Raw genomic sequence first — 72,089 nt, 5'->3', positions numbered from 1 at the left:
ACATTAAATATTCCTTCTCTCTCAGAGCTCCTCAGTTTTGAAATAGCAGCTAAGTAATCTAGCATCTAGCACTGGGGATGCGGTCTGATCATAAACATTCACATTTGAGCTGGGTGATTCAGTTTCTGAAAGCAGGTAAGAGTCATAGGTATCTGTCGAGATGGTTCCGTTCAACTTCTGAACTCTTCAGATAAAATGATGTGTTATTATCTTTAGTAGATATAAAGGACTTCTGTGATCTGAAGGACTGACTAAGAGCCAGGAACCTAATTTTATTTTATTTTATTTTATTTTTGGCAGTGCAATGTCTTAAATTGATGCTTAAAATAAAATAATCAATATACTCTACTATAGGAATCGTAGTTTTTGGAAACTATGCTGTAAGCATATTTTTTTTCCCCTAAGAAAGGGCCTATATGAGGAAAGTAGTCTCTGGGGTCTGTTATCTGGTGTTTTGTTAGTTTAACTTAAGCCATCAGATTGAAAAACAAAAAAGCTTTCAAAATTGTTGGCTTACTAAATACAAAGTGGACCCAAACAAGTGCAATGGGATCTGCAAACAGCAAGACAAAGAAAGAAAGAAAGCAAACAATAGTTATAAAAGGAGATGAGGAAAAGGAAACAAATCGCAGTGCACATTGCAGTATTTCTGCACTCATGCATAGAAGTTGCTGCAGGGTTGGTATGGGTATGGAAGATGAAGTGTCCTCTGAGACACTTTTATCTTTATAAATTGTCCAAGGGGAGGAAATAAATTGCATTGAGTTATATTCATGAAAGTGATAGCTTCTCCTGACACAGAAGTAATATTTTTTTGTTTTATTTGTCTGTTTATGCTTTGGAAAATCTTTACTTAATGGCAGATTATTACACTCTTGTAGCTGAGAAAATAAGCAGGAGCACGAGAGGTGAGAAAACAAAGGAGACAAGAGGCATCTCCTGATATTATTCTCTACAGAGAGTGCTGTTGCTTGCTGGATGAACACCTCAAAGCCTTTCCAAATACTTTGTCCTCTGGCTTTCAATTAATGCATCACCTCAGGGTACTGGAGAGCACATAGAATCGTAAAGTCATTACGGCTGGAAAAGACCACTAAGATTATCTAGTCCAACCATTAACCTATCTTCACCATAACCACTAACCATGTCCCTCAGTACCACATCTCCATATTTCTTAACACCTCCACTGACAGTGACTCCACCAGTGCCTGGGCAGCCTGTGTCAGTGCCTCACAACTCTTTCTGAGAAGATATTTTTCCTAATATTTTACCTGAAATGCTGTATATCCACGTGCTGTACACCTCTTAAGGCGTAAGTGGGAGACCTTTACCCAAACACACTAACTTCCTCAAAGTGACTTTGTTGCTGCATTGTCTGGCTGCTTTATATAAAATACTCAATTTTCTGTATATGTGAAATGTGCACTTCAGCCTATAAAGCAGTTTTGCACAGACAACTGAACCCAGGTGGGATGAGAAAACTAACTCCCTAGCATTTCAAAATTCATGAGAGTGTATTTTAACAAGATCTGTGTAGTGGCTGAAGAGTAGGAAGTTGCTACCATTGACACTGAACAGATGTTAAGCATTTCTGAAAATCAGAAAGTCAGTCATATTTCTTCAGAAGTATTAGAACTACTGTTGTGCTTATATGGTGAATTCTAAATAGTCAGAAAAACTGTATAGAATCTCAAGAGATGCTGAGTTTGGTAGTGAATTTAGAGAGCCAAACTGATGTGAAAATATTATCAACATGAAGATCAAACAAGGACTGAAACTAAGCTACTGCAGCTCCTGAAAAGACAGCTGAAGTGAAGCTGGCCTTGCAACTGAGCTGCACTGTGAGTAGAAGTAGGCATGATGTTTAGTTTTGTGTAGCCACTGTTACCATCTGTAATTAGTTAACAGATACATACTTCCTATGCAAGTTCAGATTGCCTCAACAAGGGTTAATCTTCCATCTGCTTATTATACACCAAAGTTTTTCTTACTGATTCTACTCACAGTATAATTTTTTACTGAGGACTTTGGTTGTCAAAGGATATCTCAAAATTGACTCTTCATCCTTAGTATGTTAAAAGGCTCCACTGAATTATCAATTTATGAAGTACAGAATTCATCAATAGCTTCATACTTAGCCATTCCACATTTAAATGGAAATAGCTAAATAACATCAAATCAAGCTTGTGAAAAATTATCCTCAGTTTCTTATCTTACTAAAAAAAATGGAAGCATTGATTATATCTCCACCTGTTTTACAACATATTTCTATAATGTGATTATGATAGCCATGCTGCTATCAAAGCAGCTAGCAGGATATGTTAAATCTTTTCGTTGATGTCACCTTGGATCCAAGCCTTCTTCTTCCAAGTTCAGAAGAGGACCATGAAGATAATTGAAGCCTGAAGCATTTCTCCTATGAAGAAAGTTTAAGATAGACTTTGTTTATTCAGTCTGGAGAAGACAAAACTTCAGGAAGACCTTATAGTGACCTTCCAGTACATAAAGAGTTCTACAGAAAAGCTTGAGAGGCTCTTTACTGGGGAGTGTAGTGATAGGAAAAGGGGAAATGGGTTTAAGCTAAAAGCAAGTAGATTTAGATTAAATATCAGGTTGCCCAGAGAAGCTCTGAGTGCCCCATCCATGTAGGTGTTCAAGGCTAGGTTGGATGGTGTTTTGTGCAGCCTGATCTAGTGAGTGATTTCTCTTCCCATGGCTGGATGATCTTTAAGGTCTCTTCCTACTCACACCATTCTGTGATTCTATAAAAACAGAATATAGAGAGTTCATATTGTGAAGCAGTTTTTTTATGCACAAATGATTTACTCACCGAAAACAAGTGTGCTGTGAGTTTCTTTTGTGTGGGTAGTAATTTTGTAGTTTCAGCCAGAGACATAACTTTATATTGATAGTGAGCTTTCATCTAAGCATCCTTTCCATCTTTTAGTGTAATCAAGAAAGAAATTACTGTAGGAAAATAGTTCTTTGATTTAATTTTTTTTTTTTCTGTGTTGAAACAACTCTGCTGTGTGTTAACATTCTTGGCCAGGCTTTGCCAATCATGTCTTGCAGTATTCTCTGTTCTTATAATTAATGCATCCACCTTTCTCATGAGATTAAATAATTTTGAGTTATAACTTTTGATTTATGCGGTGCCATTTGAGGAAAATGATTATCAAGAACAAGATTTACTTTCCCTGTTTTCTAATTTTAAGAGTCGTAGGCAAAACAGTGTGTATGTCTTTAATTATTATCTCCAGAAATTAAATTAGTTTATTGATGGCTAAACCCTCCTCTATCTTCATTGTTGGGCATATGATATAAAGAAACATTTCTGGAGAAGATGGGACTGTTTTATTGCTGCACAGCAAGGAGTGAAAGCATTCAAGAAAGTCTGAGTTACTTGATTAAATTGAAAATGAGTTATTATTTCATGATGAGGTAAGGTAATATTTTCCCATAATTACAGGGACAAGGCAGATTTTTCTAAGCACGTGTTTATCAGCAGTTTAACTGTGTGCTGAAAAATGGAGTGCACTTTGCATGGGTTAGCTGCACACATGCCTATGAGCTCAGCAGCTCTGCAGTAGAAATGCAGATATGAAGGAAAGTGCCCTGTGATGTTAAAAGTAAACAAAAAGCAAGGCAGAAATACTATACCTTGAATGATGCACATCAATCTGGATAATATGTGGCAATAACACTGACTCACTGACTCAAAGTATTGCCAGTTGCTTTTGATTTAGCCAGGCATTCGAAGACCAAAATATTAAACTCTGTATTTTGTATGAGAAATTCTAAAGTGATAAACCCACCTGGCTGCATTGAAGTCAATGAAAGTATTCAACTTAAAAGCTGTCAAGGGACCAATATTTTTTCATTTCTCCAGTTCCGTAGTTCCTTCAAATCCTGTCCTCTAAGGATAACAAATACTAAGTTAAGGAGAATCCTAAAAGAATCTTAAGTGTGAACTTTTGGGGCTGGATACTTGTCTTGCTCTCATGGTGTCAGACAAAGCTAGCGTTAAACATTTAGCTGATTGAAAAGAGTTAAGAAATTCCAAATCCTTGGAAAAGAGAGCATGACCCTGTACTGAGAGCAGCGAAAAGATGGTCAAGCAGCCCACAAGTGGAAATTTGCTGAAGGCTGTAGTAATGCTTTCTTTGCACCCTTGCAGTGCTGATATCTTTGAGAGCTATGGAACTTAAATTGGGTCAGCAGCATAATTCATGGATGTGAGGGTAACACTTGGTTGCTTGATAATGTGAACACTCAGTTTAAACTTCACCAGCTGTTCTTTATGGCTTCTTGCCCTTCTTTGGACCTGCTCCAGCACCTGTCCTGTACTGAGGTGCCCAAAACTGAACACAGGACTCGAGGTGAGGCCTCACCAATGCCGAGTACAGAAGCAGGATGACTTCCCTAGTCCTGCTCACCACACCAATGGTGTCAATTAAAAGAAGAGCCAGACATGAGCCAAAAGCCTGCTAGGCACCATCTGGGACTTGTGATGCTACATAACAGAAAGGGAGGGAAAGATACAGCCATGAGATGTGATGGCCGCTCAGTTTCTTAAGTGAATCAAAGTGCAGTAAATTTCATCATGGAAACTTAGTATCACAACATGACCTTTGTAAATGAAATCAACAGTTGAATTTGTGCAGAGTAGGAAATATGAAGGGCGATCAATTAATTTAACCCAATCTAAGGTGAACTGGAATAAATCCTAGGTTTAACACATTGAGGAAGTACTATTTACTACAAAGTAAAACCTTCAAAATGCACAAACTATTTTTATGTTCACCTAAAATGACAATTTGGGGATCAGTTTTTTACTTACTCATGGAAAGACAAAAAAGACCTGGTTGCTTGTGCTTTATATTTACTCCAAAGAAACAAACTTATTACTATTATTAAAGATCACAGACATTCTCTTCCTTAATTTTGATGAACTATGGCTATATAATCCTCTTGTAAAATGGCCTCCTTAATTCTGTTATTATTTGTTCTCGCTGGAGCTGTTTTCAGTCTCCAGTTCTGGGGTAAGCATTTGACAGAGTTAAGTGTCATCAAAACCTCTGAGAGAGAAAATGATTCAGTTGATTTTAGAATCATATAATGGTTTAGACTGGAAGGGAGATTAAAGATAATCTAATTCCAAACCCCTGACATTGACAGGGTCACTAACCATTTAACCAGGCTGTCCAGGGCCCAATCCAGCCTGGTCTTGAACACCTCCAGGAATGGGGCATCCACAGCTTCCCTGGGCAGCCTGTGCCAGTGTCTCACTGCACTCTGAGTAAAGAATTTCTTCCTGACTACTACCCTAACTTTCCCATCTTTTACTTCAAAGCCATTCCCCCTTGTCATATCACCACTAGATTATATCAAATGTTGATCTCTTTCCTTTTTACAAGCCCTCAGGTACTCGAAGGCTGCAATGATGTCTCCCTGAAACGTTTCATTCTCCAAATAACAAGCCCAACTCTCTCAACTTTTCTGCATAGGAGATGTGCTCCAAATCTCTGCTTATCTTTATGGACCTTTTCTGGACACACTCCACTAGCTCTACATCCTTCTTAGGCTGGGGCTGCAGTAGCAATGGTGTTGAGGAGACGGTTGGACTAGATGATCTTATAGGTCATTTCCAGCCTTGTGATTCTATGATTCTATGACACTCTGTGGATGTACTACTGGATGTAGTACTCCATATGGGGCCTCATGATGGCAGAACAGAGGGGGAGAACAACCTCCTTCCCCCACCTCCCACTCCTCTTTTGATGCATCCCAAGATACAGTTGGAATTCTGGACTACTACACTGCTGGCTCATGCTCAGCCATTCATCCATCAGGACCCTGAAGCCCCTCTCCACTGGGCTGCTCTCAGTGAGTTCTTCTTGCAGTCTGGAATTGCCCTGACTCAAGTTTAATACCTGGAATTTGGCCTTGTTAAACATCATTAGCTCACATGGGCACATTTTTCAAGCCTGTCCAAGTTCCTTCGGATAGCATCCCTTCCTTCTATTGTGTCAGCTGCACCATTCATCTTGGGATCATTAGCAAGTGCACCCTTGCTGAGCATGCACACAGTCCTACTGTCTGGGTTATTGATGTTGAAGATTACTGGCTCCAAGATGGACCTCTGGGGGACATCACTCATCACCGGCCTCCACTAGAGCATAGACTGACCACAACACTTTGGCTGTGATCATCACTGAATAGTCCACCCTTCAAAACCATCTGTCTCCAATTTAGAGATAAGGATGTGCTGCGGGCACAGCAAAAGCTTTGCACAAGTCCAGGTAGATGACACCTGTTGCCCTTCCTTTGTCCACCAATTCCATCACTCCATTCTAGAAGATCACCAGATTGATCAGACAAATTCTGCCTTTGGTGAAGCCATGCTGGCTTTCTTGGATCACCTCTTTAACTTGCATGTGCTTTAACGTAGCTTCTAGGAGGATCCGCTCTGTGATCTTCCCAGGCACAGCTATAAGGCTCACCAGTCTGTAGCTCCCAAGTCTTTCTTTCTCAACTTCAAAATGGTAGTGATGTTTCCCCTTTTCCAGTCACAGGGAATTTCACTTGACAGCCATAACATTTGAAATACTATGGAGAGTGTCTTGACAGCCACATGAGCCAGTTCCTTCAGGAGCCTGCAACGCATGCCATCTGGCCCCATAGATTTGTATACATTCAGCCTCATGAGGTAGTTCAGACTTGAACTGCTTCTAGTGGGAGGGATTTTTCTTCCTCAGCCCCTACCTAGAATTTTGGAAACATGAGACATGTGGGAAACCTGACTGCCAATGATGTCTGAGACAAGGAACTTGCTGAGTACCTCCACTTTCTGCATGCCTGTTGAAGCAGTCCTCCCTTCTTATTTATCAGAGGGGATATACTTTCCTTTGCCTGCCTCTTCTGACTAACATATCTAAAGAAACCCTTCTTGTTATTTTTCACATTCCTGGCAACTTTAATTCCATCTGTGCCTTGACTTCCTGATCCCATCTCTGAATATCTGAATGGAATCCCCTTATTCTTCACAGGCTACATGTCCCTGTTTGTACATGTCCTTCAGATTGACTGTTCCACCATGCTGCTTTCCTGCCTCCTCTGCTTGATTTCTTATTCTGGGTGATGGAGAGCTCTTGTGCCCTCAGAAAGGTGTCTTTAAAGAGCTGCAAGCTCTTTATGCCCAATATCCCTGAGGACAGCTTCCTAGGGGTCTCATCCAATAATTCCTAAATAATTCCTTAAACATCCTGAAGTCCACTCTCCTGAAGTTCAGAAGTTCTGACTTCACTCTTGCCAGGCCCATGTTCCTCCAGATTGTGAACTTGACCAGGTCATGTTCACTGCAGCCCAGGCTACTTCTGAACTTAACCTCTTTACAGGTCTCCTTCACACAGACAAGAGCCAAACCCAATAATGTTTCACTTGTAGTTGGGCCGTCCAATATCTGGACCAGGAAGTTATTCTCAACAGACTCTAGAAGTCTCTTGGATTGCTTGGAGCTCACCGTGTTGTTTTCCGAGCAGACATCTAGGTGGTTGAAATCTCCCATCAGAATGAGCACCTGCAAGCATGATGCCACTTGTAGCCAAAGCAAGAAGGTCTCATCAACAAGCTCCTCTTGATCATGTGGCCAGTAGTACACCCCAGACACCAGATGTCCTCTATTGGTCTGGTCCCTTATTTCAACCCACAAGCTCTCAGTCTGAACATGATTGTTTCTCTGAGGCACTCCTCAGATTCTATCCACTTTTTAACATAAAGAGCCACTTCACCTCTCCTGGCTTGTCTACCCCTTCTAAAATCTTGTGGTTCTCATGATAGTATCCCAGTTGTGCGATTTATTCCACCAAGTTTCCATGATAGCAATCAGGTCATAGTTTTCTAATTACACCATGTTTTTTGTCTCCTCCTGCTTATTTCCCCCTTTGTGTGAATTGGTGTAGAGGCACTTCAACTGAGCTATCAGCTATCTTACCTCCTTGGAGGAGCCCTCCTAAATTCCTTTGGGCCTTATCTGAAGTTGAAGGATACATGTTAATTAAGATGATGGTGTAATTGGATATAAAGACAGAAGTCTTTACATGTCAGGAAGTTCTCTTTTTTAACACAAGACCTGGAGCCTACTACAGCTATTAATCACTTTGCTTTGAAATTAATCTCTACATATGCTGGCTTTGAAAATCCAGCCATAACACATCTTTATATGAATGTTGTTGTGTTGTTTTCTCATGAGTTCTTTTACCATCCTGTTATTGCCCTAGGCCAAAGAAAAGCCACTACTGTTTCACTTTGAGGGGCCAGTGTACTCACAGAGAAACATGAAGACAAGACACTGCATAGTGAGATGCAATCTGTAGTTTTAATTTTCCCATAAAAGCAAAGAAAGATTGTAAGTGGTCATGGAAAAATCACACAATTGTTGAGTGAGAAGTTTGGCCAGCAGAGCAAGGGAAGTGATCCTTTCCCTCTACTTTGCATTGGTGAGGCCTCACCTGGAGTACTGCATACAGATGCGGAGAGACATGGACCTGGTGTAGTAAGTCCAGAGAAAGATCACAAAAATGCTTCAAGGGATGGAACAGCTACAAGGTTCTGTGGCCGCTTCTATTTAACATCTTTATTAACAATCTTGATGAGGGGATTGAGTGCACCCTCAGTAAATTTGTAGACAACACCAAGTTGGGAGGGAGTGTTGATCTGCCAGAGGGCAGAAAGGCACTACAGAAGGACCTGCATAGACTGGATTGATGGGCCAAGCTAAACTGTATGAGCTTCAATAGGGCCAAGTGTCGAGTCCTGCATTTTGGTCATAACAACCCCAGGCAACTCTATAGGCTTGGGGAGGAGTGGCTGGAAAGCTGCCTGATGAAAAGGAATCTTGGTGTACTGATGGACAGTTGGCTGAATATGAGCCAGCAGTGTGCCCAGGTGACCAAGAAGGCCAATGGCATCCTGGCTTGTATCAGGAATGGTGTGGTGAGCAGGACTCGGGAAGTCATCCTACCCCTGTACTTGGCACTGGTAAGGCCTCATTTCGAGTACTGTGTTCTGTTTTGGGCACCTCAGTACAGAAAGAACATTGAGGTGCTGGAGCAGGTCCAAAGAAGGGCAACAGCACTTGTGAAGGGCTTGGAGAATGTGCCGTATGAGGAGAGACTGAAGGAACTGGGGCTGTTTAGTCTGGGGTAAAGGAGGCTGAGGGGAGACCTTATTGCTCTCTTCCAATATCTGAAAAGTGCTTACAGCAAGAGTGAGGATGGTCTCTTCTCATTGGTGACAGGTGGCAGGATGAGGAGAAATGGCCTTACGTTGCACCAGGGTAAGTTTAGGTTGGATATCAGGAAAAATTTGTTTATAGAAAGGTGTGTTAAGCACTGGAATAGGCTCCCCAGGCAGGTGCTTGAGTCATCACATCCATGGATGTGTTTAAAAACTGTTTGGATGTGGTGCTCAGGGACATGATTTAGTGGAGGGTTGTTAGAGATGGGGTAGTATGGTTAAGTTGTGGTTGGACTTGATGATATTTGAGGTCTTTTCCAACCTGAGCAATTCTATGATTCTATGATTCTGAGGACAGGCTGAGAGAGCTGGCGCTGGTCAGCCTGGAGAAGAGAAGTGACCTGAGAGTGGCCTTTCAGTATCTAAAGGGGAGCTATAAGGAGAAAGGGGACAGGCTCTTTAGGAGAATCTGTTGAGACAGAACAAGAGGAAATAGTTTCAAACTGCAAGAGATGAGATTTAGATTGGATGTAAAGACGAAGTTTTTTACAAGGAGGATGGTGAGCCACTGGTATAGGTTGCCCAGAGATGTGGTGGGTGCCCTATCCTTGGAGACACTCAAGGTCAAGCTGGATGGGGCTTTGAGCAACCTGACCGCGCTTTAGATGCCCCTATTCTCTGCAGGGGAGTTGGACCAGATAACCTTTAAATGTCCTTTTCAACTCAAACAATTCTTTAACTAAGAATCTATGCTTTCATATGCATATCTACTATATGCTGCATATAGTAGATTCTATGATTCTGTGACCACATCCAGGCACTTTTGAAAATCTCCATAGAGGTGACCACAATCTCTCCAGGCAAATGGTACCAGTGCTCCAAACACTCTGAGTTTGCTTTCTGAGCTTACTATTCTATCTCTGGTCTTTCAAAACACAGTGTTCTGATCCGATTTTTAAGTAACTAAAAATTAGCATTTGTGTGGAGGGTTCCCTATCTCCATGGATGGAAAATAAGAAGCTGATGCTTTTGACATGACAGTTATCCAAGTCATTCATGATCTGGAAAATGAAGTGCTGTGACTTCTGGGATGTGTGATGCTGTTTAAAGAACACTGTTAGTGCACTATGTCTGACTTTTACAATATTTTTTTACAATATTTGTGCTTTTACGAGTCTGTGGGGAAAATTAACATGACCAGAAACACCGTATCTGTTCCAGAGGTAATCTGAATTGAATCTTCATGCTATGGCATCACTGTGAAAATAGAAGCAAAAACAGCACTTGAGTGGACAAATAATAGATACAAAATAAATCTTAAAATAGAAAATGGTACTGACTCAGATTTAGCTGCCTCTCAGACTGATACATTCAAATGTTCTCTGTTGCTGATGCAGGATTTCATTCATCAGAAAGAGTGTCTATCTCTGGTATAAAACTCAGTAGATGTTCCAAAGCATTAGCAGTAGTTCACAAAGGATATGAAGAATGTTCTATCTCAGCAGAACAATAAAAAAGTTTTCAAACAGTACAAAACACAATTACCCAAATAAGAACCAGGTCACAGCACAGAACTGTTGTTCTGACCCATGCAAAAACAGCATTTTTATTTACAGGATGTTTGAAGACGTGCTGCAATGACTCACTGTATGTGTACTGCGCAGGAGCTGACAGAAAAATCAAAAGTCATGTATGAGGAGAAAATTAAAAAACATAAATTAATATTGAATTGTTGTATGTGTATTTGTCACTCTTAGGCTCTGTACAATCAAGAATACAAGAATTTTGAAGACAGGAAACAAGTAATCAAGAGATAACTTATTATACTGCAATAGTAAGGAAATGTAACAAAGAGAAGTATTTATTTTTTCCCCTCAGCCTACTAGATCAGCAGAGTCCAGGGTCTGAGTTTTCAGTTTGTGAGAGTTTGTGGCACTTGTGAAGTGAAAATAGTTTTTGTTGTATTTTCTTGTGGCTGACTTTGTTTTTTCAAACAGACAAGAAATAATTCTGACTAGAACCTGCTCACATGTAGTAGTGTGTGTATACATGGGATACGTACGCAGCTCACCTGTATGAATATATTGTACACGTACTTAGCTTACATATACAGATGTACATTCTAGGATAGGTAGAACTGCAATATTTTACAAAAGCAATTTCTACAGTATTATTCTGAGGGAGAACTGTTCAGTCTTCATTGCATAAAATGAGACTAAGTCCATCAGATGCCTGTTATGTCAGCTGCAGCGCTTCAGTATTGTATCCAAGCACAGAGAGCATAACATTTAATTTACCAGATATGGATAAGACTGTGGTGAAATGTTGATCAGCTGATCAGCAAAGATACATCTAGCCCATGAGATCCAGAATAATCTTTCAGATTCTTTTGTGTGCTCTTGACACTCGCTGAGTTTGTGTCAGGAGGAGACCATGTACTCACCTTTTTTCAATTGGATGAAAACAGCAATGTGAGCAGAGAGTGAGCTGCAGTGTGATTCAAAAGGTTGGACTGTGAGGCATACCATGGCCTTGTATTTCATTACAGTGCAGGGAACATGAATACCAGCATCAGAACAGGCAAGTCCAAATCACCACTAATAGATTTATGTGACTGAAGTCATCGGGTCCCTGGTAGGCTTGGGACTAAGGGAACTTGTGAGAAGATGTAAAATAACCCCGGAAATTTTATTTCACTTCAAAGTTTTAATAGGATGCTTATGGTGGTTTAACACAAGGGCAGATTTCTAAGATAAAAATATATTTTTACTATGTTCACTTTGGCATCTGCTGCTCCAGCCTAATTTTTTTATCATTCTATGTATCGTATTCTAGACTTATACCTCCTTTATTGAATCTGTACTCAGTGATTCTGCTGCGGTGATCACTCCAAAATGTGCTATAGCATTTATGTACATTTGCAGATGCTAAATCATTTTCTTGTGTTTGAAGCTAGACATCAACTACAGGAGATTTTCAATATCCCTTTGATTCTTTTGTTGCTGAAAAAGAAAGACATATTTAGTGCTTCCTTTGATTTTAAAAAAAACATCTCCAGGTAAAGAATTAGAAATCCATTTTCAGCAGTGCACGTTACATAGAGTTTGGTAGTCAAAACAATATTCAGCTTTTCTGTCCAGGAGCCAAAAATGGGAGTTGAAGTATATCTAGCAAAGAAACACCATGGAGAGGACAAATATACCTCAAGATGTCAAAAGGAAACAAATCTATGAATGTGTAACCAGGAAGACTTTGCTCTTTCTGACTTCAGAATGAAAGATGCTCAGTTAAATTCTAGTGGTTGCTTTTGGTTATTCAGATGAAACCAAGAGGCTGAACCCCATGCTGAAGATTCTTATTTGGAGAACATTAGACCTAATGCCAAAACTAGTGGACTTAAATGATGAAGAATCACCAACATATGACATGGCATGAACTGGGAGAGAATTCACACCTCTTCCCTTTTCCAGAGTGGAAAAGTGCTGGAGAGTCAGAATATAAAATTCTATAGTTAAACTGTGGGGAACATTTGAGCCACCAAATTAATTTTGGCAGTTATAATGGGTGAACCTGGGAATTCACAAACTTATTTATGGATATTATTCATATTGTGTCATCTTCCTTACGCTGGTATTTCATTGTTGTTTAACTTTTAAAAGTTACATGGATGATTCTAAGAAAGATGCAAAAAAGGTTCTAAATATTAATGGCCAAATCATAAGTCTTTCAGAAATAGCTTTTCTGATATTTATAGCTATTCTTCCGTTTCCCACTTGATTTTTAAAGTTCCCAAAGCAAAGAAATGCTTCATATATCTTTCCCTTTCTAATGCTTATATTAAAGAGCTTATTGTGGCTAAAGAGGCAGTTTAGTCCTGCTTTTTTTTTGCCAAAGGAAATAGTTGGAATTTTTCTCTCCTTTTGCTTCTTCATACAGATGAGTTGTTTTTGCTGTTGCAAACTTCTCTAAGTCAAAATGTATGTTAGAGAACTGTGATTCTTTCTGCTTGCAAGAGGACATGACAGAAACGAAAGAATTTGCACAAAACATACCCCAAAGTAACAGGCCAAATCATACATCTGCTTTTCTTCTGGGAGCAATATTCCAGAATAAAAAATATCAGCTGGTGCAGATCATCTACCTGAATTCCTTGCTTACAAATTCATCTCCTGAGCCATATGACCTTCCAAAGCTCAGAGTTGAAATGCTTTAGCAAGTTGCCATTTGTTTCATTCTGTTAGCCACTTGAAAAATAACTTGGTTAGAACCACAGGCAGAAATAGTAAAACAAGCTAACTAAATGATGCTGCAGTAGAGGCTATGGGAATTGTTGACTAAATGTAACTTTTTTCTGTGGTCTGTCTTGGTGTGTAATTATGAGAATGCGTAGGTGTTTTGAACACAGGAGATGAAATGAGCCTGTTTGGTTTTCCTGATTCAAATCTAAGAAAAGTGGGTTGGCAGTCATTAAGTTAGCGTTTTTTTCCATATGTACATCTGATCTAAATGATGATCTACTGTTTTCAGCATCTTTCCACAAGTCTCATCTGACTCATATCCTCTTGTCTGATGAATGTGACTGTCCTGGTTAGTAGGACTCTTAGTACAGGGGCTCAAATATTTAAAAAACTGCTACATGGCAAAACAGATAATTATGTGTTCTTGCTCTTATCTCTTGTTAGTCATAAAAGTAAAATTAAAGTATATCAAAGGGTTTTTTTTATTATTATACAAATATTATGCCCCTGCCTCGTTGTTTCTTTTTATTTATATTGATTTGGCTTGTTATTTAAGGTCAGTCTTTTACTTTCTGCCATGTAAAATATATACTTTGCAGATTAAGCAGTACAGTGTGAACTTCAACTAAAATGCTATGAAGCCACCCATCAGATTTTCTGTGAACAAAACACTCAGCTAGCTTGTTATCCACGGACAACAGTAGAGGAAGAATGCAATTTGCTTCCACAGGAGTACTGCCAGGTTCATCAGAAGGAAGTCCAGTCTTATGGGCCCTCCTTTACCATCATGGTGTTAAGAATCTAGCATGCTCAGCAGATGCTTGTCCCTATCCCTGGCTTTCTTGGCAGCCTTTGCTGTCTTGTCTTCAATATTACTGGCAACAAGCTGGGTAGATTTTGCTAGTTAGAATCCACCTACATAAACTGTAATCACACAGCATAGTATGAATGCATATTCAAGAGTATGGGCAGATGCCCTCATTCATTTTTACCAATCAGAAAAGTGATATGCCTTTGCCTTAATTATACATGAGGGGAAACAAACATCTAGATATGATTCAGCTTACTGGCTGAAGAGCTCGGCATGACATATTTTCTGATTTTGGAGACTGGAATTTTTTGAGGGACCTTCAATCACTAAAACGTGTGAAGGGCAGCACAGGTTAAAAGATGCAGGATGTTTTCAGCTGTTGTGTTAAAGTGTGTTTTCATTCTTTTCTGGATGATAACATAGTCCACCAAACTCTTTGGATCTGATAACATTAACAGAGAGATTGAATAAGACAGCTAAGTGGGAAATGAAGTTATAAATATTTGCAAGGTACATATTTGTGAGTAAGAGCAATGTTAAGTGTTTTGGAAATGAGGTAGGTCATACACGTACAATGAAGTATTCTGTTTTCTTAATGGAGCATTGCACAGATAGAAATCAAATCACCTATCCCCATTTTACAATCTTTGCACCCATCGGTCCAGGTCACTTATATTTTCACTCCATTTTGTGAAACAGAGTGAAGCAAAACAATACGACTGCTGTTAACCAGGTCGTGCCTTCATCTTTGTATGCCGGAACATCAGTATCACTCTGATACTCAGCTCAAACCAATTTGAAAAAATACATATTTTGTAGCACCAGAGTATATTCCTCATTTATGTAGTAATTCTATCTGAAAGAGTCTCAAAAAGTGTATTAATAGCCCAAACACATACAAACACATTCAGCTCACCAACAGACTCCACCATCACTTACTACCATGCAACATCCTCATTTTGTGAACATTCTCATTCAAGCATCTCCATAATTCCCTCTTCATTTAATTGATTATGCCTTTTTTTTTTAGATTTGTTTATAAGTTGTGTGCCTATCTGAATTTGAGCTGTTGAGGTGTCACGTACTTGCTTTCTTTTGGAAAGTTGACCTGAGTCCTGTGTCTGATCCTGAGAAAGACCAAACTGCTTCTGCTTACACCAGACTAGACCTCATTTTAGGCATATTTGCCTTCAGATACTTTGAAATTTAGAAAGGCTTCCTCATATTACTTTCTTTCTTACATCACACAGTTCATCTGCTGAACATTTGCATGTTGTATTTAGATGATAAAGCTCTATGCCATCTCTTACAAACAAACAACTGTATTTCATTTACTCTCACTCGTGCTTTATTTTACTGTTCATCCTTCCTGTGACCTTAGAAGATTTTTCCATGCTAATTGGCTTCTCCAGCAGAATGTTGTCCTCTTAAAGACTGCTAACAATTAGCACTTTTACATAGAGGCTTCCATAATAAGATATTAGAAGTGCTTTGTAAAATGTGAAAAAGGGTCTGAATTTTTTAGGAAAAAAAAAACCAGAAACAAAAGAGATCTGCAAGTTGCTTTCTCCTCTATCATCCTCCAAAGTTGATACGGATTTTATAGGGAAGCGTATCACAAATGCCAGCACAGCTGAGAACACAAATCATGATCTGCTGCTGCTTATGGTACTATCTTTTGAAGATAGAAATCTTCTACTATAGACAAATCTGTATCTGCTGTAATTTTTGCCCCACATCTCTCCTTCTCAAGGAGGGAATGTTTTTTTAATTCCCTTTTTTCTCTTTTAGTTGATCTCCAGGCTGGTGCTTTCCCTACCTTTGCAGGCAGTAATTAGCAGCTGTTCCTAATTGTTTTTGGATTTAGTGCAATTTTGCAGATAGTAATAATTATCTGTGACAAGTATTCTGATCAGGTGGGTGTAGGTATCTGAGTAGGTGGGTGTAGGAGCAGCAGCACAGGTTGCACAGAGAGCCTGCGGAGTTTCCTCAAAGCACAGAATTGCCTGGATGCAGCCCTGGGCACCTTGCTCTGGGCATCCCTGCTGGAGTGGGGATTGGAGGTGATGGATCCAGAGATCCATTCCAACCTCATCCATTCCATGATTTTGATTCTGTGAAGAATGGCCTGGCTTGTGACACTCTCCAAGAATGGAGGCAAATTGGCACCTGTCACCATACAAGTGACCAACATGCCATACATACACACACCATACATGTACACCAACATGTAGAGAAATCAAATTGATTTTTACAAAAACACATCCTATTCGGAGTAGTTTTTCCTTCCTTTCTATATACTCCATGTTCACAGATTGGTATACCTTGGTGACACAATAAATACAAACTATTTCTTTCATCATTCAGTTTTATCCAGGTACCTTCTCACCTGCTTATGCCCTCTTTTTTTTTTTTTTTTTTTTCCCCAAAGAATGGGGAAATTCCAAAACATTATCCGGAGTAAAGATGAAATCCAAACTCTACTCTGAATCCGTCTCTCTGAACAGTAGTACTCTTATATCTCCTTAGAAGTCGGAATAAGTCATTTGGTCTCTGTCATTTAAGTCTTTTTCCACTTCGCAGGGAGTTATGTGAAGCATTGGCCAAGCTGGTTTCATTTGAGGGCTTGTTTATGCACTAACAACACTGAAAATGTCAGCATGGCTTTAAGAATAGTGTTTGCTAACTTGTTCTTGCTCTGAAACAACAGATCATAAAACACCAGCATTTCATAAACTTGTATTTCCTCATTCAACAGTAGACGGCGTGAAAATTTTAAAAACAACAGGATACTCCTCACTTGCTTAATTGTCAAAAACAGATGGGGGATCTGTTTGAATCTATACATGCATAACTAACTTATGTATTGAATATTTTTGTGAACTAGGAATAGTTACATCATTTTTGTTTGGTCTTTCCAGAATGCAAAAAATACCAACCAAAGGCAAACTGCTGTTGGGAGAAATATGTATTCATAAATTGTAAGGATTTGGGGTGAAAGGTGCTTTGAGTTGTCTGATATTATTAACACTTAATTAACGTCTATGAAAAGTGCCAAAATGTAATCTTACTCCATGACTGATTGTGTTTTGTTTACAGTTTCACTGGACAGTAACATTTATATGCCTACATTCTGACTTACTGTTTATTATCTGTAAAATAGCAGAGCAGTTGGAGTCTTCAGCCAGCAAGGTAGGGAAACTTTCTTCAGATGTAAGCAAACAGAGTGACACTGAAATCAGTGATTCTTGGTTTGGTTTTGTTTTTTTGTTTTTTTTTTTCTATCATTACACTAAAATTAGAATGTTAGAAGGAATTCAGATTACATTTTTTTCTCTATTGTTTTAAAGTTTTGAGTGTTCCACATTCATGCTGCTGTTTAATTTGTGCTGCCCTACAGTAAGTGTAATAGCAGATGACTTGCAGATGACACCATTTTGGGTGAGAGCATTGATCTGATTGAGGGTAGGAAGGCTCTGCAGAAGGACCTGGATAGACTGAATTGATGAAACGAGGCCAACTATATGGATTCAACAAGGTTAAATGCCAGGTTCTGCAGTTGGGTCACAACAACCCTGTACAACAAAGGAAGTTGCCCAGCAGAAAAAAACCTGGGAGTGTTGGTTGACAGCTGGCTGAACAGAAGCCAGCAGTGTGTCCAGAAGGATGATGGTATTCTGGATTGCATCAAAAATGGTGGTGAGGAGGACTAAGGAGGTGATCGTTCCCTTTTACGTGAGATTGATGGGACTGCAGCTTGAGTAATGAGTTCAGTTTTGTGCCCCTCACTACAAGAAAGGCATTGAGATGCTGGAGTATATCCAGAGAAGAGCAATGGTTGAAGAGCAAGTGAGGAGAGGAACAGCTGAGAGAACTGGGTCATTTAGTTTAGAGAAAAAAAAGCTCATAGACCTTATTGCTCTCTACAACTATCTGACAGGAGGTTGTAGCTAAGTGGGAGCCAGTCTATTCTCTCTATTCTCAGCAACAAATGACAGGGCAAGAGGAAATGGCCTCAAGTTGCACCAAGAGAGGTTTATGTTGGATATTAGGAAAATATTCTTTATAGAGAGTGTTATGAAGCACTGGAAAAAGCTGTGCAGGGAAGTAGTCGACTCACCAACCCTGGTACTTAAAAGATATATGCATGTGATGCATAGGGTCATGGTTTACTGGTAGACTTGTCAGTGCTAGGTTAACAGTTGGATTTAATGATATTAAAGGTCTTTTCCAACATAAATGATTCTATGATTCTATGATAAAGGAGGACAGTCCTTTATCTTTTTTTTTCTTTTTTTTTTGGGGGGGGAGGGAGGTTGGGGGGGGGGGGTGGGGATGGACATCAGCTTAATTTAGTAATATTTAGTTGTTTAATTAAGTCATACCAGCCTCTTTAAAATGGATTTTTGAGATGCGTTCACCTTAACTTAACAGCCATTGTTCTCTGTATGTAAATTTTGTCATGCTTCTGAGAAAACAAGGTGCTAGGATGTTAACTTTCTCACATTCTATACAAGTAAGTTCACACAGAATCACAGAATCACAGAATGGCCCAGGTTGGAAGGGTCATGAATCTCCAGTCCCCCCCACCACAGGCAGGGCCACCAACCTCCACATTTAATACTAGACCAGGCTGCCCAGGGCCCCATCCAATCTGGCCTTGAACACTTCCAGGGACAGGGCATCCACAACCTCTCTGAGCAGCCTGTTCCAGCACCTCACCACTCTCTCTGTAAAGAAAGCACAAAGTACTTCATTCTTGTGGTGGAATTTGCATTCAGAATTTGTTCTTTCCCACCAACATACTTTGGAACCCTCCAATATTTGGTATCCAGTCTTTGAGCACTCCTCTCAATCAGCATTTTAATAAATCAAAAATAATTGGCAGTCTGGACTTCTGTACAGAACTGGGAATGAGAAATCTAAAAAATCTTCACACAGGAGTATAAAGCAAACATTAGTCTAAGACTAATTAGTCTAAGACTAATGTTTGCTTTATACTGCTCCAGAATATTACCAAAAGCAGACAGTAAAACATGTTCAAGTGCTCAAGTAGCACAACAGATAAGTCTGTATAAAAGTAGGTTGAAAAGATAGAACGCAATTTACCTTGCTCAGATCATGGTCTGTTCTCTAACAGAAGTGCATTTGCAAGCTCAGCTCTACCTATTTTGGAAAGAATTTCTATTTTACTCTTGAACATCTGGAGATATTGCTGCACAGAGGATTCTGGACTAGATGATCAAGTCATTTGATCTGAGGCAATTACCGTGTTCCAGAGATGCTGAGTGAGGTCTCAGGGACCCGAGTGCAATATGCTTGAGTAGATATAAATTATGCTGCTAGACTGTGCCATCTTTGTATCATCTCTGCATAGTTAGATCAGTGACTACAAGTGTAGTGAATAGTAAAAAATATGCATGAACATTCATAGAATCATAGAATCACAGAATGGCCTGGGCTGAAAAGGACCACAGTGATCATCGAGTTTCAACCCCCTGCTATGTGCAGGGTCACCAACCACCAGACCAGGCTGCCCAGAGCCACATCCAGCCTGGCCTTGAATGCCTTCAGGGATGGGGCATCCACAGCCTCCTTGGGCAACCTGTTCCAGTGTGTCACCACCCTCTGTAGAATCATAGAATCATAGAATCACCAAGGTTGGAAAAGACCTAAAAGATCACCCAGTCCAACCGTTCACCTATTCCCAATAGCTCCTAAAAAAAAAAAACACATACACCAAATGTCTGAACCTGCGGTTCCTCTCGTACTGAGCAGGATTACTAGCGCAACAACACATCATCAGTAAGGTAAAACTAACCGTGCTGTGTGAACTGTGTGAAAAACTTCCTCCTAATATCTAACCTGTCTCAGTTTAAAACCATTCCTCGTAATCACGTAAAATGCACTGGATGGGTTTGTTTTTCATGCAAACTAATGTAATCTATTCGCTTCTTGAAGTGAGGAAAGTTTGCACTTAGGATTTAGCCTTGAGTTTCTAATAGCAAGCAATGTGCATTGTCCAACCCTCTCCAAATCTGGCCACAGTTCTAACCTCTTAACATCCTCCATATGACCTCTTCCACCTGTGTACTTAATCAGGTCACTTTTTTTCCAGATCACTTCTCAAAACTCGCTTTTTCCATGATGCCTTTTTACAAACCAAGAAACCTTTATATATTTGGAAGAAACTACATGCATTGTTTGAATACTGTGCCTTTGATCTGTGGACCTTGTGCTTTAGTAGTCTTCTGGGAACTTAAACACTTTGATAGCATTTAGTACATAATTCAAGAGGAAGGCTTCCAATTAATTATTTTACTCAGTGAAATATCAGCCTTGAATTGTAATCAGCTTGATTTTGGTTAGGGGAAGACACACCATGGATAAATAATTTTCTGACATCAGATGATATTATTTTACTCCAGTCTTTGAATGTCATATTTTTGCTATGGCCTTGTGTTTATTTCAGCATATATGTGAAGGACTGTATGTCATGTGCTGATTGAATGATTAAGATGGGTACTCTTCAGTGTGCAAAAAGCACCTTTAAATTTTATATTGGATTCTGATTAGAAAATATGTTTATATTTACATTGCATGTGAAGTTACTCCAACTTACTTGTTATATAGAACTTGTTATATAGATCTTGAAAGAGTGTAAACAAGACTTAAAACACTGAACAAAGCAATTTTTGTCTGTTTTCTTGTTTATTGTATAAAGGGGACTCACGTCAAATCACTCTTAGATCTCAGGCAAACATTTAGTTTTTAACATGTTTTCTATAAGCAGAATTAACATTAGTGATCTTTTTTCTTCAGTCAAGAAAATGAGTAAATAATCCTCATCAAGTATGATTCAAATGCACATTTCCTCGTACTATGTAATCTGCTGGCATACTATCTTGTGCTAAGGAGTCCAGCTTGTCTAACCTTGATTTAACTGTGCTCTGTGCATAAGCAATGACCTCACTTGGGTCATGAATTGCTGAATCAATGGAGCAAAAAGTACCACATCTGACCTTGCCATTAATGGCAAAGCCTTAAAGACTGCTGTATTATGTTCTCTTTCGTAATATGTATATTTTTTTCTGGGATTAGTTGACAGTTTTCATCTGTAGAAAATATATATGCAAGTGGTCCTTAAGGTTTTGCTCTTTCCTTCTCTTTGAACCCAACAGGCAGTCTCTCAAGAAAATCAATTTCATGACTTAAAAGCTATGATTTATAATATATATTTTAAATTTTACAGTTTAGTTGCACAACTTAGTTTAGTATGAGTTGTATTAAAACTAGAAGATAACAGTCATATAGCATATCTAAAATTGTAGTTACAGCTTTCAGTCTGCTCACCAGTTTCACTGTAGTAGGACTATATAAACATTTAATGGGACTATACAATCCAGATAGATGACAGTGAGATGACTGGGAATACTGCTGCTGCTGTGCAGGTTTCTTAGAAATAAAACTGTATTTTAATGTATAATTTACCTTACTTAAACAATGATAGTTTCTTAATAAACATTCAGATAAAATTTCTCTTTCTTCCCTTTCATCTGTTTGTTATTGATAATGGACAGTGATTATCAGAGAATCACAGAATGGCACAGGTGGGAAGGGACCTCAAGGATCATGAATCTCCAACCCCCTGCCACAGGCAAGGCCACCAACTTCCCCATTTAATACTAGACCAGGCTGAGCAGGGCCCCATCCAATCTGGCCTTGAACACATCCAGGGATGGACGGGGCATCCACAGCCTCTCTGGGCAGCCTGTTCCAGTGCCTCACCACTCATAGTAAAGAACTTCCCCCTGACATCCAACCTAAATCTTCCCTCCCTCAACGTAAAACCATTTCCCCTTGTCCTGCAGTTATCTGCCCTTTCAAAGAGTTGATTCCCCCTCTCTGTAGGCTCCCTTTAGGTACTGAAAGGCTGTAATGAAGTCACTCCACAGCTTTCTTTTCTCCAGGCTGAACAAGCCCAGCTCCCTCAGCCTGTCTTCATAGGGGAGGTGCTGCAGCCCTTAGATGCCAAGCTCTGCAAGGCAGTGGCTCACTGAAGAGTTATGTTGTACCAGATGCAAAGTAGCTGGAACTGAACAAAAATTTGAATAAAAATACTAACTAGTATTAATACTAACTAGTTAGTCATTACTAACGAGTTTGCTAACTAGTAAAGACTGCATTTCTCCACATTAGAGTTCCAAATTATGGGAGTTTGAAATATTTATAAAGGATGCCACTGCATTTAACTGCTAATAAGGTTTTTTCTAATGGATATAAATTATTTTTGGTGAAGAACTGATGAATATTTTAATTAACTTAGTTCCCATCTGGAGCAAAAACTATCAGCTAAATAAAGTGCACGTAAGTGAAATCACAGAAATGTTGATGAAACTAGCTATTAATTTTAGCTAAATGAAAGTGGGGAAATTTGATAAATTTGAAATTGGATCATATTGCTTTGGAATTACATTACAACTGAAAACATTAAAATAGAACTTTAAGCATTTTAAAATAAATTTAAATCTGAAAAACATCCTTCTCTATCTAAAAATGTTGGTGTTGACTTCAGCCAAAATTTTTATACAAATTGCGAACTGATTAACCCAATAAAATGCAATTAAGCTTTCTAGAAAAATGCTTTTTTACTGTAGTTTCTTCCAGCAGCTTTTGTGATTTCACTTGATCTGATTCAGAGGCTTCAAATATTCCAAGGTTATATCAATAGCTAAAAAAAAAAAAAACCTAAAACAAAAAATCAGTGGTCTAATAAAAATATATTGTCTCATTCCTGAGATTCACAGAAAACCATCTGAAAGTGCACAAATAGATGCAGCGGGGTTGAGAAGTGCTGGAAAGGTACTTCTTTCATTCAGAGTGATACGAACTCTTTTGTTTGATTTTGCTGGATTTTAATCTAATTACTTATCCCAAATATAGGGGGAGTATGAATGGAATAGAGTGTGCCTACATGTTCCTTTCTCTTATAGAATTTGTCATATAATATTCTGGAGAATCAGATGTTTAACTCAGGTTCTATAGTAATATGCAGAAGCATATTATAGCATATAATCACTAGAAAATATTACCTTTCAAAATTAATACACCGAAGAGTAATGCTGAAAATTCTCAACTGAAAACAGTAGGTTCCTATACTACCTACTTCATCTCTGACTCCAGTGTAGATTGTATATTCCTCAGGTTTCTGCAATAGTCTGAAAAATGGAAGCTTTCTTGTGGAGGGGAGCATAATCACATTTGGTGAGAAAGGCAGTAGGATCACATAAATGAGCACACAGAGGTTGTATGAAGCAGCTGGAAAAGGATGGAAGACTTTGTAGGGACAAACAGTGGCAAATCTGGAGTGGTGTGGTCTATGCTGTTCACAGGGAAGAGCTGCCAAAGTGAAATGCTCCTACAGACACTTCTGGATTTTACAATATAATGAGCTTGGAGTTCACCCTAAAAAAGGTCCCACAACATGCACACTCAGGAAGACCAGCCTCAGAAATCAGCTCAGGGGTTAACTCAGAAACGCTGCACCTGGATATGACACCCACCCTGCGTTATGCAAGGTTGTGTTGTGCTTCACTTAGCAGAACAAAATCCAGGGCTAACTATAACAAAGTGGATTGTCTTCCTATTGGTTCAAATGCATCTGATTACTTCAAATTGTGTTTTTGGTTTTGAGTGATCGAGTAGTATGTCTGTGAGCTGTTAGAACATTCAGGCTGACACTGCAGTGGGGGAAATATAAAGTCTTTGAGCCAGTAAGGAAGTTCAAGTAAGACTTCTCTTTCCTCTTGCAAGACTTTGATCCATTAACACAAGGTTTCCACCCAATACCCTAAATAAGCAAGTTCTCAGCCCTAAGTATCTCATGGCTTCCTTCATATTTTATCTTGAAAAATGTTCTTGCAGTGTTATTCGCCCAAGACAAGCTGTAGCAACTTCTCCTAATCTTTGCTTTCTTGTCACATGGTTGTTTTTAGTACCATTCTGCCCTGCCTGATTTTATCAGATGAAGTAGCTATGCTAAAATATTTGAACCAAAAAAGGTAATAAAATAGCTGTCTGATGATTTTTGTTTTCTTCTGGATTTTAAGTCAGAAGGAGATGTGTACTTTTTATTTTTGTACTCAGATGCACTCTGTGGTGGGCAACCCATCTGAGAGAAGGTGCTTTCTTAGAATAACATTTTTGTACCACACCAAGAGAATGCATAGTTCAGATCAAATTAAAACCCACTGAACTGAAAATGTACTGCTAAGAGGCAAGAAACAAGAAAGCTTTTCTTCTCCCTCTATTATTACAGAATATTAGCTGTTACAAAGAGTTCTTTGTAACCATAATATCCCAAGCCCCTCTCTATTCCATCTTATCACTTTAGAAGAGTGGAAATGAGGAGAATTTTTCTCCAGTAGTGGTGGAGAACTGTTCTATTTTGAGGATTTTATTGCATTGTAGAGGTCATGCTGGCATTTTTAAGAGCTACTTCAGACTTCTCCAAAAATTTTTCATTATGTTGTGTTCTGTGAGGGGCTATAATTCTTTAAGCTAAAAACAGGCTGACATTAGTGCTCAAGAAAATAACGGGCACAAAATTTGTATTCTTCTGGTAAGTCCCCAAGATATGCCATTGGAATGCTCCCTTGTTATCAACTGAAATGTCATTTATAAAGTTTGTTGTCATTCAATTCAAATTCTGTAAATGTAGCTGTCTTTACTGTAATTTTATGAAATTTCAGATTCATTGTAATCATTGCTAATTATCTGCATCACTCAAACAGAAGTGATTCTCAGTGGCATTTTACATTGATCTGCATGTAGGTGCTAGATGATTATGCCAGGCAAATGGAACATTAAACTCATGAGTAACTGATTTGGGTTTTTGGTGTGGTTTTTTTTTTTTTGAGATGAGTTCACAGATTTAACTTCAAAAATTGCTAAAAGCATTAATATAAATTTACAGGCAGTTTGGAACCCAAGAATTACATTCAATAATAGCACCAACTTCTTTTCTCTCACCCTCAGGCCCTCTTTTTACATAAGAGAATCTTCTCATTAACCTGTTCTGCCAGACAAGGAAAATGTTAAAGCTTCAGGACTGAAGAGAGTTCAGCAAGGCTGCAGGGACCACAGTTTCTAGTACGTAATTCACTAGTAGCAGAAGAGGACAGAAGACTTTCTTTAGGTCATCCAGTGATCACCAGCACTTATGATCACAACATAACATGTAATTCATTTCAGTGCTATTGATATGTATGTATAACTCTATCTTTGCATTAGCTGTTCCATCCATAGTGTTCCATCATTCCCTTTACAGGTTCTCCATATTCACCTAACGATGATAGCAAATATATATCAACACAATTTAACTTTGCTTATAAGCATGGTATATCTAAGCTATGTACAGACATATATCTATAGTGTGTATTTCTCTTTCAGAAACTTACTTAATATTCTCTTTGATCCCTTATTAATTTCAGTGAGCTGCGATCTCCTCCAACCTAAGTTCCTTAGGTCTATTATTTCATCTGTGAGGAAATTCTCATTTTGAATGGAGAGCCTGACTTATTCTTGTACTGCAAGAAAGTCCTTCTAGATTCCTCTGTCACACTCATTCTTTAATACATGTCTATTATATACCTCTCTCCCCAGGTCATACTATATCAGTAACTCTTTTGATAAAACTGTAGGAACCCTTCACAAAAATGACTGTTAGAATCTTAGAATCACCAAGGTTGGAAAAGATCTCCAGGATCATCCAGTACAACCATCTACCAACCACCAATATTTCCCCACTAAACCATGTCAGTTTTAGTACAACATCTAAACACTTCTTGAGCACCTCCAGGTGACTCAACTACCTCCCAGGGCAGCCTGTTCCAATGTCTCACCACCCTTTTGGAGAAGAAATTCTTCCTAATAACTAAGCTGAACCTCTCCCAACGCAACTTGAGGCCTTTAATTAAGATATTAAATATGCTAAAAGTTATACAGTTGCATGTCTTATATGTTCCTTTTTCTTTTCCTTGTTAACCCAACAAAAATGATTATTTAAGTTTTTTTATTTATGCATTCTGATTTATTCTGTTCATCAGTAAAGCAAGCAGGCAGTGTCATAGATGTTTTGTGGTTTTGTTGTTGCTGTTGTTTTTCTTTTTTTCTTTCCTACTGAATAAAAATGAAATAAACAAAAATCAAAATGAAATCAAACCATAACACTTAGAATCCAAGCAAACATTCTCATATGTCCACCTCTGTTCCGCAGCATAAATCACTTGTGTATATTTGTCCTACAAGCATCAGCAGATGTAGGCAACAACATCTATTAAGAAAATCAACAAATTCAGAAGTCTCCAGACTCAAAAGATAACCCCACAGCTATTGCCATGCCTTTCTCCACTTCCAAAACTGCCATTTAGCTAAACCAACAAAAGGGAGAAAGGGAAGGGTCCATTCTGAAAAATTTTCTGACTCAAACCCTTCTTTTTAATTGAAAATTGTAAATCCATTGTCATTTTAACATCACTAAGTTGTCTCTTCCCTTTGTGAAATAGAATTTGTCATTAAGAATTACAATAGAATGATTAAAACTGAGGCAAAGACCTATTTCTTATTTGCACTTTGTTTTTTTCAGAAGTGAATCTTAGATTTTGAACAAATTGCACGTTTGAACTGCAGGAGTTGGGTTGCAAGCATATGCCTTTTCTTCTGGCATATGTACTGCTGAAGGGCTGTTGCAGCACTGTGTCCCCAAAATATTCCTGAGCTGAAGCACACTAAAGAGTGCTTTCTAATCTCAGCTGATTGGTCTTTATAGACTATACCTCTGCTGCTCCCTCCTTCTCTTAGAAAGAAGAATTTACTGTGATCGTGATCATTTAGGTACTGTGCCTTTCAACTTTGTGTTACAAGAGGAAGTAGGAATTGTTGGAAGAAATGACAAGGAGTGAGAGCAGAAATGGTGTTGCAAAGAAATGCAGTAGCACAGACAATAATATGCTTTTTTTTGTGGGTTTTTGTTTGTTTGGTTGGTTTTTTTTGTGCCCTTTCCAAAGAATACAAATTGTCCTGTCTTCCATCTCTTCCTCCCACTGATTTAAGGAAACGACACATCTCTTGTTAATGAACCACCATAGATTTCAATAACAAAAATATTATGAGCAACAAAAATATAGCAACATTCTTATTGCTAATAGGTTATGATAAGTATTAATAGTAATATTGCTAGTAATTATGAACAGATTTTCCCCAGCCATGAAATAGCACAGGACCTAAAATGGGATTAATGTTATTACTAATACCTGTATCCATGGGGGGTTTCTAGTACCTGAATACCAAAGAGATTGGTAACTCTCTCTGGAGAAGAATCTCACTTGCAAGAGAAAACTAACTGTACACAGAATTAGGAGAGGAAAGAGGTGCCTCAGAAAGGAAAAAAAATCACACACTGAACTGCCCTCTGTGGTCAACTTTTCTGTGTGTAAATCTACCTGATAGAAAATACAGTAAAACAGAAGAAAAGTGTGAATGCTCTTTCATATTAGCTGAACACATACAAGCCTGTGGGGCCCAATGACACGCATCCCAGTGTCCTGAAGGAACTGCTGATGTGGTTGCCAAACCACTGGAGCAGGCTGCCCAGGGAGGTTGTGGAGTCTCCTTCTCTGGAGATGTTCAAGACCTGCCTGGATGCCTACCTGTGCGACCTGCTGTAGGGAACCTGCTTTGGCAGGGGGGTTGGACTCGATGATCTCTGGAGGTCCCTTCCAACCCCTACAATTCTGTGACTGTGATTCTGTGAAACCACTCTCCATCGTATTGAAAAAGCCATGTCTGTCAGTTGAAGTCCCTGCAGACTGAAAAAGGGAAATGTCACGCTCATTAAGAATAGTGAAAAAGTCTTGGGGAACTACAGATCAATGGGACTCACATCTGTGCCTGGGAAAATCACAGAGCAGATCCTCCTGGAAGCTATGAGAAGGCAAAAGCAAGACAAGGAGTTATTCTGAGACAGCTTTGCCAAAGGCAGATCATACCTGACCAGTTTGGTGGCCTTCTGTGATGGAGTAATGGCATTGGTGGACAAAAGAAGTACAGTTGATGTCATCTACCTTTCTTTGTTCAAAGACCTAGATATGACCCCACACAAATTCCTCACCTCTAAATTGGAGAGAGATGGTACTGAACAAAAGACTGTTCAGTGGATAAGGATGGAGGGACACTGCCAAAAGTTTGTGGTCAATAGCTCTATGTCCAAACAGAGAACAATGACGAGTGGTGTCTCCCAAGAGTCCATTATGGAACTTTATCAGTAACAAAGGCAATGGGATCGAGTGCACCTCAGCAAGTTTGCTGATGATACTGAGTGGTAAATTGTTGACACAACAGAATGAAGGGATGTCATCCAGAGAGACCTGGAAAAATCCAAAAACTAGGCTCATGTGAATGAACTGAGGTTCAACAAGCTCAGGTGAAAGGTGTACTTGGGTCAGAGCAATCCCATATAAATGTACAAACTGGAAGAAGGACTCCATGAGGGCAGTCCTGTGGAGAAGAGCTCAACACAAACCAGTAACATGCACTTGTAGCTCAGAAAGGCCAAATGCATCCTGTGATGAATCAAAAGAAGCATGACCAGTCCTCTCTGCTCTGCCCTCATGAGGTCCCACCTGGAGTACTGTGTCCTGGTCTGGGGTCTGCAGGACGAGAAACAGGCCCAGAGGAGGCCACAAGAATGATCAGAGGTCTGGAGCAACTCTGCTACAGAAAAAGTCTGAAGGATCTAAGGATGCTCAGCCTGGAGAAGACATCAGAGTGACATCATTGTGGCCTGTCACTATATAAAGGGGGCTTCTATAAAGATAGGGAGAAACTTTTCAAGTAACATAAGTAGTTACAGGACAAAGGGGAACAGTTTAAACTAAAAGAGGGGAGATCGAGATTTAAAAGAATCATAGAATGGCCTGGGTTGAAAAGGACCATAGTGATCATTTAGTTTCAACCCCCCTTCTATGCGCAGGATCACAACCAGCAAATCAGGCTGCCCAGAGCCACAAAAATGAGAAATTCTTTACTCAGAAGTGATGAGGCTCTGCAGCAGTTGTCCAGAGAAGCTGTAGATGCTCTGAGGGCATGCAAGGCAAAGTTGGATGGGGCTCTGGAAAATCTGGTCTAGTGAATGGCAACTGTGTCAATGGCAGGGGAGTGGAACTCAGTGATCTTTGAAGTCCCCTCCTACCTAAGCCATTTTATTATTCTGTGATTCAAACAAACCAACAAAGCAGGCACTTACGTGCACTTGCAATAGAATGGTACTTAGAATAGAATATACAAGATTAAACAAATAAGTATAACCATGAAAAAATAGCATGGCTTTACAATTTTCTTAGGTCTGTTTTTAATTTCATTATTTTTCCTATTAATTTTTTTTCTAAAAAATTTCTAATCTTTTCTTCTAAAAAATGTTTTTCCTAATTAAATTTTGCTCTGTTATTTTCATCCCTTGCCACGGTGGTCAAGATCCATTCTTCTTAAAAGAGCATCTACTTAAGTTACAATAATTTGTCAGAAAGAATTATTGTATGACTACCTTCCTCTAAATTAATCATCAGATGTAATTAGAGTTGATCAAATAATCAACTCCTTTTAATGATTTTGCTTTTAACATCTACCAGGATTAACACTTATTTTAGCAACTGTCAGCTTCTGTAACAATTAACTACATGCAATATATTTGGTAATTTTAATGATATCTGTACAATGGCTGGGTCTCTGGGCAAATTATGTTCAGGGTTTGGATGGTATTCAACGAGGAATGTCTCACTTTATCTGAGATGCCTAGGCCTTACTGTAACAAAAGGATAAAATGAAGCAAGGTTACATTATTTTAACACATCTGCAGTGAAAGTGGGAAAGTACAAAAGTAGCATGCACCCGTACTGTATTTATTGGAGCATTCTGCAAAATTTGAAATACATACTCAACTTTGTGGTAGTTAGAATTGATACAATGCAGTTTTTCTTTTGCTTCAATGTGAGCCTGCAGTTGTAAAGCACAGTATATTAAAAATATTATAGACAAACTTATTCTCTATGCCAACTTCTTTGTTGTACCACTCCATCATCTATTCATTGTTAAGAAAAGTGAAAATTAAAAATTCTTTCACATTTTGAGGCTGTGTACTTTCAGATACGTACTGAACATCAGCCAGTTATTCCATAGTTCAATTAGAAAATGTAGTAAATTCCAACAATACAGATGTTGCCATCTCTTTTGGCTTTCAGCTGATGCCAGCCTTGTGAGACCATTTATCTAGGCTGCAGTATGATTACAGCTTAAGACAGCAGGATGATTGTGATCCTTCAGTTGAATTCTTAACTGTGCAGGCCAGCTATATAATGTATTGATTGTTACTCATATGGCTTCCACCACTTTCTGTGTGTACTGCAGGATACTGAGTCAAAGTAAATACATTTCTGCCCAAGTGTGGTCAGAAATCTGGGTTTTTTACCATTCTGTCTATGACCAAAAAAACCCAAAAACAAACAAAATAAAACCCCTGAGAATTAGATAATATTCTGTTCTGAATCATTTAAATGAAAAAACAAAGCATAAATGACATGCTCCAGAAGTGTAAATTGGCATCACTCAGTAGTACGTCACTCACTAAAGTAAATGAGCAGCACTTAATTTTTCCTATGATTTTAACTGCAGACTATTTTTGCATAAATTTTTTCATCTGGGTGTGATTTCTTAGTGCAGATGCAAGAATAGGGATGGAGTTTTTTGATTTAGAGTTGGCAATTTCTGCCAACTCTACAGTAACGTGGAGAGATGGAGTTCAAATGTTTTACAAGAATAACAAAATGGTTAGCATTTCTTTCCTTGACTGTGTCAGTATAAAGGGACTGGGAATATCTGGTGCCTCATTATTCTCTATCAGTCTATGCAAGATAAAAGTCCGTTGTCTAATTTTTCAAAGGCAATCACTACATTGTGAATTTATATTAATTTCATTAGGTTTCATAGGTTTCATAGGTTCTAACATTACTATCCAAATTTGAGTTAGGGTTGAAAACCAAAACTAAGGTCACCCAGGGATTCTCCTTCCAATTAGTCAAGAGGGAATTGTTAATAAAAGTGATTGTGCACATTTTTAGTATGAACTACAAAAGCTGATGCAAAAATAACACCTTTTATTTTTATTCTATTGGCCCACAGTGTCAGAGGCAGACAGTGATATGACAGTAGAGGTTGAACTTTCCTGCTAATTGCTAACTTTCCTTGCTAATTGCTAAACTGGTGCAGATTTTTACTAGTGCAGTATGCAGGCTCTTGATCATCACTGGTGAAAATGAATAGCTATTGGTGGTGACTATGTTGAAAGACAGATAGTGTATTGTAGCTGTTCCATCACATGGTGCTAATGTGCTGTTCGTATCTATTGTCATTTCCATAGAACTGAATAAGAGGCATTAGTTTTGGAACAATCTACCTACATTATGAATTCCCAAATGATATTTCAACATAACTACTTGGATGATGCTGCTTAAATATATGTATGACTTACACTACCTTTCTTGAGGCATATTTTAACAGCTGCTTTAACTGAATCTCCTCACCAGTAATCTTAAATGTTCAGCTATAATACCAGACAGATCATTTTTTTGTCTGCAGCTACTGAAATAATCTAATCTGCAGAGAAAGCCATAGGCCAAAGGTAAGAGAAATGTATGTTTGCCTCTCTGTTTCCATGTAGAATTGCAGATTTTGTGGCTGATAGATCAGCCTGACAAATTCTATCCCTGACAATTTCTCAGACATTTCATTGCCCACATTATGGAATTAGATAGCAAAAAAGGTCTTCTCTTCCTTTTCCTCTTTCTCCATTATAGGCTCTCATTCATATCTGAGTATTATGAGGGTTATTTTCTTTTAACAACATTTCATCCACCAAGAGATTTAAATTATCTTCACTCCTGTTTTGTTACCTTCAGTTAATATGTGAGTGCAAAGAATTAAACATTTCAGAATTTATTTCTTTGTACTCTCACTTCTGTTGGAAGACTCACAGAATCACAGAATGGCCCAGGTTGGAAGGGACCTCAAGGATCGTGAATCTTCAACCCCCTGCCACATGCAGGGCCACCAACCTCCCCACTTAATACTAGACCAGGCTGCCCAGGGCCCCATCCAACCTGGCCTTGAACACCTGCAGGGACGGGGCATCCACAACCTCTCTGGGCAGCCTGTTCCAGCACCTCACCACTCTCTCTGTAAAGAACTCTCAGATTAATTTGCTGTGCAGTTGTCAAATGTTTTGAAATATTTATTTCAGATCAACAGTTTCTCTATTCATTAGTAGTATTTCCAAGTCCAGAAAATGTAAGATCAGGATGATTCAATAGAAATTAAAAACAGTTCTGGGAGGAAAATTCATAGAAGTCATTAGCATATTTTAAAGATTGCAAAGGCAATGCTTAAAGGCAGATATTGCCTTAAATGCCTTAGTTTATTGGCTAGAGTGAAGAATCAAGAAAATCCTGGAAACATCCTCATTTTAATTTTACACATTGACTGTCCAACTGTAATACCTTAGAAACCTGAAGTGGGGCTGGATTTACACTGCAAACCTGTTTAAAAGTGAATCACAGGCAACTTAGTCTGTGCTTCTGACACTGATCCTGCTGTGGTTAAGAAGAGTAGCAAGAGCTTTTAGGGCATGGTTCACCTCATCCTAATGCACACATGTGCAGTGAATCACCTGCTCCAGGTGCCAGTGTTTCTCTGTTGATTAAGAAGAGAGCCTTGGATAACTGCTCAGGTGTTAGCTTCTGCAATCCAGGCACTGAAGCTAAGTGATATGAATTTCAGCCCAAAATGACAGCTAGTCCTTGAAAAGAGTGGGAAGAGACACAAAGGCAAAGAGTAATGAGGTGATTTACCCAAACAAAAGTGGCATCAGGGCCAAACTCTGAGGGAGAAACAAAAATTTGCCAATCTGCTGCTTAACTCCCAAATGTCTATCAGGCACCTATCAAGCTGTACACGTATTCTTTCTTTCTTCTTTCAAAAAATGAAACATACTTCACATTTTAAGAGAGGGTTGGTGATGGGTAGTGATTAAAACCATCAAACCAGACAGTAATCAAAATTCATTCCTTATTCTGTATCTTGCAAGAGTCTTGTCAGAAAGATATGATGATATATTCCTCTAAAATGAGGAGAAATTTTGTTCTCCCCTTTGTTTCTTGAAGAGATTTTATGTGGGTCTGTACAAACTAGAAACTTGTATCATCTCAAGTGTGTTTGCTTATCATTTTCTGTACAGTTCCATTACTGCTTTTTTGTTTGTTTCTCTTTATCTACTGCCATGTTTGCCTCAGAATATGCCATTGCCTAATACATTTTCGATATTAAAAGCCTCCCATTTATGACTAGTATTGCCTACCAGTGAAGATAACATTAAGCTGTAATATTGTCTTTGAGAAGAACCTTTACATAGTTCAGATAATTTGATATTTTGAATTGTTTGCCTTTAGATATGAAATTAAGAGTGAATACTTTAAGGTTTAGCGTTTGAAATAATGATCACATGCAGCTGTAATTGTATATTTAGTTTAATGTACCTGCAGATTTTATTTTAACTGAATTATCATGTGAGCTTTGTTTCCATGAAATAGTTATAACCTTGATATTCTTCAAAAAACACATCCTAGTTTGATCTGTAGCCATCTCCTAATTCCACAGACTGCAGAAAACTAGGATATTTGTCTTTGAGTGGAATGCTGAAAATGTACAGTTGGGCAGAATAACAAGCCAAAAAAATGCGCAATATAATTTATTACTTTGCAGTTTAAATACTGGTGAGATTTGAATAAGGTCATTAATATGGTTTATGTTGAAAATTATTTTATTGCAAATTATTTTGTTTTAAATAATGTTTTATTTTGAAAAACACTCTACAGATACCTTGAATTACCTATCCTAAAAATGCAATCTTGGTTTGCTTATAAAATACCCAATGAAAGTCTTAATGCAACTGCAGGCTATGTTTTCGATCTTCAGCCTTACCAAGGGATTGTAAAAAATTCTAAGTTCTGCTTTTTTTTTTTTTTCTTTTTCATTGGTTTTGTCACTGTCCAAAATAGGCAACTTACTGCTTTGAACCTTACAATCACACTCATTTCTTTGGGAGAGGAAGAATACATGGCACAGTTGGGTGGAAGAGTGTGAATTAAAGGGAAGAAAGGCAGGAGAGGGGTCCTTTCATTAATCTTCAACACTATAAAGTATGGGTAGAGATGCATACATGTCTTCGGCTGGGACAGACAGATTGCTCATTGCAGACAGAAACAGAAAGATGTCTTTTTCTGCTCTTCTTTCTGTGTTTGCCCCAGCTGAAGTAAAACTGAAAACACTCACTACACGTTTGCTCATTGGGGGGTCAAGGGTGAATTTGTGGAGCAAAACCTTTTCCCCTCCTGTTTCTATGGGTAGGGGCTCACCGCATAGAGAGATGGGTTTTGTCCTGGCATCCTCAGGGCAGCAACTGCAGGGGCTGTGCTTTGCCTGTTAGAGGTGAAGAAGAAAAGAGAAATGTCCTGGGTGTGAGGCTCTGGCACTCTACTACTGCCACAGGTGTAACCTATCAAGTGCCACGGAGGTTTGGAGGAAACTTAACAATGCCATTGAGCTTTCACAGAGGGAAAAACAGATTGAAGTGCCCTGTTCTGCTGCCCTCCAGCTGCCTGCTTTTATGGGCAGCTGCTTACATTACAAGCACTGCAAGCTGTAATTACATGCAAATATTTGCTCATTTCCCACCTACATGCACCATTTTCTGAAGGCTATTAATACAACACATTGCATTCGTGTATATATCAATAAATACAAATAGGAAAGTCCAATATCAGAATGGCAGTGGGACCTGTCACACAGCCCATTTTTGGAAGGTTGTTGCATGTCGAGGGGTGATGTCACACTGCCTTTGGCTTCAGGGCTCATGCACCTGCCAGAGGTGTGTTGCAGTTATGCACAAAAGCTGCTTTTGGAGTTTCTCTTCAGCTCCTGACCCTTCTGCTAAGGGGCACTGTCAGGGCAGCTGTGGCTCAGCCTCCTGAGGGGCCTGGGCTGAGCCTCTGGGGGCCGTGGCCTTGCCAAGACCTGCAAGCAGCACCCAGCTTCCTTTTGTGTCCCAGCTGCCTGGCAACGTCCGCACTGACCTCCCCAGGTTGCCATGGTGACACCTCCAGTGCAAGTGTCACCAGGAAGGAGATCGGAAAAGATTTTCTCTTCAGAAATGAAGTTCTGGTGATGCTGACCTAAAGGAGCAGGTGATTATGTTGCTGTCACCAACGAATTGTACCTTTTAGAGATGAGGCAGCTGACTGAAATTGTCAGCAGCCAGCTGACAGTTTTAAAATACATCTGTATGCAGGATGACACTCCCTCAAGGGTTTCCTAGCTCCTTTGGGACTGGAGCATCCTCAGCACTGCGTTTCCAGCCCTTCATGGATGCCCATTTATTCCTTTTGTTTCTGCAGTGTTCAGGCCTGGCTGAAGCAGCATCTGCCTGGCACAAAGTGGATTGTGTTTTCCCAATTCGCATCAAAACCGTTGTTGTTGGCTGGATTAACTTTTGCCCCTTTGTGCACTATAAGCACAAGGTTTTGTCAACCTCCTCACACCAAGCCTATCTTCACACCTTTGCCTTGAACCTTGTCTGAGCCTTTCCAAACTTCACCTCCATAATCTCCTTCAACAAGCTTTCAGGTGAGATTTCTTCTTGCAGCCCAACACTTGGTCATCCCCTTTGCAGACCAACTCCAACTGGAGTTCTAGTCTTTTTCCTAACTCAAATCCAACTCCAACCGTAATGCAGATAAACAGATGCACCCCAAGAAAAGTATGAGCTGCAAGAAGGATTTTTTCTTGAGAACTTGCTTACAAGGCCTGTGGCTGAAAGATACGTGCGAAAGCTCAGCTGCTGTCAAGAATGTTGTCTATGTGTGAGTTTACTGTGACAAGCAGAAGTTGCAAAAGGGCTGAAAAAGTATGACAGAGCTAGGTTTTGGGATAAATGTCCTCTTCTACCAACAGGGATGTAGCTAAGGCTCAGCCATGGTCAAGATGTAGGGCTCCATTTGGATGTCAGTACAGAGGGGAAACTGAAGAAAGGGATAGGCTGCACAAACTTCAACAGAACCTGTACAACAGGATAATGGCTCATGGTGTTGGAGTAGGGTTTCAGGACAGGACAAGAGCTACAGCTAGGATAACAGATAGAGTTAGGAGAGAAACAGAACCTAGGGCTACACATGGAGTGGGATTGCAAAGGGAAGGTGGGATGTAGGAGAAATCTACACTGATAACTTCTTCAAGAGGAGCATAACTGGGGACTTTGGAATAGGTCTTATGCAAGGCCAAAGCCTTATTTTAGAGTTAGACTAGGTTTAGAGTTAGTACTAGGAGAGAAACAGTGCCTCTGGCTTCAATTGGTGTTGTTTCAAAGGAACTGCTGAAAAAAGTAGATCTCATAGTTAAATCATTTGTGGGAAATTCTTCAATAGTGCCACAGGTGGCAGTATTGAGAATAGGTTCTGCAGAGGCCCAAACCTCGCTTTACCTCATCACCTTGGGTAAGTCCTATCAAAAGATGCCTGGCCATAGCCCTGTTTAACAAAATTTCAGAGGACTGTTGTAACATTATGCAGTAATTATTTTTCTGAATACTGTATTCAGAGTATCTGTGGTATTTCTAATGGTATCTATTTTGCCGCGCTTTTTTATTTTGATGAACATGAATGATGAGCTATCCGTAAATGCCTGTGACCTCTGTATTCTAGTGGTGTTAGGATGCAACTTTTGTGGAATTTTTGCCTAGTGCAATAATAATAAAATATAGAGTATTTCCGTAGCACTTCTCAGCTTCACAGTGCTTCATGAAGATAAATCAAGTCCTTCATACTAATTTTCTTATAATGAAATGTTTTAAAATTATTCTGACCAACAGTTATGTAACTTGTATGCTCACTGTGAACACAGTGATTGCAGCCAAGCCTCCAACTAAAGCAGAATGTGTGAATAACTCGGTCACCACCTTGGTAGAAGCTCTTGTATGCCAATAGGTCTCTTCAAGTTATTGCTGCTGTTCTAATGTTCACTATACAAAGGAGTCATAGGTCTGTGGTGGCAGATCAAGAAAACAGTGATTGCAGTAGCTGGACAAAATCTGTGAAGATAGGAAGCAACTGAAAAGGAAGGGAGAAGAATTCCTGGATAAAAGGAGCTTGAGATTTTGCGGGGGAGAAAAAGGATCTGTGTGTCATGGACTCTAAACTATCTCACTGAGGCTCCTGGCAATTACATTATCCTCTCATTTCCTTTTACAGGAAAGTACTGAGTCCAAATATAGTTGTTTCTCATCTAAATTAGGTATTTGTCTTCTCTCGATTAAGAGATAAAATTTTTGAATCTTTCAGTTACATTGTTGGTGGGGTATTTTTGTTTGTTTGCTTGCTTTGTGATTGCTAGGTTGTATAATAAAACATTTCTGCATGTCTGCATGGTTCAATTGTTTGCTTTGCCCTGAAAGCAGGTGATCTGTTAGTGAAGCAGTGTGTTTATAATTACAATCCAGGGGAAAAGCCTTGTTTCCACCATATATTTTAGCAGAAGTCACAACAAAATATCTTGAAGAAGCACAGCCAGTGGGTAAGTAAGTACTGAGTTTAAAAAAAAAAAATAAAAGATTTACAGTCTGGGAGGAAGATTATAGAAACACTAGTGAAAAGGAAATGCAAAGATGGCAAATGAACTAAAACAGAGTGGTTCATTCTCTGGGGAAAAAAGAAAAAGGAAGAGAGAGAGCAAATGAACAGCAGAAAAGAACAGTAAGAAAATACAGAGAACTGGAATAAAATGGACAGTGACCAGGCAGCAATAGGCAGTGAAGGAAGTAGACAGTTGAGATGACAATCCAACTACCAAGTCAAGACTAGCAAGTATGAAGAGAGATAGCCATAAGAATGGTGAAGACACTACCAGGAGAAAAGTGTTTAAGTGAGAAAATGAAGCAACCAACAGAAGGTAAGTTGGTAATTTTACTATCAAATACAAGTTTTTCTTAATCTGGACATCAGCATCACCAACTTTGATGTATTTGCTGAAGAACTGGCCTTAGTTTTTCTTTTACGCACCTCAAAAATACAGTTCTTTCGTAGAAGTTCCTATAGTAGACTTGTTAATTTTGAAGTAGTTTATAAGGAATATCCTGCCTTGCAGATCTTAAAAACTGTTCAGAACAAACTACTGTTTGTACTTGCTATAAGAGCTTTTGATGCTTCGCACCATGAAAGCTATGCTTGAAGGAAGTATATTCCCCTCAGTCATTAATTTATTCTGCAACTAAAATCAGAAATCACAGAATGGCTGATGTTGGAAGGGACCTCTGGAGGCCACCTGGTCCTAACCTTGCTCAAGTGTTGACAATCAGAGCAGGTTTTCCAGGACAATGTCCAAATGCTTTTTTGAAAATCTCTTAGCAGAAGACTGTACAACAAATCTGGGCAGCCTGTACCATTGTTCCATCACCCCTACAGCACAGAAATGCTTCCTGATAGTCAGATGGAACCTGCTCCAGAAAAGTGCCAGTTTTTTGCCCATTACCTCTTGTCCTGACACTGAAAGAGCCTGGCTAAATGATAGGTAGAACAAAAAACTTCCTGCCTTGAAGGCCATTTGTGAGACATCACAGTGTAGTTCCAGTAAAGCTGAAGTCTGTCAAAGGCTGTCACTGTAAAATGCCTGCATCAAAATCTTACAAATTTTAGTCATTAAAAACTGAAAGACGATAATTCCAACAATCTCATAATTTCTACACAACAGTAATTTCTATACGACAGGATTACTGCATAGCAAAATAGTCAACTCACTCAATATATATACTGCGTTTTATGAACTGGCACACGTTACTAGATAATGTGCCAGAAACCAAACTAGTTTAAAACTCATCTGATGAATACCTTCTTTTATAGAATTAGTATTTGTTTGTACCTAAATTTTTATGATTAAAATATTTAGTCATTTAACAATCTGTGTCATTCTTACCACTTTCTATCAATCCAAACTAATTAAAGGAAGTAGTTAAGTACTTTATATTGTTTGATAAAGGCTATTCTGGCAGGTTTTTCACTGAAAACTAGAAAGATAAATCAAAATGCGCATAGCTCAGTGCTGCCATAGCAAGAATATTCACAATACAGAGTTTGTTTGAAGCTGCCTCACACATCTCTACTCTACCTGTGGTCTGCAGCATTAACACACTTGTAAGTTCACATTGTTGAAAAAAAAGGACAGGAAAGAGGGAATATGTGTGATTTCGTGGGAATGTTTAACTGTGAGCAGTGAAAGCCTGGGAACAGTCATATGTAGCAGAAGAAGTTAGAACTAATCTCCTCTGCTGTATGTTTTATTAACAACTATCAATAAAAGTTAAAATACAAATGTCAGGAGTGAATGAGTTGGATTTCAACTTAGCGTGTGGTCTGTGCTTGTAGGCTGGGAGAAGAATTTGTATTATTGCTTCTGGACTTTGCCAAATTCAACTTTTAAGACGTGAGGCTGAAGAGAACTTGACACTGGTGATAGAAGAACAACAGCAAGTTTATTGAAAGTTATAAGGCAGCTGCAAAGCTTGGCTTCAGTCCTGTAGAAACAGCAGACACTGTTCCAGCAACAGATGGTCTCGGGGCTTTCATTTATTCAGGGACTGTTAGTGTGTACCTGCCCATTTCTGTCTGTAGTGGAAGGATGTCACAAGGACACAGGAACAATTGTACTGGGTCAAAGACACATCCAGCCTTGTATCCTGTCTGATAGTGGCCACTGCTCTCAGAAGAAAAACAGCAACACCAGTTCCAAGAGAAGATCCTTTTCTTGGTATTTGTCTGTGCCTGGCTTGAATATTTCCTGTCAGTTCGCTCCATCACCTACGTTAACTGAGTTCTTAAAGTAGGGTTGGTTTTTTGTTTCTTTTTTGTTGTTGGTGGTGGTTTTTGTTTCTTTGATTGATTTTTTTTTTTTTGGGGGGGGGGGGGGGCGGGCCGGGGCGGGAGGGGTGATAAGATTCACTTCTTTGGTCAGTGAGATGCCTGCCTAGCGTGCAGGGCCATCATGAGGCACGTTCTGCCTCTCTGCGGCTCGCAAGCCAAATAAGTCACAATGCAGAGATGCATTGTGATACTTGTGATATCTGTGAGAATGCAGCTGTTGGGAACTACTGCAAGTGTTCTGAAAAGCTGAAGACTTACTGGCCAGCTTCTCAGGAACTGTACAAGGGATGAGCAAAAAGATGTAAATCTCACTAAGCTCAGCCATCTGTATTTCAACTGAAAACTCAACTAAGGATGAGCTATGCAATTTCAGTTGGGCTGACACTGTATTATTCTGCAAGAATGAAGATTTAGAATCAGATATGTAAGCTCCCACTCAGTCAAGCTTTTAGGTAAAAATCTAAATCCTGTTGACTTGCATGAGAAATAAGAATGTCTCTAAAAGCAATGCTAAGCAAGAGATGCTATCATGAAGATATATTTAATTTTCATTCTTTACTGGGGGAACATGCACTGAAATGAATTGAAATACTGAAGATGAGCTTATACTGAATAGTTTTGCTCACCTGTCTCAAAATTATGTAAGATAGTCTCTGCTCTTGAAATTGACTTGTATACCTCCATCATAAGTAATACTACTCTACTGCAACCTGCTTCACAATAATAGAACTGGAAGACTTTCAGAAGCTTGTGTTAATTTTTTCTTTAAAATCATAAAAATACCTTATGTTACATTATTCCATTTTAACTTGAAGGCCTTATAGCAGTTACTGGCAGTCTTACTAAACTGTAACCTAAATGGAGACTAGCACTTGAGCGACTGAAGGTCCCGAATACATAGCCTTTTGAAAGTTCAGTGACTAACCTAACTTACCAATGATGAGACATAGATGTATTACCAAGAGAATTATGAGTAAACAATAGTAACTTGTGTTCACAATAAGATGCATAAGCAGTTTCAAAATACACTGTCTTACACACTAAAATAAGGAAAAAAAGTACAGCATCTCTATAGTTTCTGAATGCGGGGAATAAATAGTTATTAATATGGCTGCATTAAAGCATACAGTTAGCTCTATCTATTCAGTTGCAGTAGCTCTGTAAAATAACCCCTTCATTTGAATGAGAAATATATGCTTGTGTGGCTGATTATAGACTGTATAAAACTATAATTATGAATCACATCATTTCTGTAAGGCAGGATATGATTGCTGCTGTCTCAATCATACTGTCCCTCATGCAGGACAAGCAGGCCGAAAAACTACCAAGAGCTGTGGCCTGGCCAGCAGCAGCATGGAAAGATTCCCTGTCCACAGAGGTATGAAACATGTTGTGGATGGGCAGCGAGGTAGCACACACAGCCCCTGCTAGTGAGGTTCACTTCTTTGACTGGTGAGATGCTTGCCTGGTGTGCAGGGCCACCATGGGCCAAGAGGCATGTTCTGCCTCTCTGCTGCTCACAAGCCAAATAAGTTGTCCAGCTGGTCTCACGTGTGAGCCATTGGTTCTATATCCTTTTATCTGATATGCCTTTAGAGCAGAGCAAATATCTCCTGATTGACTGTGTCTCAGAGGCAAAATACTTTAAATGCTAGGCTGAGTGCCACATGTTTGTAGTGAGTGCTGAACAATCATCAGGAAAACATGCCATGAATTAGCACCAACAGCTTTTCTCAGCATGGGAGCTAAATTTCAGAGGTAGAGATTGACAAATCACCGCACATCTATGTAAAACTAATGATTTATTATTCTGTATCAGAAATGAAACATAGGGTGGAACCAACGCTCAATAGATGAATTCCTCTGAATACAGAGCTACTACTAGATGGACCTGACACTGTATCTGAGAATCCAGTCTATTTCAGAAAGGGGAGATAAACTGAAGAGTTTAGTCCTTTGCTACTGAGATGATTTCTAAAGTACTTTAGTAAGGATAACCCACATGATGGTGTGATGCTCACTCAAAGTCAAGGTGATGAAAGTCATACAGAAGGAAATAAAAATTACAGACTTGTCAAAGGCAGAGGCTGTGGGAGACAAAGTGGATCATTAATTCAAAAGTACTCACACTATCTCTGTCACGGTATCAAGATAGACAGGAGGGATTTTCTTACAACCCTACTTAGAGAAGAAACTGAATATCTCACAAACTAATCAGGTACAATCAGTTCTACATACAGCCCAGGGCAAACTGCTGTTTTACATTAAAAGGTAGCTTCTCTTCCTCCTAGCGATTAGTCGTATTTCATCCAAGCCTTCTTCAGCGCCTTTCAGAAACTATAATTCCTGACTGTATCCATCTTTGGGGTCCTCAGTACATGAAAGACATGGTCCTGCTGGAGTGGGTCCAGTAAAGGGCAGTGAGTATGATTAAAGGGCTGAAGCACATCTCCTGTGAAGACTGAGAGAACTGGAATTGTTCAGCCTTTAGAAGAGAAAGCTCTTGGGAGACTTTATTGCAGCCATTCAATGTACAATGTAAACTTACAAGAAAAATGGAGAAAGATTTTTTACTAGGACCTGTAGTGACAAGACAAGAGGCAGCAGTTTTAAAAATGTAAGAAAGTAGTTATAGATTGGATAAAAGGACAAAACTTTTTTACTGTGTGGGTGGTGCAATAACTGGGAGCAGGTTTCCCAGAGAAATTGTGGACACCCCATCTCTGGAGGTATTCAAGACCAGGTTGTATGAAGCCCTGGGCAGCCTGTTTTGGTGGAACAAGTCCCTGTTCATGACAAGGGAGTTGGAACTGAATGATCTGTAAGGGTCCTTCCAACCCAAACCATTCTATGATTCCATAAAACAACTCTGATTCTGCTGTAACTGAACTGCTTGGGTTTGGTTCAGTTTATTAATAAAATATCTAGATGCTGGTAAGTGTCTACATGTAATCTAAATGCTTACATTCCCACAAGAGGTGATGAAGATCAATTGAAACAATTAGTATAACTTAAAGGAGATTCAATCCATCCTAGAAGGTTGCCCTTTAGTTGTTTCTGTAATAGGCGTTTTGTGGCTTGCCAGATGAACTGTTCTTTCAAGACAAAAGAATGAACACAGAGTTAAATCCCCTGGTCAAATGCCTTCCTCAAGTTTTACTGTGCCTAAACAGGTTAATGGTGGAGGAGAAATTTTTCCTGTTTCTTTTTCCTAGTGGGGAAGATACGTCAAACAGACCGATCCTCTGAAGACTCTCTCAGTGTCAGTAGTGGGTTCAATAACAGTACCGTACTTTGTTCATGCCAAGGTTATCCTAATTTCACTCTGATGGGGCAGTAGTGCGCAGAGCTCACAGTGCCACCCCTGCAGCCTCCAAACTCCCAAAACCTCACCACTTACACACAATAGAGCTAGCTCTCTGATCTTCAACGTTTGCTGTGTAATGTACTTCTCTAATTGCTATTCCCATCAGGAGATTCAATGTTTAGATGACTCTACAAGAAGTTTTTCTATATTGACACAAATCCATACAAATATAATGCCGTATCTGGTCATACACAAATACTTTGCTTATTTTATATGTTTTAGCCAACTTCTAACCAACAAAAGATTTAAAAATTTTCTTGGCTACTCTATTTCTAGCTCATTCTGTTCTATTATATAAAACTGGGAGAGCAGTTACTCTTGGCTAAAGATTAGACAGGCCAGCAAAGAGGTTTGAAGGATTTACAACATGTCTTAATTGGTGATGCCTAAACGTGGCTTACTGGAACCAAGGCACGATGACAAATTCGGTACTTTGAGACTAAGCAGTGCTTATTAATAAGATACAGCTACTTATTTTAAGATGGCTCTGGTGTACAAGTATTGATAGTTTCCAGAGGCTACCCATTCTTTTCCAAGGCAACACGTTCAACAAAAATAGCAATTCACAGTGCGGTCAGCACATTCTCATTTATTTTTATATTTTAACTTGATGTACATTCAGTTTAAAAACATTTGTTCTGGTTTTCATTAACTGTAAGTGTCGTGCTGCCCCTTAAAGATATTCCATAAGCCATTTCTTAATCTTTTCACTGAAACACACCTGATACTTGTTCAGTACAACACCTCATATAGAAATGTATCACTGCAGATCACTTACATCTGTGAGGGAGCACTGCATTTTCCATTCTGACCAATATCAGTATAAGTCATTAAGTTCTATACAAATATTCTTTTATACAGATTTAGAGAAAAACTGCAGCTGGTAGAATACAGAACCATGTGCTACTGGCAAGCAGTAGGATGTTGCTAATTTGGGGCACTTAAATATCTCATAAACTATGTCTTGTTCGTAACAGATGTAGAACAGAGAAACATGAAATTGCCTCAAATCTCAAATCTGAGAAAGAGATTTCCCCAGCCATTGAACATAATAGATGGTATAAACCTAATCACTAATTAAATGTTAGAAATGAGTTTAACAAGCATTTAACTCCAGGTATCTTGCACATACTCATATGAATGGACACAGAACTTCTTCCAGAAAAACCTTCGGATAGAAAAAAATTGACTTTATTTTAAAGGTTAAGTAGGAAATTCACTATCCTGTTTTTAATTCATATTTCTAGTCTGAACATCTTGCTCTTGACATTCAACAAAACTGTTTTGTTAGCTAATTTGTTAGCTGATCAATGTCGTTATTTATAAGTTTGAAAAATTACATGTGGCCACGGGTAAATACTTACAGGGTAGGACTCAAAATGTTTATCAACCACCTTTTTGACAGCCAAACAATACTACATTCCTTGATCTTGCATCAGTTCATGACATGCCTCTGAATTCTCTCAAGCAAGTGGACACTGGCTGTAAAATCTTCTTTTGTTTGAAAAGTTCTTCTAAACTCATCAGAATGGAAAATTTAAAAAAAAAAAAAACAATAGCAAATTTCAAGTCTACTTTCCTAAACCTAATTTCCTGAAAACAATCATTAATTATAGATAACATATAGAGTTCATGTGATCAGCAGCAAGACCATGGGACTACTGCTGAAGCTTCTACATGTCCTTCTTCATCTGACATTTTAAGAGACATTTTCAAACAAGCATGCTTGTGATTGATTGTGTTATTTCTCAATTGCCCTCCAAAGCATAGCAATTCTGGAAAATACATTTACAATTTTAAATTCACTTTGTTCTTTGAGTTTCTTTAGTGATAAGTTTGGTGTTCTGTTAATTGTGTTTTCCAGTATTATTGAGACTAGAACAAGGAAGTTTGTCTAATTTGTCTTGCTCGTTTAGCAAGTATAAAATCTGAAGAGTACTTAAAGAAGCTTTGTCCCTTTCCCTCTTGCAAACACCACTGAGTGAATCTGAAAATCATAACAGCAATACACTATGTACACAAAGTTATCTAATGCGTGGCAACTATCAAAAGTGTCTTTTGAGATGAGTCAGATGTTAACTTTAAGCCACACTGTGTGACCTTTCATTCTGATTGTATTCCCGTTTACTGATAGTTTCACTAACCTTTGCATGCAACCTTTTCCTAAATTCCTGCCTTCTAAATCAAGCCTTTTAAAACTTGGAGGTATAAGCAGCATACATAGTTTTCAGACATTTTGTCTGAACTCTCACAATGAAACACAATTTTTTTTTGCATGGTCACTATTTAATGGCATAGTAGTGGGCAACCTGATCTAGTGGGTGGCAACCTTGTCCACAGCAAGGCATCTGGAACTAAGTGATCATTAAGGTCCAGTCCAAGCCATTCTATGATTCTATTAACAGCGCCTTCTGCTCTGTAGTCTAGATATTTCCAGCTAACCTAACCTCTCACATGTCTGTCATGTTTTGTTGGCTGCACAGAAGATTTGGTTCAATAAGGTGATATCTTTCCCATGTGGTTTCTGTTTTCATCATTTGTGTGCATCAGTGTGTGCTGTTACTGTTTCCCAGTGTGCATGACTTACTAATTATCTTCAGTGACAATTCTTTTGTATCAACTTCATCTTTTCACATAGAGAGGACTTGTTCTTGAATTTCAAAAGCTGATCTCTCCTGAGATGTACTATAATTTCTTGATGCTTCTGAGTTCAGAAGACAGCAAGTAATGAGACACGAAGCTATGAGACAGGGCTGGTCTCTTCTCACTGGTGACAGGTGACAGGATGAGGGGAAATGGCCTTAAGTTGCACCAGGGTAAGTTTAGGTTGGATATCAGGAAAAAAGTCTTTACAGAAAGGGTTGTTAAGCACTGGAATAGGCTTCCCAGGGGGATGGTTGAATCATCATCCCTGCATATGTTTAAAAACCATTTGGATGTGGTGCTCAGGGACATGATTTAGTGGAGGGTTGTTAGGGTAGTATGGTTAAACTGTGGTTGGACTTGATGGTATTTAAGGTCTTTTCCAACCTGAGAAATTCTACGATTCTATGATTTTAAGAATCTCAGAGGAAGAGGATAGCTACAAGTCTTTAGGAAAAGGTCTGGACGCTGACAGTGAAGGATTCCAGGATAGCTGTGATATCACTCCTTTGCTTCGCTGTTCCCCCAGTCAAAGTTGACAGACCTGCATTATCTCAGTTTTCAATGGCAATATCTGAAGTCACTTCATCCGAGAAGCAACTCACAGTTTTGCTAATTTATGAGACATCAAAATGAATGCACATATCAACCAAGAAAAAAGCCATTTCAAAAATCTGTACTATGCAGAGTGAACAGAAAAACGAAGATTGTGCTTTAACTCAGTGTTGGCTGATAATTTCAAATATTATTCAAGCATCTTCAAGAGATGCTGATAAATATAGTCAAGCCAAATGAATGATCACTGTTTCCTTTTCTGGAGTTTATATTTTCTGTAATAAAATTTGAACAATAGTACTGGTCTGTTTCTCCTTCTAAATCTATAAAAAATCTAAAAAGCTTTTTAAATACTTGAAAGCTTTCAAAACAAAGCATAAAGTTCAGAGGTTCGGTAGGTTCTCCCAGAACTGAATTCTTTACTCACCCGCATTGGTAGAGACAAGTAACTGCATCTGCAGGAACATGCACTGAGCATTCATTTAGCAATCAGAAATCAGGAATCAGCTATCATTTAGCAATCAGGATCTCCTAACAGTCATTAGACTGGCAGATCTGGTTAGCTACATGGTCTATAGTGCTAAGAATAAAGTACATGTCAGCAGCCAGGAGCTGATGGGTCAAGACTGACACCAAAGTTCTACTCAAGAACAAAAACAGCAGCTGTTCATTCCATGCTCATTGTTGTATTCTGGTGCTGGTTGAGTTGGGACTTTGTAGGTGACCCTCTCAGGACTGTCTTTAGCACAGCTAAAATAAGTCACACATGGCATGTTCATCTACTTTTGAGGTTAAAATCAGATGTGCCATGAATTCTCCAGTCATACCTCGTGACAGAGATCAGGGTGCTGCATGCATCTCTGGAACCCGTGTTTTGCTGGAAGGAGAGGAAATGTGTCAGTTCTCACTTAGCAGAACTGTTCTGGACACAGCCTCTGTGATATCATCTTGAAAGCTGGTATTTCCTATTTGCCATCAGATAGTGGTATGATGCCAACTGAGTGCTGGGCTCACAGACTGATAAGTGAGGGAGAAGAGGACAGTTTGAATGATTTTACTAAAGGTCTATGTGCTAGTGCCTTGCCCTGTGTACGGAGAGAAGCAGAAATAGGAGTGCTATCAATCAGCCTACGGGTGTGAATTCACGTGCAGTAGAAGGACCTTACCCAGACATAATTCATACATAATAGCAGTATGCAAGTAATGCACATTTAAAAGGTAACAGGTCTCACATGAAATTTTTTGAAAATTATGCACTTTTTATAGTTAATGTAGTAGGAGAGGCAATGAGAAAATAGACCAGGAATGGGTCTTATTTTCCTGTGCAAACAGATGGTCTTCTGTCAAAATGCAGGCATTGCACCCTGGCTGTAATACATCAAGGTGCTTGATTCCTTGAATGTCTTGACTTTGCATTTACAACCTCTTTAATTTCATAGCATAGGTGCTTACAGGCATATAATTTAAAATAACTCATTAAAACAATGTGTTTTACTGACAGCTCAGTTTTCCCAGACCATATAAATTAATCACTTTCTTATCATTCTCTGACCTTGTAGTTGTAAGTAGGTAGGATGAATTCATTTGACATTTACTCTTTGCCAATTTCACTTTCTGAACATCCTCTACAAAGCAGCAGATTAATTCTTCAGGGTTAAAGTTTGATGTAAACAACACAGCTGAACAAGAGGCTGAGAGAATAAGAAACCTCCTTATCACTCACTCTACCAGCCACCAAAATATCAGTGGCAAGATCTAGCAAGCCCTCTTCCTGTCAGCGTGCATCAGAAGAGGAAAGAGATGACAGATGATTCCACTTCTCTCCTTGAAGTATCACAGCTTCAGCAACAAACTGCTTCTCACTTTGGGGTGAGACAAGGGGGAAAGAGGGCCGTGCCTTTGAAGGACTGCAATTATGCACAGATCATTGCTCAGAGCTTTCCCTACACTCAGAACAAACACTGTGCACATGAACACGACTTGAATACACCTTAAAATAAGAAAAACAAAAATAAGAATACAGATGAGAACTAATGGAAACCATTCTTACAGTAATAGCAGTTTGATGCAATTTTAGAACTGATGAGGCTCCAGTAATAACACTCCTCATTTTGTCTTTCTAGTTTTAACCAGGAAAGGGACAGCAATATGTAATGAACTATTAACAATACCGAGAAAAAAAACTGACACCCACTCTGTCTGATGTTTTGCCATGAAGATTGACTGGCTACCAACACAAAGCTTTTCAGGTCACTGTGTTCCATATTTTCCTCATGAAGTGCACTGTACACTTTGGTCACTTGGATAAATCTGTGTATGCAGTTTCCTGATAAATTTTTTATTTTATTGCCTAATAAAAGGGACTATAAAGATCACGTGGATCTGTAATTGAAGATCCTAGGCTTAAAGAGAGAACAATTTTATAGCAGCACAAGGGATGTGGTATTTGTTCTGAGACTAGACCTTACATCATATTTTTTTACATAGCAGATACAGAACAAAGAAACGCTGAGAATTTTTTTGCAGACAGACGCCAACCAGCCCTGGTTCAGTCTTAAGCAATAGGAATGCAACTACACTCAGGCTGCCTTTCCCAGGCTGCTCTGTATGCAAGCCCAGCTGCCCTCCCTCCAACCCTGAGCACCGGGATCTGCAGCTTGGCCTCCCACCTCCTGCAGCAGCAGCTCTGAGGGGCACGTGGCACCTGTGGGCAGCACAGCACTGACCTGACCAGGCTGGGACTTTGGTTCAGCCTTGGACTGCCTAGGGCAAGTACGTAAAAGAGGATATATTTAATCACAGTCAGGAAGTGTGTGAATTGTAATGTATCCTTTAAAAAAAATGCATCAAAGCTAGCCCTCATTACCTTAGCTTGCTAGACTTCAACTACATGTTTTAAAAGTTCTGCTGTCCAGGGTGTGTTTGATTGATGAGGAACTACTCCATATGTAATCACCTGTTATGAGATTATTTTTTTTTTTTAATTAATATGTACTACAAAGTTTTGTGACTAATGGAATGAAAAGAATTTTTTGCATCCTTTTCTATCACAAGTGTTGCATCCTTTTCTTTTCTATCACAGCATACCAGCTTGTGTTAGATACATTTACCTTAAGGAGAGCATTTATTCATACCCTAGATCACGCGTATTAAATAAGACTTGGTTACTCTGTATGTCTCCAGAATTTTTGGATCCAGTCAGTTCTGGAGAAATCTTGACTGATTCAATCTCACGAGCTAAAAGATGAAAAGCTTCAGTTTCAAAACGACTTAAATGAAATTTGTTGAAATGGGGAAATGTTAGTTAAGTTTCCACTTTGACTTTTTTATTATTCCAGTCAACAGTTGAAAGGAAATATTTGAAGGGAGAAGAATACCCTTTTAATACCCTCGGCATGAAAATGCACCATTCTGGTAACACTATCTAAAGATAAGATGATACAGTGCCACACTACAGTTTTCAATATGAAAAATCTTGATCTCGCATCAGAGACTACAACTAAAGTGGAGACTGTATGGACTGCTCATCAAACAGAAATGTAAGATTAGAGAGGATTAAAGATTAAAACACAACAACAAAAAAGAACTTCTTGAAAGATCTGTTTTAGAGTCTTTTCATAGAAATATTGAATCACCAAGGTTGGAAAAGAACTCTAAGATCATCCAGTCCTACCTTCCACTTATCATCAGTACTTCCCACTAAACCATGTGCCTCAGTACAAAATCTAAATGTTTCTTGAACCCCTCCAGGTCATCTTCACCACTTCCCTTGGCAGCCCTCTCAGTGCCTGACCACTTTCGCTGAGAAGTATTTCCTAACGCCCAACCTGAATTTCTGCTGCTGCAACTTGAGGCCATTCCCTCTCATTGTACTGCTAGTTACACGGCAGAAGAGGCCGAATCCCACCTCACCATGACCTCACTTCAAGCAGTTGTAGAGAGCGATAAAGTCACCCCTGAGCCTCTGCTTCTTCAATCTGAACAATCTCAGATTCCTCAGCTGCTTTTCTATTTTTTTAATCAAAGTTCTGGCAGATTTGTAAAGAAACAAGAGGGGAATATATGCTATATTCTCTTGAGGACAAAAAAGAAATTTACTAAAAGAAATTTAGTGGCAGAAAAAAATACAGGCATGAACGTTTCACAGAAAAATTTGCTGGAAACTGGCAGTACAATGGTTGGAGGAGGAGAGACTTCAGAATGTTATGCAGTCACTTTTTACCTAATTCATTGGTGTGTTATAATGGAGCAGAAAGAAAATACAATTTTGTAGTGTATCATACAGAATTTTCAATATCAACAGTAGTTCATGTGCAGTGTAGGAGGGACAGCTAATATCCAGGATAGTAACTGAACCTTCATGACAAGTGAAAAAGATTACAAGGCTGCTATAAAGAATGAAAATATTTGTTTCTTTATCACTGTTAAACAAAAGCTGAGGGAACACGTTAATGCTTTTACAAATATAGTTTGGGGAAAATCCATGACAAATGATAGCGTAGGCACAAGAACGTGTATCCACATGAACACAAGCTTAAATTCACTGAAAATAATTATAGTCTTCAAATTCAAAGAATATCTCTGATAATAAGACCAGTGAGGAGCTGTAATTACCTGCAATGGGGAGAAATGGAGACATAAGAATATACACAGCTGACTGCTTTCATGTTAATGTAGCATATTGTCCACTGTCCCAGTCAGTAAGTGAAATACCTTACCACCTAGAACAATATAAAGCTCAGCTTTTCCCAGACATGGAGCAAACATAATTTTTGAGCATTTTCTCTTTTGTTGCTGTCATTCTTTACTACCTTCTCCTGACAAATATTAGCATTAAGATTTCTTCTACCCCTTGCACATTTAAAAAAACAGGCTTATGTTGTATTTGCTTCTGCTAGCCCATTTTCCTATCCAACACCTTGTTCTCCTTCATAATTTCCCATTTAGAACAGCCTCAAGATATTTACTGTTTCATTATATTTTACAGTTTTGTTTTTATCTTAACTCTCGGCTTGTCTGAGAAAAAAAAGCTACAAACGTGAGTTTTGGTGATCCTGTTTACTTTCTAATAAAATCAACTGATCTATAAAAGTAGGGCAAGGTAAGTGGGCAGCAGGAGGAACAAGAAGCCAGAGACCGGAGCTGCTTCTGTTAGCATCACCATGCAGGTGTCACAAGCCATGGCTATTAGCAGGTACCAAGCATTATTACTATGAGTTCTGTGCCAAGAAGACAGACAACAAACTTTCTCATCTTTGCCTGCCAGTCATAATGCCTGTCCTGGCACTCAGAAAATTCACGATTCATCTCAAGTCAGAATAACTACGCTCTAAAATAGTTTGCAGATCATCCCCTGTGCTGCCTGCTCCATGCTGTGGCTGGGAAATGCCTTGCTGATGTCTACCAGTGCCCTGCTGAAGCTGCTTGCTATTCACAGTTGTGCCCATCTCACTCCCTTTGAATGCAAACAAAGATAGAAAGGCAGGCCCCAAATGCTTACCTCACATAGAGCAGTGGCTAAAGGACATTAATGTAGCATCCCTGGCTTTTCATCCTTTCTTCTTCATCTAGGCATTCAGATTGAGCAGCACCCCCCAGTGTGCTGGTTTGTGCCATGTGCTGAAACTGATCTTGGCAAGGTTACATTTATTTAGCTCCATGACCTGACCTTTTTCACCCTATGGCTCCCAGGAGAGCCGTTGTCACACATCAGGAGAGTCAGCAGGAAACGTTGCTGAATTGAGGCTGCTGCTACCACAAATGCCCATGGCTCACCATGGTAAATGAGGGGACCATGTCCACAGCCCCATAAGCATTACCTCATGCCAGAGCACATGGGCTGAGCTTCCACAACCTCACACTGGGCTAGTATGAAGAACAAGAAGGATTACAGTACTCCTACTTCTTCAGTGCAAGTTATCCCTAGCATTCAGTTTACTCCCCTTTCTCACTTGCCTCTGCAATGTTTGAAGCCCATAGGAATCTTGGAGACAGAAATTTTCTGGTTTTCCCCCAAAATGTACTTAAATGTTCTGCCAGCTTGTCCTGGGGGATCTCTTTAAAAATGCACAAGTTGCTCATTCCTACTTTGGAGTCATTGCTCTCCAAACCCAAAATTATTCCACAAAACCCAGCTAACTTCATACTGAACAAGAAATAGTTAAGCCCCCCAGAAGGGCTTCCTGAACAAGGAATCAGTCAGATCAAGATGCTTTGTCCACCTGCTGTAAAATGACTTGCCCTTAGAGAAACAACTATTCTGGTATTGCTTACATGACTGATTTGCCAGACAAACCACACCATTGTCTCTGCCTAGTGAGCCATGCGACATTGATGGGGCAAGTCTAATGTGAGGGACTGTGCAAGAATGTAACCCCTTTAACTGAATAAACTGTGCAGCTTTCCATTTGTTCATCTGTGTCTGTGGCACGTGCCCTTAGCTATAACTTGCAGTCAGTGATCTATTTAAAGAGTTAAGCTGTGCATCCAGGAAACTTGCCACAGGGAAGAGATCATACCACTGAGGCAGCATTCCCAGTCATCGTCTTGTGTAAAACATATTAATCAAAGCAACTCTATCAGCTCCTTGAGGACAGCAGACTATGCTTCACTGGATGTTGCTCAAACCAGCAGTGGCCATCTACATTCTCAGCTGTGTACACAAGGGCAGTTCTTCAAATTCCAGCAGCTAACGAAATGACCGACTGCACGTATAGACAAAGCCAGGGTGCTCTGACAATAAAATGTCAATGAATTTGAGTTTGTCAGAGGCATTCTCCTTTTTTTCCTCTTAGAGGAATGTTACCACTTGCTGTGAGCTATACCAATTATTTGAAGGATGAGAAAAACAGTTTAAATCATCATATTATATACATAAGAAGGAGAATGTGGAAACCAAACTAGATTTGTGCCTCATTAACTGCCACTGACCTTAAAATGCACATGTTCCTGTCGCACTGGTATTGCTAACTGTGCCTCTGTGCATCATGCTGTCAATTTGAGAATGAGCATCCTGAGGTGCCCATAGGTCACACACTTTGTTCACTTGGCAATGATTTCAGAGATTACTGCCCAGCAATGATTTTTTGTCATATGTAATAAGTCGAAGAGTAATAAGCAGCAATTGTGCAAGGCAGTTTTTCACTGCTGCTTTTTATTTCTGTGGGCTGCCGTGTATTTGGCAAACATTTAACCCATTTAACCTTAACAGTTCTTGTCTCATTCACCCACATCAGGAGAGGATAATGAGTATTATGAACTCTTAAAAATGCTGCACTGAAAGCTGTGCCTACACTCCCCTTATTTACACTCACTCTTATCCTTCTTGCAGTTATGTTTTGGAGGAAGGCATTGTTCAGTAAAATTTACCATTACGTAATTTAAAACGCTGAGATACAGGTGACATTTAGCTGTGTTCTGTTTTGCCTTCTCTTGATTGTTTTCTGCATGTAAAACATAAAACTATTTTTACCTCTTTTATCCCCTTAAATGCAATTGTTTTGCAATACTTCAGAATGCCTAAGTACTTGAAGAAATTGATGATATCTCAGGTTAAGATGTATTTCTAACTTAGGTGACTAAAAACGTGTCTCCTTGCTTTTTACTTCCTTTGTATGATTGCTGTACCTTACTCCATATGGCAAGTCTGTTGTTTGCTGTTTCTGAAAAAGAGAAAAGAGGAGAGGAAGAGAGAGGAGGGCAGGGGAGGGTAATGATCAGGATATTGGATTAGACCCATAAAAACCCTACTGCCATATTGCCCAGGCTTCTTCAATAGCCTGGAGTAAGCCAAGTGCCAGGTAGAGAAGTGGTGATCCAACTTGGAGTCTTGCTCCTACTGTAGATTTCAGACTCAAAATTTGGACATTAAAACTTCCACCACTGGCATGGAAATATGCAAACAGAAGATACGTATTCCAGAAGAGGTGTCTCCTGATCGTATCTGTCTCAGAACAACTATTCAAAGTGGGGATGATTATAGTGCCATGTCATACCTGGGCTCCAGTCATTCAGTCTGCAGAGCAGATTGCTTGTCTGTATTTCACTGAAATCTCTGCAACAGACAAGGAATAAAGCCTATACTGTACCATATTCGAAATATACTTTTACGTATTTTTTTTCAAGCTGAAAAAAAAAACTGTTACTACATAGCAAGTAATACATGGTTCATTATGCTTGCTTTCCTGCCTGTTCTGATATCAAGAATCAATCCACCCCAGTGAATCTTCGTCTTTTAGAGGAAGCTCTGTGAGGCACAGGTAATATTATGTGTATTTATCTTTATATAAATACACTTTTAGCCTCCACTTAGTTATTTGAATCCTATGTCACCATTCAAAGGAAAGGGCATGGACTCGATAGTATGACATTGAAAATAATTATATAATTTATGACCCATTCAGAAACCCACTCTTGACACTTTCTTTCATTCCAGAAAATCAGCAAAATAAACAGACAACAAAAATTAAATAGTGTTTTTCTTAGCATTATTGTTAAGCCTTTAAAATTGCTACCTGAAGCTTGCATTCATGACCATTGTGATACCTCATCATCCACTTCTGGGATTTCAAGCATTCTGCTGCTGTTTTTGTCAGTCTAACTTTTTCTAAGAGCTTCCTAAGTATCTTTTATTGTAGCTGATCTGTATATGTTTTTTCTCTGACTTCCAGAAACCATGTCAAGCTGACCTGATCAAGTATGAAACTGAATTCTTTGCAATAGCTCTCTCTGTTAAGAAAGTGTGGTAAGATTTTCAATAGATACGATTTCAACCTCTTTGCTGCCCTGAAACAAACTAAAGTGCTTTTTAACATATACGCAGTCCCCCGTGCTACTAGGGCAGATGTCTACACAATACCTGCCTGTCTGGCTGCTTTTATCTCCATTATTGGAGTAACTAAGTTCTTCACAAGCACTGAAGAATTAATTTTTCCTCAGAACACCATGTGGTTTTGAAGTACTAACTTCATTATCTCTGTGGGGAATTAACAGAAAAGAGAGATTAAGAGCTAAAGCCTAAAGGTACTCAAGGTTTGCAACACTGAGCTGAATAGTGTCTACAGGCACTGAACCCGACGTATTTTCATCTCCAGGTCAGCTAGTCCTGGAGAGAATTAGGAGCTTGTGGAACTGATCCCAAGAAACCTTTGAAGCTATCCAAGATTTAAGTACAAAAGAAGGTGGAACTTAAGTTAAATGCCTCTGCCTGTTCCTTTTATAGTCAGCATCTACAGTTGGTGGGACAAAAATAATAATAAGTGATGGGAAATGATTGGAAAGCACTTATCTCAAATAAATGAAGAAATAGACTTTAGGGAGGTGGAAACCTGGTTTTGAATATTTCCAATTAGACAGAATGGGGATCTGAACCATGTTTCCTGCCTACCTCAGGTCTGTTCTGTTGACAGGAAGATCCTTGTTCTTTCCCAGTATTTATACCTCATTGTTCTTAGGATTTTCAGGTAAGTATTTCTGAAGTTCACAGTAATTCAGGGCTGTATGATTCTAACAGTGCTTGTAGTACACTAACTTTGTACAGATAATCTGTGGAGTGTACAGATCCTTGGAGTTAGCGGACTAGCAAGTGCTTCCTCAAATTATCAGTTTCCCTTACCTGGATTGTGTTCTTTGTTGTCAGAAAAGAGATATCAGATGCACCCTTGTCTACAGGAATTGAGCTAAGACTTTGTAGGATGGCTCTGCCTTACCCTTGAACACATACAATTATCTGTGCAAGCAAAGACAGAGAAAGAGAATCCAGATTCCCTGAACTTCTGATGACCTTCCAGCCTTAATTGTTGTGAATCAATGGTGGTATGTTTACCAGTTGGGTAATTTTTCATCAAAACCTGGGTACATATCAGAGAGTAAGCTAAAACTAGAGCATCTGCAAGAGTCACCTGTTTCTAAGTGCCTCATAGGTTTCAGCCAAGAATAGCTTGTCCTAATCATGAAAGAAAATGATATTAGAGATTATATTATTGAGTAAAAATTAGCTTTAAAGAGCTTGTTTTAATTGCATAACAGAAAAAAATTCATGAAGCAGTTCATGATCTTTTTTCTACGCAGCCAAGTAGTTTTTGTTGTTGCCAAGAACATATCATGTAAACAGCCTTAAATCCAAGAGATGTAATTACACAGCATATTCAAACTTAGGCTTAGGAGAACAACTCCAGAAAAGGACATTTGATTCTGGAATAGTGTCCAAAGAATGGAGGAGAAAACCAGCAAACAGAAAATGATAAACTGGGTATATGGAAATGCCAGCTGGATGTTTACTCTTCTCTAAAATTTCACAATGCATATGCTGTTTCTGTGCCTACTGAAAGGCACATTCCCTTTGCAATGCTACAAGCTTTATAACAGCCCTTTTACTGAGATGCATTATTGATGGAACTAGCAAAATATGCATTTGGGAGGTGAGCATGGATTGAGAGCAAGTTCTTTAAAATATTTGCAAGATATAGAAAAATGTCTTCTAAAGTTCCTGTGTTTGTTTACTCTTTAATCCAGAAAAGCGCACAGATCGTATGTTCCATATATCCATTTTAAAACTTAATAATACCTGAAGTTTCTAATCAGAAAGCTATCCAAATTTGCCATTTTTAAATGCTCCACCTTGGAGTTTGATACAAATTATTTCTCTAGGAAAAATCTACTAAAAAAGAACTCACATAGCTTATTTGGGTTATCTTGGTTATGTGGCAATGACCTTTTAAGTGAATCAGAAACAGCAGCTAAAATAAACACTGTATTTTCATTCCATGCATCCTCTAAAAAGACTCTTTTGCTGTTCAGGTCTAGAAGGTACATTATATCACAAATAAACGTTTCAATAGCAATTTTGAACAACTCTCACTGCCATGGTTCTGTTCACCCATTGTAGGGCAGTGAGAAGTGATAAGATGCTGTTTCTGAATCAAAGAGTGCTACTCCCTCTTATGAGAAAGGACAGAACTCATCAGACAGAAAGGAACACACACACATCCTTCAGTCTTTTTCCCAACAATACAAGCCAGGTCTAATTTAGCTTTAGAAGTTAATTATGGTTGATCTGCACTGAAATATTCTCTGATTTGAAATATATCCTAGGATGAAAATCTTGCCTTTGGAAAGCTACTTTTGTTTCCAAAGACTACAAAGGAAGTAGTGTGACTGCCAGGAAGACACCCCAGACAAACAAGTTGGTATCTTAAAGCAGATGGATGCACCAAATACCCAACAAGAGGCGGGTAAGGCAAGGACTGTATGGGAAATTTTCCTCATCAGTCACAGGTTTGGTACAAGCTATAATGCGCTTCTATCCTCTGTAGGATCTGTTTTTCCATTAACAGTAGCATATCCAACTATATACACATTATTTCTAACCCCCCATGGGTGAAAAAGATTCCCAAGAAATGAGCGATGAGCTCTGGATGTTTTTGGGATGAACCATCACACTGTGGGGGCAAATGTGGGGAGAAAATGTTTCCTACAAGTAAATCAGCCCCTGCAAAATTGCATCTGAAAATCTTTATGTAACATTTCAAACAGGTAGTGATGCATTTATTGCTCTACATGCTTACTTTTAGTTACAGGAACAATTGCCTTAGGATATTATTTTTGGTGTGATCCTCCCCTAGTCTCTATTCTCCCCTTCCCCCCCCCCCCCCGAAAAGAAAAAAAAAAAAGAAAGAGAGAGAGAGAGAGAGAGAGACTCATAGAATCATAGAATAACCATGGTTGGAAAAGACCTCTAAGATCGTCCAGCCCAATTGTCCACCTATCACCAATATTTCCCCACTAAACCATGTCCCTTCGCATAACATCTAAACATTTCTTGAACACCTCCAGGGTTGGTGAATCCATCGCTTCCCTGGGCAGCCTGTGCCAGGGCTTTCAGAGAAGAAACTTTTCCTAAAATCCAACCTGAACCTCCTCTGGTGCAGCTTGAGGCCATTCTCTCTAGTCCTGTTGCTAGTCACATGAAAAAAGGGCTGACATCTACCTGGCCACAACCTCCTTTCAGGTAGTTGTAGAGACAGATAATGTCTCCCCTGAGCCTCCTTTTCTCCAAAAAGAGGGATGTAAGAAGAGGATGTATGAGGGTGTGTGAGAAAAACAGTTTCTTGTATCATCAGAATGATAATAAACATTTCCATCAGAAGAGCAAAGAAAATCAGTGCAGGACACCCAGAGAAAGACAAGGTGATTCTAATATAGATCACTGTCTGCTGCTAAATGAGGAATCCTCTAGGTCAGGTCATAGGTGAATGAGCACCAGATTTGCTGAAAAGACTTTTCCTTAGCAAAAATATTGTTAAGATATATTTAGCTCTCCTTGAGTGATCTAATGGCTTAAATTGCTTTTTCATTTTCTGTAACAGTACTTGCATAGTCCATTTTGCAAGTAAATGATTTGGATTTGGAAAGAGGTAAACATGCTGGAGATGTAGCAACTTAAAGGACTTCAAGACTCAGCTCATGGCGCACAGAAGGGCAACACAATAAGAAAGTATTGATGCAAGTGAGACAAGTATCTTGTGCTAGTTTCCTTCAAGTTGAATGAAGAGCACAGAGAAATACAGAACATGATGGACTAATGGCTCTCTGGATGAGCAAATTCCTCTGAGGAAGGGGGATGGAATGAGATAGTTTAACAAATGAGAAAGAATCAGTTGGTGAGTGATGATAAATTTTATGAACTTCCCACATTGTTTGTGCTTCTGGAAATGTGTACTCAAACTACGTAAAGAGCAGACTTGAAAATATTCAAAATCCATGATGAATCCCTGTAGCAATGCAATGAACAGGAGGCATTCCATGTGAAACAGAAAATAGTGACATCTATTCTAACAGAATCTGGAAAAAATGAAATCTGGTCTTCTGGTGTTTTATCTTTTTATGTTGCTATTACAAGTGATACCTAAATAATTTCCATTTAGACATGCAGGAAGGATGAAGTAAAACCTATTTCATTTTTTCTATTTAGATATTCATCAGAGTCAGACATTCTTACTCCTGTCCAGGTGGATTAGTCCATGAGAATGCCTTTTAGTATATAAATAAATAATGCATGTCAGTGATATCAGGGAGTATAAACCAGTTTGAGACGTCTCCCCAGGAACCAGTGTGCATCTCCAGTACAGAGAAAAGAGCAGGGGAAAGTCCTGAGTAAAACAAGGAAGAAGCTGTGAAAACCTCAAGGACCAGTGTTAGCATTCAAAACCGTGCAAAATCATCACATAGATTCCTGTGAGCTGTTGCTGTGCCCTAACTTTTTACCAAATATTTCGCCCACATCTATGCTGAAATAAGAGCTGCTAGTGGCCTGTGCAATGCAGCAGCACTAGGCTTGTATGGGGAGAGAGGAGTTAAAGAAATGATGAGAGAAAACTCTCAATAAAATATACTTCAATGAAAGTATTAGCAAAAAATCTGTATTAACTGCTGTTTTGTGCTGGGAAGCAACAGGCTATGCAGGAGTTCTGCAAAAATAAGGTATCCCAGGGGTTACGTTAGAGCAGGGATTAAATGAAAGTCAGCTGTGACATGCCCTCGAGAGAAAGAGCAGTATAAGCTGAAGGTCAGCTTGTAACGGAAAGACACTGCAGCTCTGCTTTGTGTTGGCAGGGTCTCAGCTGGACAGTCACTGCTAGGGCGGGACATAAAAAAAATCAAAAGATTTTAGAGAAGTCTAGAAAATGTGATTTTTAAGGAAAAAAATTCAAAGAATTGGTGTTTAGTCTGAAGGAAATGACCGAAGTGACAATAGCCCTCAAATTCACAGCAGGCTGTGGAAGAGGAAAAGAACAATCTGCCCTACTTCACTGGGCTGGGCGGGAAGGCCTCAAGAGAATAAGGAAACTTCAGATCACAAGAGAAGGAGAAAGAAACATCTTCATGCAGTGAGTGCAGAGCGTGGACTGTGCCTGCTGAGGAGTCTCCTGCACCTGGGTGTGTAAAAATGTAAAAACAGACCAAGGGAAAGGCTCCTACAGAGCTGATCCCATGGCGGGATGAGAAATGGGCTTCTGAGCTCCACTTTGGGTCTTTTTGTCTGTGGGTTTCTAAAAGAGCAGGCTGACTCCCAGCTGCTTTTGTTGGCCATCAATAGAGAAAATGTTTTAATATAGTTGTAAGACCTTTCCTGCCAGAAAGCACTATTTTAAGGCAAAGCTGACCAGAAACATAGTACATAGCAAATGGGCGAGAGCCTGACCACATGGAAGCAGATTTTCAGTAGATTTCAGTGATTCTTATCATCACATTCCCAGTGAGCTATGCAGGAACTTACATATTTTACACTGACATCATGCTTTTATTCATCAAGACAGAAGAAAGATCCGGTAAAGATTCTAGACAAACACAGGGAAATGCAAATCCTTCACTCAAGAGTTTATAGTGCAAAGAGAGGGGAGTGGAATGGGAAGCAAACTGCTCTTGTTTCTCCAGCACGGACAAGAAACAGGCACAGAAATAACAAATCCTTTGTGCACGTGAAACCCTGCTGTGTTTTCAGGCAAGTAGATGGACTTTTTGAAAACAGTTTGGAAGCCATTTCCATAAAAGCAACTGTTGGCAGTTCAATCAATAAGCACATTTCCATCTTGAACTGGAAGAGGACTGGTTTTTGTCTTAGCCACATAAGGCACATAACTTTAGGGGTCACTGACAGAATTTCTTTAGGCATAGCAAAGCGATGCCGTTGACTTCACTGGGAGCTCAATGGGAAAGACTTTTTAAGACATTACATGGTTTGTGGTTCAGATTGGATAAAATACTCCCCTCCAGTATTTGGATTGCAATATATCTAAGTTATTTTAGAATGTGCTCAAGATGTAACCTATTTAGTGCCCAAAATACAGAAGCTGTGTTTTTATAAAGTTAATGGCAGGTTGTTTTTGGACAACCATTTTATACCCTGTGGGTTTCGGTCGCTTTTAATAACATTATGAGGAAAAAAAGTCTTTTGACAGAGGTATTGTCTTCTAGTTTGGCTCTGGATTTGTGTTTATAGTGATGGATTTAAAAGAAAAGAAAAATTGTTGGAATTCAGGCTTCTGAGTTTTAATCTGTATTAGCAATCCGTGACTGTGGATGAAGACAGTGAAGCATGGTAGCTCCAGTTTATGTGTGCCAGAATCCTGTGAGCTAAATGTCTTGGTGACATTTCAGGTCTAAAAGATCATTTTTTCAAACCCTTTACTCAGAGGAGACTGAACTCATAGTTCCTTTAGGTCATACTAAAAATGGAAAATGCATTTTTTCTGGGTGTGGATTGACCAAGACATGAAAATTCTGCTAGTTTGGCATTGAAGCCACTGAGGCAAGTCCTGTGCTTTTAGTCAGATTGCTATGCCCTAATATTGTAAGCGTTACTGACATTCAATTAAACTAAAAGCAGGTGTTTGTATGTGCATGAGTGGAGGTATGTATGTTTATATGACTTTGCATGTACTTTGTGTATTATTTTAATATTCAGATGCAGATTGTATGGGAACTGCTGCGTCACGGCCTGAACCTCTGATTAATCACCTGAGGTGAGCCTTGAGTCAGCCAGAGGAGCACAGGTGAAGGCAATTCACCTGTGCTGCCGGAAGGGGTGGAGCCAGGCTCCCCCCCTCCTGGACCTATTTAAGAGCTGGCTACCAGAGGGGAAGGATCTCTTCTGGAGATCCCCTCTTTTGGTATCTTCTCATGAGCTCAACCCAAGGGTAAGCTCTTCTGCTTATTCTCTTTCGTGATCATTGTCTGCTTTGCCTTACTCTCTTGATTATATTGCAATTATAACATCTTGATATCTATTGATTATACACAATTATATTGTGACTATAACATCTTGGTTATACACAGATATACATAAATTATATTTTATATTTTATAGATGTATATATACAGAGAATATACATAAGTTAAACATACATTTATTGAATGTGCACTTTTCTAAATTAATAAACAAAGTGAGAACTAAAAAGACTAAGATAGGAGGTTTGAAAAAAAGTGGATTTTTTTTTTCCAATATGGAATTTGACCCAGTGTGGTTATAAACTTTCTTATAAGAAAGTAACATTTCTCTCATTTCAGGTACAGAAGCAGTAGGAGATGGTATTAGTCAGAAGATGAAAATGTTTTCTTCTTATTAAAAAAATAAAAAAGAAGAAAGAAGAATGCTTTAGCTTTCCATTTCAGCCTACTTTCTCCACTTTCATACTAAAACCACACTGAATACTTCTGGAACACTGCCACTCCAATCCCTCCCTTGTCATTTGAGTGCTTTCTTTGTGAGGTCAGACTCCAGGAAGTTTGTGTAGAGGTTCATTAAATCACCGTATAGCCAGTAACAATAAGTGAATAAAATAGTTTACTTCATAGGATCCTAGAACTGTAGAGTTGTAGAATCATAGAATGGTTTGGGTTGGAAGGGACCTCAAGCCCTCCATGTTCCAAGCCTCTGCCATGGGCTGGTTGCCCCCCACCAGCTCAGCTGCCCAGGGCCCATCCAGCCTGGCTTTGAGCACCTCAGGGATGGGGCACCACAGCTCTCTGGGCAGCTGTGCCAGGGCCTCACTACTCTCTCAGTGAAAAATTTCTCCCCGGCATCTAATATAAATCTTCCTTCCTTTAGTTTAAAACCATTCCCCCTTGTCATATCAATAGCAACCTGTACAAAAAGTTGATTTCCCTTACGTTTATAATCTCCCTGGAGATAATTACTAATAATTGGAAGGCTGCAATGAGGTCTCCCCGGAGCCTTCTCTTGTCTAGGATGAAGAACCCAAACTGCCTCAGCCTTTCTTCCTTAGGAGATGTGTTCCAAATCTGAAAAAATATTACATTTTTTCTCTCATATCCCGAGCAGAATGATAAAACATTTTGTATTCATACTCTGGAAATCCAGATCTAGGGTGGGAATCAGGATCCATTTTTTCGGGCTGAATGGGGCAGGATCTTTTGTCTCCAGTGGCCTGGGGTTCGCCAGGAGGAGCAGGCTGGGTGTGGGCTGCAGTGCTCAGGAAGCAGAGGTCAATCAGTTTGTGAGTCACATGGGGCCTGGAGGGGTGAAGGACGGAAGGACACAAGCACTAATGACAGGGGAGGCTGGTGGTCACGTTGTACCTTGGGTACAGGATAGAGCTTACTATTTTATTTAAAAGTAGAAAGATATATTTTCTGCCCCCACAATGAAAGCCTTCCATGGCTCCTTACTTTGCTCACCACAAAACACTGGCACCAAATGCACACAAACCAGCCCTGTCTCTAGGTTAAAAGGACAGTACAGCCCTTGTCCTTATAGCTGGGGGTGTGATCTTGCTCTTTCCTGCCGAGCACCAGTTTTGTGCAGAACATACGGCAGTGGGCCCTTCGTTCAGTGTTCAGTCTGGTGAAGGCTTCGAAGGCATCTCTGCAGACCTTTCAGACATGACTGCCCAGCTGTCCTCCTGAAAATAAAACAAAAATGAGCAGTAAAAATAGAAACATTTCCCAATCACAAATAGAGAAATGTATTCGCTTCGTTCTCCTCATTAAGATCTTCTTGAATCTTAAATAATTTCACAGCCTTCATTTTTGCAGCTAAACTTCAGGGAATTACAATATAATGGAAAACTCACAGTTTGCCAAAAGGCCAAACTTGGTCAAGAATTATCACTAAAACCATAAGAAGTTGCTGTTCTTCTCCAGACTGCAGTGTGTAAAGATTCTAGCATTGGCTTTGGTGAAAATTATTTATGAGGAAAAGAGTTAAAGTACAATACAGCAATAAAGCATGATGACTTTTTTTCCCCAAGAAACTAGCATTTCCAGCTTAGCTTCTAAGAGGCATAGAAAACCTGCAGTCAATTTACTTGCATTACTTCTTAGACTCTGAAGACTCAAGAGCAAGGGAAGGAAGAAAATAGATACAAGGCTGTGTAACCTAATCACTTTTCTGAAGAATAAAACTCACTGACTGAAGTCATTCAGCCCTGGTGGCCCTACCAGGATAGCAGTCATGCCAGCCCCACAGGAAGAAACTAGACCAGAGATTGATGAATGTAAGTCACAAGGACAACAAATATTAAAAGGAGATTTCATGATTATAACCAAGGCAGCAAAGAGTCATTGAGCAGGTGTGGAGCTGTAGCCCTGGCCTGGGTGTGGGTGTCAGGGCTGCTGGGTCCAGTTCCCCACTCACATTCAACATTTCCCTGTTGTGTACCCATAAAGGGCTTCTATGCAAGAGAATCCACCAGAACCCTCTGGCTCCTTCCTTATTGTGTGAGAAAAATATAGCAGAAGACACTGACCAGCTGCTGGAACCAAATAATATTTTCCCTGATGAAGAAACAGTGGATGAAAATTAGCGCAAAGGCATCTCTTTTCATTACAAAATTTGGATAAACGTAGAGAAGCTCCAGGAACAAAGGAAAGAAGGAATCAAGGCATATTTCATACTTACTTGTAACCCATTGAAGCTGACCTACAGCAATCAAAACATAATAAGTCCAATCCATTTGACTTCCTGCTGTAAACCCAGAGCAGGTTCTCTGCTCCAATCTCATGATTTCTTCCACACAAGTGAGCTCTTCAGTCCACTGCCTTCACCCAGCTCTTCCAAAATCCACACCAAACTTTGATGAACAAGTATTTATTGGGGGGGGTGGTGGGGGGGAATGGTGCAAAGTAGGAAATGATACAAAGGTATAGGAAAAGAAATACAAGGAGATGAAAATAGCTGGAGTAGACTGAGCACAACACAGTTCTTGGTTGGGTTATCCTTATGAATGACAGCAGGTGTATCTTATGTATTTAGAGTTTCCCTGTTCAGGGATTTGATATATTTATACTGAATGTTATTCGAGGAATTACTTTCTCTATAGAGTTTCATTTTGATGATACAATGAAGAATTGATACAATTTCTTTTTAAAGAATTGTTAGATGATTTCCTAGGCAATGTTTAAATTCTGTTGCATCAGGTTGGAATAATATTCTGCTAGATAAAAAGGTTACATTCTGCATTCCCCAGCCTTCCCAAGTAGGGATTGGTCACATTTGTTTGCCTGTGTTGGTTTGTCTGCCTGGGGCTTTTGCTTGGCTGCTTGTTCCTTGTTTATTTTCCTTGGCTGGGAAAACAAAATAAATACTGAAAAATTGCTGTACTCAGATGAGAGGGAAAGGATTAATCATAGGTCTGGATGTCATGCATAATAATTGATATATGTCCCAAACTCACCAAGGGAAAAATGCAGTGTGGAGATCTCAGAAGATTACTTATATCCCTCCAATTACTGGAGTTCAAACAAGAGGTTAAGTTAGGTTAAGTCAAATATGCAAAACAGCTGGTCAGATATTACTAATAGTTGTCTTGGATAAGTAGAAATAATACTTTCAATTATCAAGTCTTTATGGGTATAAAGGTATCATAATAGAATGAGAGAATCATAGAGAATTTTCGTTTTGAAGGAAGCTCAGTAGCCTGGTCAATGCAGATCCAGCCCTGCAAAGATGGCTCAAGACTTTGTTCTATCAGTTTTTGAAAATCCCAAAACTAAGAACTCTGTGAGCAGTCTGTGCCAGTGTATGAGAATAGCCAGTGGGAAAACACATTTCCTACCATCTAATCTGAGCTTCTTGCAGCAAACTATGTTCGTTGCCCCTTGTTCTCAGTATGGGACTGAGATGTGTAATAACTGTAGGATCAACAAGCCTGAAATGTTTTCCTTAAATATCTGCTATGACTTTTGAGTGGTTTCAGTGAAGTTAGAGCCTTGCTTGATCATCTATTTTGTAGAAAACATTGCATTTGAATGCCCAAAGTACCACAAAAAATAAAATAAGGAAATTTGGCATGGTTATGTGTAGAATTTGTACTTACGTAAAATATATATATGCATATCTGAGTACATATGTAACGTGTGTATCTTCTGTACGTATAATGCATATGTAGGTGTGTGTGACAGAGGAAGGCTGCCTGAGCGCTGCTGCAGGCATTGGGTAGAGCTGGGCATGTCGCTGCCAGCCAAGAGCAGGGCCGCACTGCCCCGGCGTGGCGGCTCGTCTCCTTGCACGCTTTCGTTCACTGACATTCTCCTCACTTTTTGCCTCCAGAGCTTTGCCCCGTTGAGACGGATCCACATGAGGTCTTGGTTTCCATTGTAACAGTCTGCAGAAAACAGGCTTGCTTCATTACTGAGTAGTTGGAAGCAGCCCCAACAGCACTTTGCTCTGTGTTTAAGTCATCCACTACAGTGGCAGATGGATATGGACAGTACGATGTGGATTTTGTGGAATGATTTTGGGGAGCAGTGTGTGTGCCTGTGGCTTCCCAGGGTTTGCTCCATCAGTTTTTGCATGCCTGGAAGAAATATAGCGTGATAAGCATGCATCACCTAAAGTGTTTGCAATGACATTGCTGTCCTGAAGTAGTTCTCACACCCATATAATAGATAAGGCCTCAATTTACCTGATTAGCAGGATTTTAGGTCAATTTATGAGCCTTATATATGGAGTCAACTAAAGGTACTGTGAGCATTAGATCAGTGACCTTAAACTTCAAATTCCTGCACTGGATCCAAATAACACTACGACTGGAAACACTCTTTGAACTCACTACAAAAGTGTATGTGGGCTCTGTCTCTGTGCTTGGCTTTTCCTTAACACCTTCATCCAAACAGTGTAAGAGAAAGCCAAGTTTCAGGTTTAATTTAAACTGGTGTCCCTGCTTGGCTGGCAGGTTGCACTCATGCTTCCAGGGAAACAGAGCTCACAAATGTAGGAACACAGAGACCCCAGGCTATCCAAGGCTGCTCAACTTGATTTAGACTGATGCCCAGCCAGGTCACCCATTGCAATCACTGCTGCTGGAGCCGGGGAATGAAAGTAAAATATGAACAAGGCTATAAAGTTTGATTTCTGTAGGGATGCAGCCTGCTGAAGGGATTTATGTGTGTTAGAGCTGCTTACAGCCTCTCGTAGTGCCAAAGGTAATTTATCCCTGTTTTTCTAGGGCCTGATTGTATTCTTTAATTTCTTTTACACAGTAATCAAAAAGAAATAAGAATGAGGACAGTCATTCTGGTTTTCAGAATTGAGTTTGCTCAATTTTTTTTAATTATCCTTTTTTTTTTTAATATGGAGATTTCTGGAAAGCTGATGCATTTAATGCAATTAGCCACAACCTTGACAAACGAACTGCATGAGGATAAGCAGGTTATATTATAATTGTTACTGAGTCAATACATGTATTTCCTTGCTGGAGTTGTTAATTCAGGCCTCTGGCCGTGGCATAATGAGTTTATGTTGGCAGGGACATGGCACTGTTGCGGGAAATTATTGTTTTCAAGCTTATTGTTACTGAGGAAAAGAGTAAATGAAGGGCCAGAGAAATGCAGTTGGGAAGTAAAATTGCCAAAATACTTGCTTTATTGGAAAAAGAATGATATTTTATGTAAATATATATAAAATTAAGACATTTATGGGGATGAACATAGCAGATTACAGGTTTCAGTGGAACTTACATAGAAAATGTTCAGGAGTCTAACAATAGACTGTAATTATTGTAAATTGCAGCAAATATGATATGCTCCTTGGTTACATCAAATCCTGTCTTTGATCCAGACAGCAATTATATTTATTTTGGATAGTGTTAGGAAAAAAAAAATGCCGTCGTGTTGTTGTGACTCAGCTAAATCAACAGGGAGCTGTCAGCAGTTTCTGTGCCTGTCATCCACACATACTTACTGCCAAAGGAATTTACAATAGTTCACAAACCAAGACAGTAGATATTCTAGAATCGTCCTTGCTGGACTCCAAAAGCCTAGCCATGGTCCCACAGAGACTCTGTCATAACTCTGCCCTGATTTTAATTGTTCCTCTCATTCTATCTTACCCACCAAGCCTCCTGAATTGGGAAAAACCTGAGATTTTATTTGAAGACTGTCTTCTCAGTGTGGTTTTTACCTTTGCTCTGGCTGACTTTACTTTGGACAAACAGCCATAGGTAGGTATGGCACAGAACAGCGTATGTAAAGGTAATAGTCTCACTCTAATGCTCAGTTTATCCCATCAGGGTACACAGGAAGGCAGATGCACTCTTTGTATAATGCCACTGCCACTGGGATGGATGAATTTGATTCAGACTGTAAAGTCTGGAGTAGCAGCTCTGCTACATTGTACCCTGATGAATTCAAACATCATTTACATCCAGGAAGTCTGAGCTGTCTTAGCTACAGCCATTAAATAAGATGGATCCTTACTGCCATCTGTGTTCTTCTGGCACACATCCTGTGATCTGCAGGTATGCAGAGGGCTTTATCTAACTGCAGTTGTGTGCTGTGCATGGGAAAAGTTCGATATGACAAACCATTGGCTAATAGATGCTATGTTATGCATCTATAAATTTATAGACATTGAAAATGCTGACTTGAAATATGTTTATTTCTGTTGGAGTTGAATTCCTGCCTAAACCAAATATGTAAGTCAATAAATCTAAGATTAAATGAGCATATTTAACAACATATTATTTAAATGAAGTACTAGAATGACGGAAGAGGTGTATGCAGCAGAAACATCTTTTTGGAGACACATGTACACCTCAGCCTTGCACTGACCAAGATTGCCTCCAATTTTCAATTTTTTTCTTTGATAGATTCAGGGATTATTTGCTCTAGAGATACTTTCAGAGACCAACTGCAGCCTGCTGGCTTGGATACTGTTCTCTGTGTAAAAGGAAGCTCATGTATTTGAATTCCAAGTGAGCATGACAACAAGAGCATTTGCCAAAAATAATTATCAGCCTTTGGAGACATATCCTATTTCACTCCTATAGAGCTGGTGAGGAAACTCATGAGGACTAATACATGCCATAATACTATGAGATATTGTTGGGATAGGCTGCTGGGGATGCAGCACAAACCCTACCTCCTCCTCATTCTTCATCATGTTAAGTTTTAGGTGAATTACATGCATAAATAAATATAGATGCGTCGAGTCTTGCTGAAGTGCACTTTTTGAAGATGTGAAATCCCCTGCACGGAAGATCTCTCAGAATAGTTTCATGTATAACATCCATCAGTTCTTGTCAAGACCACTATTTCCTTGCAGACCTCGCTGCTCACCCACCAAGGCACTCCCATTTTCTAAAAACGAAGAGCTGCAAACAGTTTGGGCCAGTGCCCAGCCCCTGTCCTAAACCAACACTTACCTCTGAAGCGTCATTCAGGCAACAGAAGTCTGTGCCAAGTCCATGCGGCAGAAGGTGCCAAAGGTCTGTACTCACTGCATGGATGTTCACAACTAAAGGTTTGTGACAGAGGATGGGACCTCCCTGAGCAGTAGGAAGAGCTGTTTTGAAAGTGTGTTTTGATGGCATATTTTAGACTATTTTAGATCTAAAATTGTGCCCCGAAATTTTCTCTTCATTTTAGGAGATTAGAGGAGGAACCTAAAAGGCTGCTGAGCTATCTACATTATGAATATCTAAAACAGAAGAGACAAAATCCCTGGACACATGGAATATACATAGGTGGACTTCAGCTGCTAAAATAACCATCGGCTCTGTAGGAGTGATTTCTTTATTTCTTCTCACTGGTATGCTGATAAATTTTTCTCGGTGCAGCTGGGCTTGGCTTTATGCTATGGCCTCCTGCAGAATCATAGAAGTCTCTGCTGAAGGGACGTGGCTGCATCATGAATCATGGTTTCCTCAGCTAAAGCACAAAGCAATGTGTAAGGTTCACTCCAGAGGGAAGAAGCTCACCACACTGTTAAATGATGCTGATGAATTTGAGCAGAAGGTCATTTCTGGAACAAGTATTTTCAATCAGAAAATAAAACTTCCACCTCAGGGGAGGTGACACGTGCTTTGTTCAGCACAGCCATCCACAGTACTCTTGAATCTTTTACTGTGACACAGTTTGATAACAACCTGATACGTGCTTATGTTCTGTTCACCATAAAAACTCATCTCACGATGCACAGCATTTTAAACAATTTACTGTGTTCATTATTTTTCCCTGCTCAGAAGCAGATTTGCTTTGGCCCATCTGCAGAGCCCCAGCTTACCATGAGAAGATGGGGAACGACTGATGAGGCCGCAGATGGGACGGGCACTGTGTGTACTTTAATGGGCATTGTTAGAATTGCAGCTCCCATGAACGATTGCTCATGGGAGAAATGCCTTTTGTTGTGAAGGCATCAATCCAAAAAAAAAAAAATCATTTGAGTCATTTTTTTTTACTGCAGTGGATTACACTGTCCTTTTGGTGGGGGACTGGTGAGAGCGTGGTGATTCTGAACTATCCTTGGTATTAAAATACAAGTTTTTTTTTTTAATTATGCCCTTCTTGTCAAACTGCAGAAACCTACCAGAATATACTCCTTGTTATTTATAAAGCATGATGAAATATCAATATGATACAGAAGTGTTTATACGTATAAATGTATAAAATCATTGCTATTCACATTGATAATGATTTCTCTCCTGAGCGGTATTTGCAGACAATGCAATCTGATCTTTTTCAATTACTTGGATTGGAGATCTACTGATTAAAGGAGCAAAGAAGGAATGTCAAGGAGTTTAACTGCAGAATTTTGAAAAAGTTAAAGCAAAATCAGGTGCCTTTCCAATAGCTGCCTGGACACAAAAAGCACTGAAAGACCTCTGATGTGATCTCTGAAGTGACCACCTCAGTGATGTCACATTAAGGATGGTGACAAAAACAGAAAGAGGAACAGGACCCTGATTGTGACAATGGAAGAAATAAAACAGTTGCAATATTTCGAGCTACTCGAGGTTATACATGCCAGGGAAGAGCATTGTATCCTACGGGATTCCCTAACTTCCTCAGAGTGTGAAATTTAAAGTCAGTCCTGAGCCTCCCCTAACTTCTCTTTCTAAACGAGATTAAGAAGTACATTTTCATTTTTCCGAAGAGAAACTTCCTGATTTATGAGTTCTATCTTCCACAGACCAAATTAAAATTTAAGAGGAACACAAATGTGCAGAAATAAGAAATATCCTTCACACTGGGAATTTTCTAAAGAACTTTTAAAAAGCATTAAAGATTTACATGAAAAAGAAGAATTATTCTGTTCAGTGAATGAGTACAGTTGCACATTGTGTTGTCTATAATGTATTAGTTAGAATGTTCAGCTACAGATTTCAGGCTTGAGGAAAACCTATGACAGGAAAATGCAAGAGTTCATTGGACTA

The sequence above is a fragment of the Centrocercus urophasianus genome, unplaced genomic scaffold, assembly GCF_019232065.1.
Source record: "Centrocercus urophasianus isolate 14NV4802_14NV808 unplaced genomic scaffold, USGS_Curo_1.0 seq_9, whole genome shotgun sequence".
In the NCBI taxonomy this organism is placed as follows: Eukaryota; Metazoa; Chordata; class Aves; order Galliformes; family Phasianidae; genus Centrocercus; species Centrocercus urophasianus.
Note: the sequence above shows the minus strand (reverse complement) of the source record.